This window comes from Lytechinus variegatus, chromosome 12 (assembly GCF_018143015.1).
Source record: "Lytechinus variegatus isolate NC3 chromosome 12, Lvar_3.0, whole genome shotgun sequence".
In the NCBI taxonomy this organism is placed as follows: Eukaryota; Metazoa; Echinodermata; class Echinoidea; order Temnopleuroida; family Toxopneustidae; genus Lytechinus; species Lytechinus variegatus.
Window position 1 is genome coordinate 5,693,232 of NC_054751.1, and position 66,444 is coordinate 5,759,675.

General features: G+C 36.3%; 2 protein-coding genes across 3 annotated transcripts; one reads left to right on the plus strand and one right to left on the minus strand.

The window, feature by feature from the left end:
• The first annotated feature begins 8,551 nt into the window (after positions 1-8,551).
• On the plus strand, positions 8,552-16,031 carry LOC121425393 (carbohydrate sulfotransferase 12-like). Of its 2 annotated transcripts, none has more exons than XM_041621433.1 (4): positions 8,552-8,702; positions 13,096-13,217; positions 13,532-14,392; positions 14,962-16,031. In XM_041621433.1, the coding sequence occupies exons 1-4, from the start codon at positions 8,600-8,602 to the stop codon at positions 15,856-15,858; spliced, it is 1,983 nt and encodes a 660-aa protein (XP_041477367.1). In that variant the 5' UTR covers positions 8,552-8,599; the 3' UTR covers positions 15,859-16,031. The 2 variants fall into 2 exon arrangements, with proteins under 2 accessions (XP_041477367.1, XP_041477368.1); XM_041621434.1 differs by having other exon boundaries at positions 14,965-16,031.
• Positions 16,032-23,849: 7,818 nt separating this feature from the next.
• On the minus strand, positions 23,850-33,091 carry LOC121425159. Its single transcript, XM_041621159.1, has 3 exons — positions 32,909-33,091; positions 32,247-32,327; positions 23,850-26,207 (listed from the first exon to the last, which is right to left on the minus strand). The coding sequence occupies exons 1-3, from the start codon at positions 33,083-33,085 to the stop codon at positions 26,094-26,096; spliced, it is 372 nt and encodes a 123-aa protein (XP_041477093.1). The 5' UTR covers positions 33,086-33,091; the 3' UTR covers positions 23,850-26,093.
• Positions 33,092-66,444: the final 33,353 nt, after the last annotated feature.

Sequence of the window (66,444 nt, forward strand, 5' to 3'; positions counted from 1 at the left end):
CACATCTTTTTCAGGATAAAAAACGTTGCCCAGAATGTTAAAAGTTTTTAGGCAAAAATCCATAAGATTAAAAAAAAAATAGCTCGCGCTTCGGGTTCACATTATGTGAATAAGGACTATGGTATTATATATTTATGTTTATTCATAAGAATAAAGCTAATAAGTGATTAGGACAACCCCGTCAAAGAAAAAAAAATCCAAGGAAAGTTATCTTCGAGCAGGCGATCGGGGAAAATATGGATGAAAAAAAACGCCCCCCCCCCCAATGGCGAAGGCTGGATCCACCCTGATACATACAATTAAACATCCCCCGTAATCCCAACATCCCCCTGCGCCTCAAAATAGGCGCAGACATATGGCGCATAATAAATGCTATGTTTCTTATTATTAATGACAAGAAGATTGTTTGGTTGTAGAAACATAACGAAATAAAATATTTCCGATAATTAAAAAAACGAGGTCAGCCCTTGCCCCCCCCCCATAATTATACCATCGCGCTGCACCCACATGTGCAGCTAGAGTAGACACACGGGGGTCTCTTTTACTAACGACCATTGGGTATCTTATTTTAATCCCTTTTCCCATCATTTTCTCCTTTTAGTAAACCGTAATTAGTAACCATCTGGAATGAAATTATTGGATTTTTTTACTGATTTGAATAGGTATGGATATCAACATGTAATTACCGATCTTAGTCACGAACCCTTTCCATGAGGCCGCCATCAATTACAAGCTTAACCGCTCACGATGGCGGTCTCCTGCGTTCATTTGTTTATGCTGCTTTTTATTATCATCCAAATGTGAAGTATATGCCCAAACCATTTTTTTTCTACTTATGTATTATGTTGTATACATTATGGATTATTTTGTATATTGCAAACAATGTAAATAATTCTTAATAATGTATTGTGAACGCAGAAATAAAAATAAAACAAACAAACAAACATTTACCCCCAAAAATTAGGAGGAATACGGGTTGGGGAAAGTGCCCTTTTCAAGGTCAAAAGTCAATGACCTTATAAAATATACTGTATCATAGTGTCTCCAGGATAAAATATTACAGGTTGGTGATAATGGTGTCAAAATGTATAGATTCTTACTAGAAGATCAAATAAAATAAAATCAAGTACCTACAAAGCTCATTCACCCATGAAATTCAAAGCCTTTCAAAGGTCAATGACATTTTTTACATTATATACCATAATACGGTATGAAAAAGAGCAGGTTGGTGATCTTGGTGTCAAAAGGCAGAGGTTCTTACAGGAAGATCAAATAAAATTAAGTATCCACAATGCACATTAAGCAATAACATTCAAGGTCAAGGCCTTTCAAAGGTCAATGACCCATTTTACATTATATACCAGGGGTTCTCAAACTACGGCCCGCGAGACTCTGCTGTTTTTTTTTAATCACTTTTAAGTCACAATATAAAACATAGCTCGGTATGATTACATTGTGTATCCACGTAGACCTAACGGTAATAAAAGTAATGGCAGTCAAATTAATTTGACTTTCAAACAAACTTTTTTTTTCTATCTACTTTCGTATTAGATGACCAGCGCTGTTCACCATGTTTGGATCTACATACAGGTGCGAAAGTGCATTTTCCACAATGAACATTTTAAAGAACACTACTCATACAGAAGTATCTTGAAAGGGACCGTGGAACGGTTTTCAAACAGTGGGGGGGGGGCTGACCATGTAAAAAACACAATCTTATGGTCATTTATACGTTTTTACGTTTTTTGGAAAAAAATCCACCCGCTTCCGCGGCCCCTGCTTGACCAATGAGCATCTACACCTTTTGTGCCAAGTTTCAAGCAACTTGTTGCTGACAGACTGTCACGATTCCCATATTGAAATTGATTAGGAAACTGACACACTTGTTAGAGTATACAACAGACATGGTCTATTATTCATTCTACTTTGACTACAAAAAATATTGATACTTCAAGACATTATCTGTCTCCCCAATATCAGGTATATAGGTACAATCTAGATTCCTTTTAACAAAGTACTACAATTTTGTTATCATTAATATTGACTCGCTGTATTTTGAAATCTTTTCTAATTTTGCCTGCGTTCCATATGGAACTGTTATAAATTTGTTGCTCCACTTCACCCTGGCCCTTTCAGTCTCATCTAGCCCTTCAAGGAAATAGTTTGAGAACCTTGTTATATGCGGTATACTGATATATCTGAGATGAATAGGCGCAGGTTGGTGATCTTGGTGTCAAAATGCACAGGTTCTTACAAGAAGATCAAATCAAATCAAGTACCTACAATGCTCATTCACTAATGGAATTCAAGGACAAACCCTTTCAAAGGTCAATGACCTTCTTTTTTTACCTTATAGGCCTGTGTATCACACTGTATAATAGTATCTCTGAGATGAAACGGCACAGGTTGGTGATCGTTGTGTCAAAATGCACAGATTCTTACAGGAAGGTCAAATAAGATAAAGTTAATCATCTACAATGCATATTAATCCATAAAGTTCAAGGTCAAAGGTCAATGACCTTTTTACATATATATATCGTATAATGGTATCTCTGAGATGAAATGCTGCATGTTGGTGATTTTGGTGTCAAAAAACTATTTTTGCAAGAGGATAAAAATACACAAAATAATCATAAAGAATAATCCTTCACCTTTGATATCCAAAGTCAAAGGTCAAAAGTTAATAAATATTTATATATCCATGCATAATTACCCCAAAAATAAATTAATCCATTATATTCACATTTTATTTGTGAATAATAGAAAGAAAGATTTGTAGTGAAAACTTGGATATTTAATAATTTCACTCTGAAATAAGGATAAATAATGGCCATGAAATAATTATTTAGGGGATCGGAGGTCAATCAACTAATATGTCAATAACGTCAGGGAATTTAAGAAAATAGGTCGATAACTTGATTGTGGCATGTACATGATGTAGGTATAGTGATTCTGATGGGAAAAAAGACTGACCTGCATGGATAATGAACACAAATTTGATAGTTGAATCCTTGACCAATGATGATGTCAAAATACAATAGCACTCTTTAGTATATATTGTAATAATACATTGCCAAGAGTGTAAAAAAAATCATGCATGATATAATTTGAAATGGTAAAGTTGTCTAAAGTAGCAGCATTTAGATATACATTTTATAAATCTAAATCATTGTACCTATTACTCTCGCAATAGGTAACTTACATCAAATGCTACTACCAATACTATAAACTATAACTTAATCTGGAAATGGAAAGGATAGGCCTAACTCTTTTGTCAAGCATCATCCGAGAACATTTTCATATAGCCAGGGACAATGATGAAGAATTAAAATAAGGCAATCATTAGAGCTGCAGCTTTTGTCATAGTAAATGAAGTTACGTGTCTCAACTTCAGTAAAGAGTAAATATACTCTTGAAAACCCTCTGACATTCCCAGGACTTTGATCTGGCCCATTCAATGAAAGCCTAACGTGCTGTCAAGGGATATCAGACCAGGATCTACATTATTACTGATATGTTGCACAGCTTGATTGTCAAGAACTGGAAGTAGTGCTGTAGGAGTTTTGTTAGGTCGATGGATGTGTACTTGTAAGCTATTATCTCCTTTTGAATTTCAATATCATATGCTTATTTGTGCATGATAACAATCAGTTGTTCTGGACCAAATACATGATCCTTGTAAAAACTGATACATAGTAGAAATAGCATCATGGGTGACGTACAGCAGAGAGCAGATATAAAGTTTTGTCCTGCAGCATTAGCATTCTGGAAGCTCGCAATGAGAGGTACATGTAATTAAAAATCCATCTTTGTTGAAGTTGAGATACATGCCGTTTACTATTACAGAAGCTGCAGCTCCAATGATGGCCTCCATTTCATCTTCATCATCATCATCATCATCATCCCTCTGCTTTTTGGAAATGCTCTCAGATGATGCTAGCTGTGACCTATCCTAGCCATTTTCAGAAGATTAAGCTAATAGTTTATAGTATTTATTGTAGCATTGATGTGAGTGGCCTATCGCTGGAGAGAAAAGACACGAAAAATTTGATTTAGATATTATGATGCATTAAATGCTGCCATTTAAGATAAAATAATTTCAAATTATAAACTTGATTTCTTTTTTTCATTGCTTTGGCAACGCATCGCAGTATATGGAGAAGTGCCATTTGCTTTTTTACGCAATTTCTACTGATATTTTGAAAATAGTTCTTTGACCTCTGCCCCCTAAATACATTTTCCATGATCTTCATTATTTCAGATTGAAATATTATGAAACCTCCAAGTTTTCAATACAAATTAGCCATCTTTATTTACATTATTCACAAATGAAATATGAACACAAAGGGCATATTTTCGGTTATTTTGTGTCATACAGATTATATATACATACACATTTCCTCTGATCTTGGATTTCAAGTGTGAGAGTTTATTTTCATACTTATTTTGGTGTTGTTTAATCTTCTTGTACAAATCGTTGCACGCACCACGAAGCGTCCTCTCTGCGCACTTCGATGCGAAAGTTAAGCGCACTGTATCTATTCCACGAACCGTCCTCTCTGTTACGTTGCCCACTGTGGCGTAAATAATTAACTTCAAGAAAATATAAAGATACGGGATGAAACTTTGGAACCTGAAATTTTAACGAAGACACTGGTAAATAATTTGCTCTCCTAGTAGGTGCACTTATTGTTGGTTTAAAAAAAACAAACTTTTCTTTAAATGCGTTTTGTGCAAAAGTAACTTTCGCATAGAAGGGCGCAATCAGCAACATCAAATTAAAAAAAATTCGAATGGGTTGGGTCGAACGAATATCTTGAGCCCTCCTGATGTAATTAGGCTCATGGCACCTATAATGAACGATAAGCTGGAAGAGCCGCACCGACGTCCGCAGGACCGAGTGCGCGGTATATCCATTTGGCGAGTCGAGCACAGAGTTCATTGTTTAAGCCCGTATTTAGGTCCTCTATGCACGAGAATGCGTGCATTGTTTGTTTTATACAACTCCCTCCTCTCCCATGTTACTGAGTTGCCCTGAATGCTATTATTTGATTTAAATTTTAGATGATTCTAGAACATTCCAGACCTCGTAATATCCTGAACTCTGACATCAGAGTACAGGATAGTACTTTTGGTATGTGACGTCAGAGTTCAAGATAGTGCATTTTGGATGCAATAGTGCAATCCGCTGAATATCATGTGATCCGATTTGGACCAATCAGATTACAGAAGATTCTTGGGAGTTGTATAAGTATGATTATTTACGTCTGTGACCGACCTTTATACGTCACCATCCGAAAGACGTGACCTGGGCTCGAACCTCGAAACATCAATTTGTAACTTCCCCACAGCTTGGATTACAGGCGCACGCCACAACGCCCAGTTGTGGCTTCAACTCTTTTGTCATGCAATTTATGTATAAACAGTTACGTGATCATGCCTTAATTGCTGTGTGTTGCAGAATAACGCGCAAACAATGACACTACTGAATTGCGTTCTATTCAAACATTATTTGGATGTTGAATATTACCAGTGCATTGCCGAAGAAGGTAGGGCTTAATTAATTGCCATCTAGATCATGTTTAGTAACATAATGGCTTTTGCAGATAGTATACCTTCGTGTTCCTAGCTAGGTATGAGGTAATTAGACTTTGAGGCTACCCGGGTTTTATTCTATCCTGCACTTAACACGTTTAAAAGCTTCTGGTATGGTAATGGATACAGTCTCGACGTGTCACTTTCCACTAGAAGGAAGATACCGTGTTTGATCGGATTGGTAGTAATATGATGCCTATAGAGCATATGTCTTGTGTGGAGGCACCGAGATATACGAAGACACTGATCAAAATCCTCGAATATGAGTTGAATATGACCCTTTGTATCATAGGAGAAACGAATATATTTTCAAATTTGCTTCGATACAAGATCGGATGAGGTTTAATTGACACATTGGGATTAATAGCCATTAAAAAAACATCTAAGGTAAGTGAAGCATGGGACAATTTGCTAATCTTTGAGATATTGGCCAAAATACACTACAGTAATACATTTCTCTCAGAGATAATTTTGTGTACTTGCATGATTAATATAAAATTGAAATAAAGTTAAAATCACTATATACCCAATATGTTTTTGTATCAAATTATATCATGCTTGAATTAATGTATACACTCATCGTAGATTATCCCTTTCCGATAGAATAGACGGTCCTGCGGGGGACAAGAGCCGACCAACAGCCGATGATATGTTTGATTCATAAAAAAATGATATCCTAGAAACAAATAGAAATAAAAATGACGGAATAGATAAGACTCAAAAAGGGAATAATTATTGAGAATATTGAAACGTAAGATCTATTCCAGCTGTTTTAATTTCGAATTCTTCTAACTTCTTCTAACTTTATTTATTCTTACGTCCAGCCTTACAAGTTCATGTTTATACTTCTTTCATGATGTTTGTACCTTCTTTTCTTCTGACTTTCTGCTCCACTACTTCCCTTCACTCCCCCTCTCTCTCTATCCCTTCACTCCCCCCTCTCTCTCTATCCCTATACCCATCCCCCCTCTCTCTATCTGCCTCTCCTCCTTCCCACCTCCCTCTTACCTTTCCAAAATTCCACAACACGAGTAGTTTTCAATACCATACTTTATCCGTATTATTTATTTTGTAATCATCTGTGTTATTGTTATTTTTTGTGTCTTTATTATCTTGTGAATACATCGCGATTCGGCCTTAGCCGCGATGATGTCTTGATTTTTATTAATAAACCAATTATCTATCTATCTATCTAGCTGTTCGTGCGCACGGCTGCAGTATCCATCCACTTTGCACCTTTCAATTACAGCCCCTTCTTACGGCAGGGGCGGCGATCCTGGGGGGGGGGGCACTGAAAAGGTGCCCCTCACGAACGTGCACTCTGACCGTTTCATCGAAAGAGGACCCGTTTAGGTGTTACCAAGTGCCCTTTCTCATATCAGTGCCCCTTTTTAACTAACAAAAGTGCCCCCTCACGAAAGTGTTCTGTGCCCCTTTCACCTGGGAAGGACCTGTTTTATCTGTTTACAAGTGCCCCTTTACCTTCTCATGGGTGCTTGTTCTTCATATCAGATAAGTTGTCTTCGAAAAAAAAACACTCTTCGTGCCCGACGAGCGCCCGGTTTCTTTATTTAGCGCCGTTCTGTTTCCTTCTGCAAGTGCATAATGAATGAAAAAGTTGTAAAAATAACCCTACGTGCCTTAAGTTTCACGAGTCATGTGGGCAGTTGCCCCCCCCCCCCAAGTTTTGAAAACTAGAATTTTTTACTGCAGATTTGCACAAAATTCACCAAAAATATGCACAAAATACTTCAATTTTACTTAACCATATGCAAAACCGCCTCAATGTTTTAAGAACAGAATTTAGTACAGTATGACTTCATTTCCTAAATTGATTTTACTCATTGTCAATTACATGACTAATATCGTTGGTATCATCCTGTTACATGTATGTCTTTCTGAAGTCGTTTATTTTTTTGATACTTTTGTTGAATGTGGATTAGTTATTACTGAACATGCAAATTCACAGACTGATGGTTGATAAAATATGCTAACACCTTTAAAGGACAAGTCCACCCCAACAAAAACTTGATTTGAATAAAAAGAGAAAAATTCAACAAGCATAACGCTGAAAATTTCGTCAAAATTGGATGTAATATAAGAAAGTTCTGACATTTTAAAGTTTCGCTTCATTTCACAAAACAGTTATATGCACATCTCGGTCGGTATTCAAATGAGGGAACTGATGATATCACTCACTCACTATTTCTTTTGTATTTTATTAAATAAGATATGAAATATTTTTATTTTCTCGTCATTGTCATGTGAAATGGTGGTGGTGGTGGTGGTGGTGATTTTTTTACCTGATTGCTAAGAAAGCATGAATGCTTGTAAGCAAGCAACCAGAGGACCGACGGCTTAAAGTCCTCTCCGAAGGACCTGGTACAGGATTAATCCCTTACCAAAGGGCACTAGCGCACCAAGTGGGAATCGAACCCGGGTCACCGGAATACGAATCCCCCGCTCTGCCGACAGAGCTATCGCGCATCCCTGAAGTTTCATTCCTTCCTGAATACATGGAATTCCATTATTTTAACATTTTGTGCTTCAGGCAAGGAGGTCCAAATCATCAAATTCGTAAAAAAAATGAAATGTTGTATAATTCAAACAATAAAAAACAAAAGAAATAGTGAGTGGGTGACATCATCGACTCTTTCATTTGGATGTAACTGGCTCGTTCATATAACTATTCTGTTAAAAATAAGCGAAATTTTGAAATGTCATAACTTTCTTAGTTTACATCCGATTTTGATGAAAATTTCAGTGTTTTGCTTGTTGGATTTTTCTCCTCTTATTCAAATTAACTTTTTGATGGGGTGGACTTGCCCTTTAAGAGAACATGTGTTATTTTCGTCTTCGTGAAGTGTGTATCATGTGAAACACGTAATTTTCTTTCTCGATACTGGCCGTATTCAGAATAAAAGATCCCTAGAATTCTCTCTTCCCAGATCTGTAAATGGAGATAACTTCCTAATCAGAATCAGAATCTAAATCTTTGAAAAGGATGGCACTCACAAGGACTTCTTGCTTTTTTATCTGGCTTCTTCTCATCAACATTCTGGTTCTGTTCCTCATCCTTACCAATTCAAGCAAACTGAATTTAACGAGTAAGTATCAGCTTCAAAAAGTGATTTTGTAAAATGACACATTATTACGCATTCAGACAAACTGAATTTAAAAAGTATCAACCCTAAAAGTGACTTTTTAAAAGGTTAAACTACTTCTCAATATTACTCATTTAAACAATCTGAATTTAACAAGAAAGTATCAACTACAAAATTGAGTTTGTTTTAAATAACCATGTTTCTGGTTATTACACAATTTAACAATATGAGTTTAACGAGGAAGTATCACCATAAAAAGTGAGCAATAGTAAATACAATGATCAAGTTCCAAAATAAATTTGTAAAATATGGCTCTGCTTCCCATTCAAACAGTCAAACTGAATTAAAGAGCAAGTGTCAAGAAGATCACCGGTCATGTAGAACATACATATTGGGTTCATCAGAAAATATTTGTCAGAATCTGCTTCTGAAAAATTAGTTCATGCACTGATTTCTTCACAACTCGATTCGGGAATGCCTTGCTTTACAATTTACCCAACACCGGGTTGTCTAAACTCCAAAAGCTCCAGAACGGTTCAGCACGTATGGTCACCCTATAAAAATGAACACGTTTATATCACACCCATTATGAAATCTCTTCATTGGTTAAAGGTCAAGTCCACCCCAGAAAAATGTTGATTTGAATACATAGAGAAAAATCTAACAAGCATCATGCTGAAAATTTCATCAAAATTTGATGTAAAATACGAAAGTTAAAACAGTGATATGCACAACTCAGTGACATGCAATGAGACAGTCGATGATGTCCCTCACTCACTATTTCTTTTGTTTTATATTGTTTGAATTACACAATATTTTTTTTACAGATTTGACAATAAGGACCAACTTGATTGAACCATATAATATTAAAAAAGGCTAATTGCACTACATGTTCAGGGAAAAAATAATTGTTGATTCACACGACAACAGGGAGAAAAATGGAATATTTCGTATATATTACAAAAGAAATTGTGAGTGATGTCATCCGTCTCCTCATTTGCATACCGACAACTATGTGAATGAAACTGTTTTGTGAAAATAGGCGAAACTTTAAAATGTTATAACTTTATCATTTACATCCGATTTTGATGAAATTTTCAATATTATACTTCGTGGATTTTTCACTTTTTATTCAAATCATTTTTGTTGGGTGGATTTGTCCTTTAAAGGTCAACGATCGCATCATCTTCAAAATCGTTCGCCTTGTATTCCATGGAATTAACTGCTCTGCTCCACAGTACAATTAACAAAAACACTCCTGTCAGGTTCCTACATTTATTCAACTCTGGGGCCGATTGCACGAAAGGGCCTTTCCAAGGACCGTCTTTCGTGCCGCTTATTTTTTATGATACACAATAGGCGGGGTGTTTCTGAAATTTATGATAAAGAATAATATTCGGTAGTTTGCTTTTAAATCAAATTTCATACAATTTCATGATATATCACATCATTTTATAAACAAATATTTTGTTTAATTTAACGGACGAATGAAATATGTTTGCAGATGATTTATTCAAAATGCGTTTCACATGGCGCATCATAAAAGATGGGCGACACGAAAGACGGTCCTTGCAAATACATTTTCGTGCAATCGGACCCAGGTTCCCTAGTTGAATAAAATCCATTAAGACATGGGGGTTGGCTAGGGCTTTTCTTCACGCTGGCTCTATAGCTGTTCTCTGGAATGAATTCCTGGTTATCCGTTAAGGCACTTTTTTTCTTTCTTTTTTTCTTTTTTTTTCTTTCTTTCTTTCTTTCTTTCTTTCTTTCTTTCTTTCTTGCTTTCTTGCTTTCTTTCTTTCTGCGCCTTGGGCACTCTGCCGAGCAGAGTTGGCGAATTATGAATCGCATATATTATCATTATGACACAGTGTCACGTATTTTTTTCACGTTGTGTTTACAATTTAATTGGACTATATAAAATCGCCATTCACACTGGTGAAATGAAATGATTGACAGTGTGAAGACGGTTTCCTGTAACCCTGTGTATATCTCGGTCTGTCTGTTGACAATGTTATGTGAGTTTTCATAATGTGTTCACATAGTCTGCAAACATGTGATTACCAATGTTAAAGGGTTCAAATGTAACTGTGTAAAGAATGAATTCCCTGTAATATCACTGTTAAAATGCTCAGATTTAGACAGTGTGAAGGTGACTACACTCCGAGGGGGGGGGCACTTACATTGACGAGTGGATACCATGCGCGACCCCCCCCCCCCCCAAATAAAAAAAATACGTAAAAGGGATGTCTTTTTCAAGATAGGGCACGTAACGTATGTAACGTAATTAGGGTGTAAAAAACACTAAAAAATGGGGGGAAAACTGTATTTATTTTGCTAGGAAAACTACGTGTTTAGGGTCAAATTTGCAAGGGAATGAAAAATGAAATGTTTTATAGAGGATGTACTTTTTGCCCCAACAGTCAACACTACGTGTTAAGACTACGATTTGCGCGAGATGTGGGAGGTGGAGTCGTGCTAAACCCAGTGATGTAGGTAAAACCGACTGCCGTGACATAACAATTTAAATATCGCTGTACTTGTTTAGGGGTTAAATTCAGGAAATGCTTGCCAAGAGTATCGTTTTGTTTCCAATACTTGTTAAGGGTAGGGTTTCACAAACCAATACTTGTGACAAGTCCACCCCGACAAAAAGTTGATTTGAATAAAAAGTGAAAAATCCAACAATAATAACACTGAAAATTTCATCAAAATCGGATGTAAAATAAGAAAGTTATGACATATTAAAGTTTCGCTTCATGGACATCCTGGCCAGTATGCAAATGAGGGGACTGATGACATCACGCACTCACTATTTCTTTTGTATTGTATTATCTGAAATATGAAATATCATGATTTTCTCACCCATGTCATTTGAAATCAATCTTCATTCCTCCCTGAACTTGTGGAATTAACATTGTTTAACATTACGTAGTTCAGTCAAGTTTTACATTATTGTCAATTCTGTATGAATTGAAATATTGTATAATTCAAGCAATAAAAACAAAAGAAATAGTAAATGATAGACATCATAGACCCTCGCATTTGCATATCACTGAGATGTGCATATAACTGTTTTGAGAAAGATATACAAAATTTTAAAATGTCATAACTTTCTTGTTTTACATCTGATTTTGATGCAGTTTTCAGTGTTGTGCTTGTTAGATTTTTCTCTATTTATTCAAATTAAAATTTTTCTGGGGTAGACTTGACCTTTAAGTGGTGCATTTTCAGAATATGGAAAATATTTGTTTAGGGTGCTTTTCGAGACCCCATGGTCGCGCATGGTATTCACTCGTCAATAGAAGTGGCCCCGGGGGATTACACACTGTATTTCGGTCACACGACAATTGCTCTGGCGACAATTGCTCCGGGCTTTATTGGGGTTGCAATATGGTTTTATGTTAGTTTTAGGATAGGGTAAAGTGTTTAATCTAGGGTTGATGTTGCTCATTCCATTAATGTGTGCATAGGCGGCGGAAGCGGGGGGGACGGGGGACGTGTCCCCCCCTTAATTTTAGTTTGGGGGGATGGTCCCCCCCTAAATTTTGTTTTGATAACCTTTTTTTTTTTTTTTTTTTTTTTTTTTTTTGCTTGTCAATTTTTTTCCTGCGTCCCCCCCTATATTCACGTGGACCCCTTGACACGTGTGTTGTCCCCCCTAAAATTTAGGTTGATGACCTTTTTTTTTTTTTTTTTTTGCTTCTCAAAAATTTTTGGGTCGCTTGTCCTATTTTTTACATGTGTCCATCCCAAAATTTCAGGTGGACACCCCCTAAATTTATTGGCTTCCGCCGCCAATGAATGTGTGGGATTTGCAGCCGAGAAATTGTCGCCGAAGCAAATTATGTCATGGAACCTTTTTTTCTCACTATAAACACATTGTGATAGTGTTTGAAATACTGTGGGGTGGTCTTCGGTTTTACCTTTACCTACATCATTGGCTTGTACGGCCCAACCTCCCACACCCTCGCGTAAAACACTTAATGTTGACTGTGTTGGGGCAAAAAGTACATAAAAGTACATCCTTTATAAAACATTCTTATATACCCTCGTAAATTTGACCCTGTACACGTAGCTTTCCTAGCGAAATAGATACCCTTTTTGTTTTTGACATGCACCCTTATTACGTTACGTACGTAATGTGCCCTATCTTAGTTGAAAAAGACATCCTTTTTACGTGTTTTTTGGTCGCGCATGGTATCCACTCGTCAATGTAAGTGCCCCCCCCCCCCGCCATGCGGTAGACACGAAGTCTAGTACATGTAGGTCCAGCTAGACCTCCAGTTCCATGCAGGGTCTACAACCTTACCGGCAACATGCATTCATGGAATGAGGTACAAACCGGAAGTAAATGTGAAAAACATGACTATATATCGCTGTTATTCCTCTGCAGATCATGTTTCTTTAGTGAACAGGAGTGATGAACCTTCGGCATTGCACGTTTCTGTCGGAAAAACCACATCTGGATATGACATACAGACCATCCGGCAAACCTTCCAAGGGCATTCCATCAAAGTGAGTTAGTATCATTTATGCTAAATGGATAGTATATTTATTCATATATGCAAGATAACTACACGGATATGACGAATGTTCAGGGAGAATATCAATGGCCCTTTTTTATTCTAAATAATTCACTTTTCAGTGGGAAAATTAGATGACAATAATTAGAAAGATCGACAACTCGAATAATAGTTCGCTCCTTCCAAACAAGAAGACCAGTAAAAAAAAGACATTTATAATACTGAACAAATAAACAGATAATGCGGGTGTTAAGCGTTTATTTATTTATCAAGCATTTTATTTTCTATTATATGTTTCCTATCTAGTCAACATCACATGGCTCTGTTGAGCAAGCCTGGTTGAATGTACAAGCTGAACGGAAGCATCTCCTGGAGACCAAGTGTGAACTATACCCTTTCCTGAAAAAGAACTTGACTCGAATCGTACATGACGAAAGGAGACTGCTCTGGCCCTTTTTAGTGGATGACAAGTATCATATAATCTTTGGCTACGTTTCGAAGGTTGGTTCGACGAACTGGAAAAGTGCATTTCTTGTCCTTCAAGGAAAGTACCAAAGCGTCGAAGATGTACCGGGTGCTCTTGCACACGACCCTAGTCTCAGGAAACTCAGCTCTTACACTCCTCAAGAAATAGAATATCGTCTCCAGCACTACACGAAGTTCGTATTTGTTCGTGACCCCTTCGCACGTGTCTTGTCTGCCTATAGGAGTAAGTTTGATGAACGGAATATGTCCTTTAAGCGTTCTTTCGGCAGAGATATTATCGCGCGCTTCCGACCGAATGCAGCGGAACCATGGGAACAGCGGCATAATTCGGAAGCGGAGGGCGTAAGGTTCCCAGAATTTGTTCAAGCAATAACGTCAGGAGGAAACAGATTTGCTGACGGACACTGGAACCCAATCTATCAAATGATCCTACCTTGTACTGTCAAGTTTGATTTCATTGGCAAACTCGAAACGGCAGATGAAGACTCTGAAAATATTCTGAAATACATAGAGGTTGACCATCTGATTCACTTCATGAAATCGCACAGAAATCTCAGCCAAAGTGAGGATGTCTTTCAGCAGTTCTACGCCCAGCTGTCCCCGGGGGACATCATTAATCTGCAGAGAGTATATAAACCAGACTTCGATTTATTTGGATACGACCTACTTCCTAAAATAAAGGTATGTTGTAGAAGCATTTTGGTCATGTAGTGGCACTAAATGTCCTTTGAGTGTTGACGAATTTCTTGATCAAATTCTAAGTGGGTTTGCATGCATGATCGAATTAGTTTAGAAGTGTGGCGACCCTGACAACTTGCCTACTGGTGGGAATTTGTTGTTTTTTCTGTTTTTTGTTACTCAACCTTCATAAATAAGATAAACATCAATAAACACATTTTGGTTAAAATCTTTAAATCTATACGATGTATTTTTCAATTTTGTTTGTTGAATTCTACTTGATTATCTAAATATTACTAACCAAATTAATAAAAAAAAGTATATCAATAATTCAGATGTCATATGCCTATTTCCTGCTTCGCACACTTGTACCGTCAGGAAATTCTGCCGCTCATGAATATTTGCCCAATTTCACTCAAGAGGTTGTCTGAGATACATACATCCTAGGGACATTGCCCCCTTGCCCTTTTTGTGTAATACAAAGTGTACTGTTGTTGTATTACCACCATCGATAGAATAATTGAATAAACCAGTACCATTGACACTGATGCTCTTGTTTTATCCATTTCCAGCAGGTTTTACAGGATGGTGAAAGAAATACTGAGGCTCCGATTGATTCCTGGTTTGAGAAACAGTCTTTACGAAAGCAGCTCTTAAACGACGAATGTCGAAGACATCCATCAATAAGAATGAACATGACGGATGTCATACGAAACAAGAAAGAACTGCTATGGCCGTACATTGTTGACGATAAATACAGAATATTATATGGATTCATCTCCAAAGTGGGATCAACTCACTGGAAGAGCGCTTTCCTCGTTCTGAAGGGTAAATTCAAGAGGGTCGAGGACGTGCCAGGATCGCGAGCTCATGATCCAAGTTTGAAGAAACTTAGCCAGTACAGCCCTGAAGAGATCGATTACCGTTTGGAAAATTACGCTACGTTCATGTTCGTTAGGGACCCTCTGGCGCGGGTTTTATCTGCATACAGGAATAAGCTGGAAGAGAATAATAAATCCTACCAAAGGACCATTGGTCGAAGAATCATCAAAGCGTATCGAGAACATCCCTCCGAGATGGAGCTCGATACTGGAGCAAACGTCACCTTTGCCGAATTCGTTCGATTCATTACCGATGAAAAGATGGCGAACAACATGGACGGCCACTGGAAACCCATTTATCAAATGGTCCTCCCGTGTAACATTCACTATGATTACATTGGCAAATTGGAAACCGGACAGGAAGACTCCGCCAACATTTTAAAGCATTTAAAGGTCGACCATCTTGTTCACTTTAAAGAATCGACGAGGAACACGAGCCATAGTGACGAAATATTCAACAAGTATTACAATACAATTTCCAAAGAATACCTCCATAAGTTGTACGAGACGTACGCTCCTGATTTCAAACTTTTTGGGTACTCCATGAATGAAGAGTTACTGCAACGGAAGAACCCTCTCCTAAACTAAAGCACTAAGACTGTTGACCACATGTCATGACAAAAATTTAAAGGAAACCAAAACCCAAGAAGAGAAGTAATCTTATAGGAAAGAGTCATGGGAAAGTATAATCCAGACTATATATGTCAAGGTCAGGAGGAGATAATGTGAAATATGTAAAATAAAGGGAAAAACCTGAAAATATGTGTACAAAACAAATGGAGAGTTGTCCACAAAATAAGCCATTTTGAAGCACGTTTGCCAATTTGAGGATCCACATAGTAAGTACAACAAGACTTTTTAATCGTCCACAACTTGCTTATTTCATAACCGATTTTGATGAAGCTTTTTTTTTTTTAGATTGTTCCTCTCATTTTACTCTTTCCAATAAGATTGCTTCTCTTCTTGGGATTTGGTTTCCTTTAATGTCAGCTTAACAGTATGTATATGTAACCGTGTATGTTAGTTTAACCATGTTAACTTGTTTACGAATATTTTATTCTCTCAAAGTACTCGTGGAAACTAAAATTGTGTGTGTTGAAATGTACTTTATCGTCATGGCCCTGGGAAGCGGGGGTGCTGGGGGTGCTCCAGCAACCCCAAGATTTTCCTATAGGGGGTTCTGCGTGTGTGATTATCCATGGTCAGCACCCCCTGGAATTCTGGAAGGTGTCAAATTTGCATCAACATCCCCACTAAAAAACCCTTTCAAGGGCCTGTTTTATGTTTGATGGCGATAAAAGCACCAAGAACATTTACACTGATTAGCTGCATTGTGTCTGATTTTTTTTTATTTCATAAATATATGCAATATATATTTCTCCCCCATGTGTTCTTTTGATGGTTTAGTATTACGAGTACATTTAATTCCAGGAACACTCATCTTGACCAACAAAAAAAAGGGAAAAATATTTAAAAGATCATTATGAAATTGTTTCTTCTTGGGGGAAAATTTGCATGGCTGGGAGTTTACGATCTTTTAACTGAAATATTGTTTGTAAACCATTAGAATTCAAATTGAAATTAAAATCCCTCACATGGAAGTGATCTCGTTTAAAATTTTCACATTAGTATATGAATTTTGATATCTTCCTACTTACCAACTTGGTCACTTTACTTATCATATCACGTTAAAGTCGAAAAGAAAAGTTGAAAAATATGGTCATGAAAAAGAGATAATTATCATAGTTCAATAACTGATAATCATAGTCTTCTTTTCTGGAACATGCCGGACTGTCAATCACCACGACTGTTTGACGACTGTTTTTACATTTTGGATGACGATTTATTTGAATGTAAATCATGGTAAAAAGGCTTTTGACCACAGTGTGCGTTCGCGGAGCGAGGGAGGAGTTGGGGTGGCCGCACATTTTGGAGCAAACGGGGGGGGGGGGGAGGTGGGTTGAGGCAGTGTAGTCAAATCAATGCTCCTTTCGAGACAAGGGGTGTACGAAAGGCTATGTTGAGGAATTTTCTGAACCAGCAACAATAACTGGAGAAAAAGAAGAGATCTCCTGTTTGTTGTTGATTTTGAATATACATGTATTTGCATAATACATGGAGTTCAAGACCCCCTTCGTCCCACGAAATTATACTGTAACATAAATGGTAAAAGAGACTAATCAGCCCTGCCTTTCGTGAAAGCCGCCTAGCCTCCCCCCCCCCCCCGCCTGATATTGAGGCCAAAAGTTTTCATACACCCATGGAATTCAGTGAAATTTGTTCGCTTGCCAACCATCATAAAACTTACTATATCTTCCGATATATAAATACTACCATGACGAATTTAGTATCAAATGAACAAGCCTATAAAACTCTTTCTCATAATAGGGATGCTGGTGAGATTAAAGTATATTTCAAGTGAAAAATTTTTGGAGGAAAAATTAATATTCGTGCCAAATGTATTTTATTGGTTATCATATTTTCAAATCCCGTTTCATACAAGTATATAAATTCTTATATATGATCTATAATACATTTTTATCATGATATGTCACCACTGAACAAAAAATTGTAATCTGAAATGTTTGTCTCGAGAAGTAAATATCACAAATATGAAAAGTTTTTGTCAGGTTTTTATTTTTAATTTGTCTAAAATATGAAGGTTCTTGGGGAAAAAATGACACCTAAATAATTTTCAGCTCCTGATGACAAAGCAATGTGATGAAGAGGCATGACCTATTCATTTGTTTGATATCTAATTCGTCATGATAGCACAATATTTCATAAGATACAGTATATTTTATGATGTTTGGCAAATGTCAACTTTTGTTTAAACTTCCTGGGTGTATGTGAACTTCTGGCCTCTACTGAATGGATTTAATTGTATTAAATGAAATATTGAAATTTTAAAAATAAATGAAATTCTGATCGTTTGTATTCTTTTGTAGACGAAACATGAATCATGAAACCATGTATTCGGATGATTCAGAAAACATAATATATAGAACTGTATTTCAATTGAACGTAATTGAACTTTTTACTCCCTTTTGCCACATACCGACAAAAAACCCAATATTTAATTAATGATATATTCGCCTCTTTTTGTTTTCTGTCTTTTTTATTTGTCCCCATGGTCATTGTCACATTTTTGACTAAGTGGGTGATGGTAAAGTAGGGATATAAATTCGAATATTCGAGTAATATGCTAAAATATCAAATCGCGAAAAATCAAATGCGTATATTACAGACGAGCAAGAAGTAAACATGATTTGATCGTGCAGAATGTGGACAAACGGGCATTTTTCACAAATGAAAACGCAAAGGCGATTCCGATTGGATGGCACATCTGAGACTGAACCCGTTTTGTGCAAAATGATGTATAGCGCCATCTGTAGTATGGAATTAATCCCGGCAATTCTCTCTCTCTCTCACATACACACACACCCACCCTCACATACACACACACATTCACACCCTCACCCGCGTATTCCCATGAGCTGGTTGCATCTTCTTGCATACACACCTACACTTTATTATATGTAAGAAACGCGCACATTTTGCGATCAAGTCTTCTCTTCATCGCCCACCAACATTCTCTCGGTCATCCACCTTCCCCCTTTTCTCTGTCCCCATTCCCCCCCCCCCCCCTGCAACCCAATGTCCCTAACTGGGGCCGCCGAACGGGGGGGGGGGCTTCAGCACCCCACTTTTTTTCAAAAATCGTGTACAAAGAGTAAAAATGACCATCTGATCATGCTGATTGTGATTTTTTGCATGATAAGCCCCCCCACACACACACTTTCAAAACCGTTTCGTGGTCCGTGCTCAATCTACTGTACACAGAATGCATATTTCATTACTTCTAATTTAACTGGTAAATGTTCCATGTTCATATTGACATAGCAAACGTATGATTATCTCCATGACGGTCCATGGGTATGAGATTGTATTCTGAAATGTACAAAAGCCGATCTCAGAATCAAATTCATCAAATATAGCTTTCAAAAAGCCATCCACATCAATCAAAGAGTTCAGACAGAACAGGAGAGATGCCATTTATTTTCTACTTATTCTTTTATTTATTCACAGCCCCTATCTTCAACAGGAGATGCCATGAATTATATTCGACGCGTGTGATGTGATTAACAATAGTGTGGATCCCCACAAATTCCCCGGGTGGCTTCTCCCCTACTTCCATCAATTGCTTTGAAGTGTACCTCTCGGGATCTCTTTAACGACACTTTAAGATTAAAACGAAAGTATTATATCATCCTCCCTGATCGCCAGTAGAGAATGCATCTTCTCGGGGGCGGTTGCATGTTTGGAGATGTTCCACTGAGGATTATGTCGACTCCCGAAAATCATCTTCTTTGAATCGCGTTAATGCAATCATGAATAAGGTTGCTTCATTATTGCACCATTTCATTTGTACGTCGTCTAGACAATATCATTAATAGCACATAATTGTTATTGATCTTGCTTCTTCAAAATGATCGTTTTGAACCACTTTACTGAATAGTTTTGCCTTTATCATGACTTAAAGGTCTAAAGTTCGTCCCAGAATTTTTTTTATTTGAATCAATAGAGAAAATCAAACAAGCACAACACTGAAAATCTAATCAAAATCAGATGTAAAATAACAAAGCTATGATATTTGAAAGTTTCACCTATTTTTAACTAAATATAGTTATATGCACATCTCAATGATATGCAAATAAGAGAGTGAATGATGTCCCTCACTCACTTGTTCTTTTTTGTAATTGTTTGAATTAAACAATATCTTTTACATATTTGACAATAATGACAAACTTGGCTGAACCACAAAATGTTAAACAATATTATTTCGTACATATTCATCGAGGAATGAAACTTTATTTCACATGAAAATGAGGAGAAAATAACAATATTTCATATTTCGTATAATGAAATAAAAAAGGAATAGTGACTTGGTGATATCATGGGCCCTCACAGTTGCATGCCGACCATGATGTCTAAATAAATGTTTTGTGAAATGAAGCGATATTTCATAATGTCATAGCTTTCTAATTTTACATCCGATTTTGATGAAAATTTCAGCGTTGTGCTTGTTAGATTTTTTTAATTCAAATCCACTTTTTGTGGGGATGGAATAGTCCTTTAAGAGAAAAACTACCACCTTTGGAAGACAAGCCGCATTCCGTCTCAAAGGGAAGAAAACATAACCCCCAAAGAAATTTATTTTGAAGGAAAATGACAGTTCAGGGGTCCGTTGCAGAAAGAGTTGCGTTTAAACGCAAGTCAAAAAATCAATCGCAAGTCCCAAATGTGCGTTGTTGGTTGGTTGAAAATCAAGTTGCGCATGATATTTAGAGTTGCGATTGATTGCAACTTTTTCTGCAACGAGCCCCAGAGCCCCGTTACACAATAATTAGCGATTAATCGCAAAATAAATCGGCCTATCAAGATCATTGTTGCATGCACATTTTGCTGAGTAGACTGACTAAGAACCCATCAGAATCATAATTTTTTTTTCAAATTAATCAACGTTTAAAGTGATTGGTTAACATTGGTTTGATTTTTGAAAAATCTGAGCTAGAAGGTCACACTTGTCACCTGTGTCCGTGATATGTTACAAAAATGAAGCCCAGAAAAAAAATGCATTCGAAAATAATTATTTAGTGCTTCAAAAATTGAAATATAAAGTGACCGGAAACACCATCTTAATTTTATCCCATACACTTATGTGTACTATTTAGGTGTCTATAAGACGCCTATTTACAAAATTGGGGTTTGCCTTGTATTTTTAGCTTTTCATTCTCAATGATGGTTGTTTTCAGGGTTTATTAGTTACAATACATGCAATTGTACACATGTTTCTTCTTGGTTAATGATTTTTTTAAATCGGCTCCTCACAAAGTTAAACAATACATTTAAGCACATTTCTTAATTTCACCAATATGTGCAGTTTACATTTTGGAAACTCACCAGCACGTGCTGTATATACCACAGTACTGAGCATTTTTGAAAAAGTACTGTTTGGTAAGTTTTAAAAAAATGCACGATTTGGTAAAATTACCGAAATCTACAATGCATTAAAGGCACATTTTGGTCAGAATCACAATCACAGTAGCCTTTCCTTTTCCATAGCATTTGCACATTAAAGGGGAAGTTCACCCTGAAGAAAACTTTCTTGTAAAAATAGCAGAAAAAATAGTAAAAAATATTGGTGAAGGTTTGAGGAAAATCCGTTAAAGAGTAAGAAAGTTATTAGAGTTCAAAGTTTTGGATTTGTGACGTCGTAAAAACGAGCAGCTGTCCCATGTGTTATGTAATATAAAATGCATAACTTTCAAATTTTGTATGGTTCCTGATGACTTAATTTTGTTTTCTTTTCATGATCGGGTGTGAAACGATTTGTCTATTGATATACAAAAGTTTCAGTGAAAACCATTTTGAATTTTCTGAGAAAATGACATTTCATTGATTTTTTTACCATTCGCTATGTAGGAATGCTGCTCGCATATGACGTCACAATCAAATAATTGAAATTCTAATAACTTTTTAATTATTTGATGAATTTTTCTCAAACCTTCGGCAATATTTTTCATTAATTTTTCTGCTATTTTTACAATAAACTTTTTGTCAGGCTGAACTTCCCCTTTAAGGGCGTTAACATGGGATCTCGAGAAAGAGAGGGAGAGATAGTAAATTGGAAGGTGACATCATTTTTTTCTTTTATCGTTTATCATAGGGGTTTCATGACATTTTGTTCCGGCGGCAATTGCTCCTTTGCAAATTTTACATAATGATCATGGGATGTACGGTAATGATTAATATTCAACAGAGGGCCCTTGGGTTCAATTTTACAAACTTATAGCCTAGGCAAAAGCCTTGGTAAAGTTCAATAACAGGGCGAATCCAGTCTTCGCCAATAGGGGGGGGGGATTTTTTCAGCCATATTTTCCCCGATCGGCCGCTCGAGGATGATTTTGGTTTCTTTAAAGGGGGAGTCCTAATAGTTACTTCTTAGCTTTATTCTTATAAATAAACACAAATGTATCATATCATAATCCTTATTTATAAAATACTAGCGCGAAGAGCGAGCTAATTTTTTGAGGGAAATATTATGTATTTTTCGTAAAACTGGATAATGAATTAAATAGAGAACAAGTTGAGTATTTGAATGAACATGCGCGCGCGTGTTTCATATTTAAACTAAAATCTGGGCATTCTAAATACATCTATTATCATGAAAATCAATGCGATCGCGAAGCGCGAGCTTAAACTATTTGATATACCGATCTGAAAAAAAGTCAATTCAGCTCTATATTCCAAGGACTTTGTAAGCAAATTGTGAGATGGATTTGATATTTTTCATTATAATTTCATTATAATTACTTTGAGTTTTTGACATAGGAAGGACATGTCATCATATGAAAATGATGACTTCTTCCTATTCCTCTTGCTAAGCGCGAAATGAAACAAAGGGGAAAATTCAATTGTTAAATTAGATCTTATTCATTAATGCCGAATGAGGGCGCGAAATCTGATGATACTATGGCCTGAAAACTGGACATTTCACTTTTGTAATTATAAATAGGATGCATCAGTTAACATAATTTTTTTTTACTATTGATGCGAGCCTGAATTTTTTATACACTGGGGATTTTAAGTAGTTTGTTGTGTAATCAATATTGAGACATACATAACTCGCCAATCAAAATGCGAGCGTGCAACGCTAGTTGATACGTTTTGACAGTCAGACCTGAAAAGGGATATTTTGAAAACTTATGGAATACACGAAAATAATAGGTACATGTACCTGATAAATTGAAATTTTCGAGCTCAAATGTTAATAATTCAGACATTTTTACAGAGCACTTCTTAAAAATCAATTTGTAAATCACACAAAATAATGAAAGTTCGATTTCCGAGAAATATGTTTTGTATATTGACTTGAAAATTTGGCATTTAAACCCCGTTTTAAACAAGATATATTGTATACATAGTGACAGGAAAGATTATTTTTATTTTCCAAGTCTACCCCTAATGTTATTTTATTCACTCGTCTTCCTCCTCTCTTTTCCTTTCTTTCCCTTGTTTTGCTCCGCCAATGAGGGGGGGGGGGGGGGCTCGGCCCTCTGGATCCGCCTAAAAGTATGCAATAATGTAAATTTTACTGGATTATCATTTTAAAAAGTCCAGATTCACAGGCGTGGCAATTGACTGCTTAACATTTCACTTTCGTTAATTCTGTGCGAAATTTGAACGTTTCTGTTCCAGCTATAATGGCGCCCTCTCTTATAATTTTCTTAAATTGGGCCCTTTGGACACATATCTAACCTTTTCTCTATCTCTCCCTCTCTTTTTTTCTTCTCTCTGTCCCGCTCTTTCTCCCTTTCTTTCTCTTAATCTTCTTAATATATTCCCCCATTTTCTCCCCCTTAAAGTTATACCTTAAGCGCGTTTCATTATCACCCACGCCATAACGGCTTTACGATATGATTTAATAATTGTCATGATTGTAGCACTGAAATATAGATAAGAGCATAAATAAGCGCTTGTTTGATGATAAAAGATAACACAGTGACATAAGAAAATCTTGGAAAGTAATTTTATTATGAACTTCCAATAGGCCATTTATGAGACAAATGAATAAAGAATGCACATTTTTTAGTCGTCAATAAAAATGAAACATGTGATTTTGAAACACGGGGAAAACTATTAAATGATATTAATACCTGTCATGAAAAATACAATCTTTTCTTCCCTTAATTCTAAACATTATTGGCATGATGTTTACGTTTATTTATTCATGTAAGTATAATCGGAGAATAAAACCCACAAATGTATGGGGGAAATGTAAACGTGTATTCTTATTTTATGATCGTGTATAGCCGAGAATTATATTAACGAAATATGGTACAAAGTATGATAAAGTATAGGGATATGAATCGAACAAAAACCAGTAATTCGACAAATGCAATGGCAAAAATTAATCCCCGACAATGTTTATTTGGATTTAGTACACACTGTAAAAAAGTATTTTCGTGATTTCTCAATAAAATTTAGACAAAACTTTTCTTAATTTTTTCAAGTATTCATTAGTTTTGGCAGTTTTAGGTAAAATTTACTTATTTTTATGCATCCATTTTAATTAAGTAAAACAATCACTGAAATATTAAGAACAAGAGAGAGAGAGAGATGGGGGAGTGGACTTTAGTGATTCGAAAGTCCGCCCTCCCATCTTTCCACTTTCAGTGGCATCATTTTCATCCTAGACATGTTTTATCCATATTACACTTTATTGCATTGTCACCTGTACAGGTACTGACAGTTACATGTATATGCGACCGGTTCATCCTAACAAATAAAAAACAGTGAGAATGATATGAACATTTCCGAACCCTAAACTGAATTTTTAAAATTTTCCGATGAGTAACTATTTAATGTTGCTCTTCCTTTGATTCAACAAAAAATAAAATATTTTGCACAACCTAATCCAAAACAATATCAAACACAAACGGATATGACAGTTATTTAAAAACTTTAACATTTACTTGCTCTTAATGAATATTCAGGTATATCTAAATAAGGCGTTAATCGAAAAATATAAGTAGATTCTACATGATTTGATTTTTGTATAATTAATAATTAATTTACTTAATCCAGGCAAGCTAGCGATACGTGAATTTTCGTTAAAGTATATTGGGCCCAGATAAATCAAGTAAATAAAAGACAAGTTAAATCTACTGAAAAAATCGTGAAATATTTGCAAACAATAAATGCTACTTATATACATTAAGTGTAAACTACTAGTTAAGATATTCTTTTTTTGACCCCCCCCCCCTCCCGGTGATGCTACAAGGGGCAAATGATTATGCTTCTCTACAATTCTTTAGGTAATCCATGTAATCAGTGCGGGCGGGACGGGGTAGCAGAAAATAAAGAAGAAGTATCTAAAAAGATAAATCTAAATCGTGTTATTGTATTTAGCCCTGTTGCTCAATTGAGACCCTCCCCCCAAAAAATCACATTATGTAGAACATATTACTACCCGCTATCAAAATACCACGCCTCTCTTTGATATTTATCATCATAACCTACAGAAAACAACTTTTTCTTCTAGTACCCTTTATCATGATCATTAGTACATTGAAATAATCAGCTATTGTTGCATATTTCACATCCGCCGAGCCACTTCCCACTATAAAACTAGATAACATAATTGGAAAACGCACATATTAAAATCATGTTCAGCGGATTGTGTGGATAGAACAATGTAGCAATGTTACAATTTGGACAATTGTCATTGATCGAATTTTCGTTATGAATATAGATAAATGTGTATCATAGAAATGGTTATAACCCATCGCTTCTATTTACGTGGTTTATGCTTGTAATCTGTTTGGGCTTTTTTCGCTAAAAAAATGCTATGCTTTACTGAAATAAAAGAACATGATTAAAATCATCTTAAGATGGTAGGTATATATAAAAATATGATCAGGAAACCTGTATATATTCTGCAAAGATAAAATAAAAACTCGATCATATCATTCACTGGCTACGAACCTTGACCTCTGTGCTTTTCGATAAACTTGAATTTCTCCTTTGTAATTTTCATGTCATGATACTTAACAGTTCCAAATAAAATGATGAGATTGTAACATTTAAATCACATAATAAAGAATGCGCAAGTGTAGCCAATTGTGTCATTACTGTTAACAAAATATAGAAAATATCTTTCTTTTCAAGTGAAACAATTTTTTTTTCTTTTTCTTATTCAGTATTTCTTATACTAAATGTCGACAACGATGACGGTGACGACGACGGGTCTGAACTTGTTATGACCACGTCCGACTGACGTCTTTATCTTCCGCTGGAGATGATAGCCAGTCGTTGTTGGAGTCGCCTTCCGTTTCGGGGACAGTGATTTTGGTCCGTCGCATGTTCTCAAACTGGACAAGTAAAGATTAAAAAGGAGGAAAAAGAAGAGACAAAGAATGATGCAAAACCTTTTTGCAATTCAATATTCTTAATTCGTAATACTAAACAAGTGTGTTTTGTTCTAACTATATATAAACAAAGTAATCAGGCAAAGTTTGTGGTACGCGTGTAATACTATGTTAATGGAATAAAATTATGCAATGGTTGTTGACTTCATGGGAGCAAAAAACAACAACAATAATACAGCTAGTGCCGAAAGTTCTTATCAAAAAATGTTTTGACTTATGTAATGATTTATTTTCAATGCCGGTGGGAGGTATATGGGAAAAATGGGTACAGCGTCTTTAAAAGACTGATACAATCATATTAAATCGATTTCTGTTTATGAAATATCAAACATCAACATATTCTTTTCATAATTCATTTCAGTCCTATATTGCTTCGTGCGAGAATGAATAAATAAACGTAAGGGAAATTAAATCATGACATCAACAGCTTACTAACTTTCTTCCGGAGCCAATGCAGTCTTTAAAGTTATTATGCACCATGCAGGGAATGCCATAGTGTGGTACGTTAACACATGCGGCCGTCAGAAGTTAATTTTTAATACCACTTTGAACATTTTTTATAACATTTTTTTTATTTGTGATAAAATCAAGGAGCGGAATTTGTGATTATTTCTAGTTAAGTGAATTAATCCTAAATTGCTTTAAGATAATTAGCTTACAATGGTCTTAAGAAATTAATTACTCAAAGAAACCGACATTTATGGTTTTGCCTCTTCCTGTCATTATCTTCTTTATCAATAAATCATCTCATAATCTCTCGCTCGACTTGATTTCTGACCTTGTGCAACGTAATTATCGACGATTGTACGTTGTGGTACAGGGGAAATAATTACGCTACGTCAATGTATTTATTCAGCATACCATTCTGTTTTTATTTTCACAACCGCAGGTAGGGGCGGATCCAGGATTTTTGTAAAAAAGGTTTTCACTACCAAATAGGGCAAATAGAGGTCATTTCGTTCCAGGAAAAAAAATGACAAGCAAAAATATTAATTAAAAAAGGTCGTTGCTTGCGTATGCAGGACATTTCCTCAACAACAAAAAATAATGTCTGTGGCTATCAAAAAGGGGAGGGGGCAAGGGCTGGATGTGCCCCTTCCGGGATCCACCACTGGGGAGTACTGTCAGTATAAAGAGAATTATGCTCACGTGTAAAAATGTTTGACTAATGTTAGATCACTCAAGTAAGCAAAACTTTTTCTATATCCCACTTACATTACAGTGACGGATCTGGGGAGGGGTGGGGGGTGGTTATGGATTTAAACCCCACGCCTCAGACCCCCGAAAAATCTTTAAAAAGGAGTCTGGGATCAAACTCCAACACCCCTGTTTACGAGAGTCGCGCAACCTACAGGGGAGGGGGGGGGGGACGTTGGAACTCATCGTTATTCGGTCAAACCATGGGTAGGGTCCATGGTCAAACCAACTTGTCAAACCCTTATCTTAGCAAAAAGCTAGATCCACCATATACTTCTTTCCGCTTTTCACATATTTTATTCTCTTAATTTCTTGAAAATCAAAGTGGCGGTCTGGACCCCCCCCCCGCGTCCCACCCCACCCCCTCCTAGTTCCACATCCGAGGGTAAACTACATATTTTCAAGTTTTCCATCGGCGTACTCCTGCATTTCAAAATGATTTTAAATGTAATTTCATCAATTTTTTTTACAAACTTCAATACTCTAAAAACATTACAACTCAATTAAGGAATTTAAATTAACTATTTTTTTTTTACAAACTTCAATACTCTAAAAACATTACAACTCAATTAAGGAATTCAAATTACAATTATGATATAAATGATTTTTCTCCTCGAGAAGTCGACAGGATAGTTATTTTGTTTAATTTGAAATAGGCTGCAACAATCAAAATTCATAAGATCCACTATTTCCAAATAAGCTCCATTATTGGATGCGTCTGTGGGAGGACTTCTTGCTATCATGACTCAGTCGTATTCTAAGTAAATGGGTAAATATTCAATCAGCGGTGAAACCAAACAGAATATTTAGTGAACTCAAATGCTTTCCTTTTATATGAAGGAGATTATTTTCATTAATCCTACTTAAGATTTAGATTTCATTTCAATGCATTTTAAGTTTCAAGTCTTCTACCAGAAATACAGTATACAAACAAGTGGAATGCCTCTGGCTGTCTCACCTGCATCACGCTATTCAATATAGCAGCAGTGCTGACTTTGAAAACTACTATAAAATAATTATTCACAAAAAACACCATTCATATAATGATACAATACTGCATTCATTGACATTTGACCTTGATCATGTGACCTAAAGCTTGATTACCCCTATATCCACATTTTATATCTATAAACTTTGAAAGTTATGACAGCAATCTAATAAATACCTCTAAAATGGCCAAAGTTCATTGACCTTACATGACCTTTGACCTTGATCATGTGACGTGAAACTCAAGTAGAACATACTTGGTTAACCTTGTCCAAGTTTCATGAACTAGGTTCATATATTTTCTAAGTTATGATGACATTTCAAAAACTTAACCTTAGGTTAAGATTTTGGTGTTGATTCCCCCAACATGGTCTAAGTTCATTAACCCTAAATGACCTTTGACCTTGGTCATGTGACCTGAAACTCAGGCAGAATGTTCAATAATGCTTAATTGAACTTATGGTCAAGTTTCATGAACTAGGTCCATATACTTTCTAAGTTATGCTGTCCTTTAAAAAAAACTTAACCTTCGGTTAAGATTTGGTGTTGACGTCGGAAAAGCGGCGCCTATAGTCTCATTTTGCTATAAGCTGTCAAAAGTGTAATATAATTTCTGTTATATGACACCTAGATAGATCCTTGCGATTTGATTGGTTGTTTGATATCGTTCATTCAGCCCATTTTTCAATGACGTCATCAACCGTATAATTTTGTATCCATTCATCGTGCAATTTTGGATCCATACGATTTTGTCTATTGCACGCGCGCGCCGAGACAGCTCATGGGCAAATGAATACGCATGTTGTAATGACGTAACAATCAACAGACCGAACTCGCGCTGCATGAGCATGTTTTGCTTCGAAATTCATAAATTTCACATGAAAAAAAAGTTATGTGTCATATAAACCAAGTAATGAATGTTTTTTTCATTCGTGCAATGGACAGAATACTTCATTCGATGAAAGATGAAATTATGATCTATTCAACTCGGCTACGCCTCGTTGAATGGAGCATTTCATCTTTCATCTCATGAAGTATTCTGTCCATTGCACTCATAAACATTCATTATTTGCATACTATGCAGGTGAGACAATATACCATGCAGGCTTTGAGTAAGTATAGGGGAAATTATTTGTCCGTGGTTGGACTGGCATTACTAATTTACTAAATATTAATTTTGCCAGTAAAACCGAGGATGAATAATTCCCTCTATACTATCGAAATAAAGGTATGTTATATTTGTTTTATATCCTATCCTCGCACGCACCACGAACCGTCCTCTCTGCGCACTTCGACTGTACGTATCTATTCCACGAACCGTCCTCTCTGTTACGTTGCTCACTGTTTCGTAAATAATTAACTTCAAGAAAATATAAAGATACGGGATGAAACTTTGGAACCTGAAATTTTTAACGAAGACACTGGTAAATAATTTGCTCTCCTTGTAGGTGCACTTATTGCTGTTTTAAAAAAAATTCTTTAAATGCGTTTTCTTCCAAAGTAACTTTCGCATCGAAGTGCGCAGAGAAGACGGTTCGTGGTGCGTGCGACGCTATATTTGATATAGTTTATGAGTGCAATGGACAGAATACTTCATGAGGTGAAAGAAAAAAAAATGGATCATTCACTTCACCCATTGCACGAATGAAAGGAATATTGATATTTGGTTTATATGACACCTAGTTTTTGTGAATTTCGAGGCAAAATTAGGCTCATGCAGTGCGAGCTCGGGCTGTTGACAATGACGTTATCGCGTACATATGCGCGTTGCAAACGCGAGAGGTGGCTGCAGGGCTGCAGTCTGGGTGCGCGCGTGCAATGGACGAAATCATATGGATCCAAAATTGCACTATGATGACGTCATTGTAAAATGGGCTAAATGATCGATATTGACCAACTAATCAAATGACAAGGATCTATTTAGGTGACATATAGAGAATGTTGGACCAAAAAATTGAGTGGCAAAATTCGCGCGTACTCAGACGAAATCATTACACGTTATGACCCTAGGGGCTGAAAAGGATCAGCGAAACCAAAAGGTCCATCACTGCGAGTGATGATGATTGATGGAGAAATTATCCTTTATCACGTGACCGACTTCTGACCAATCCTATTGCAAGATTCTTAGTATGCAGAATATAAAACGAAAGTATAATTTACTCTAGTTTAATCGCATCGTGAATTGCCGGATTTATTTTGGGGGGCGTATCTATCTGTTCGCGGTTTGAATTTTAGATAATTAATGAACGAATTTTCAAATCAATTTTGCGTTCAATTATTAAGAACAATTTCAATAATTTTTTTCTCCCTCTCCAATTCTTCCCCCTTGTATACCCCCTTTTTCATATCCTCTCTTCTTTTGTGCATTATCAAGTGTTTTCATTACAAAGGAGGGAGGGTGGGCGAATAACGAAATTGCCTGCTACTCGATGTAAGCTTAACGAAATTATTTTCGGTCTCTCTTCTGAACTTTTAATCTAAACTTAGATTATCGTGGATGTTTTAAAGGATAGAAAAGGATCAGTGATATTAATTTAGAGATATCAAATCAAATATGATTGTAGAATTCATCAGGCCTGGCTTTATCCAATGTAGTAGGTTGCAACCAGGGCAGGGACACGGCCCTCGGAACGACCTTTTATTAGGGAGTGACGATGAAGATAAACTAAAAGACAAGGGTAAAAGTTTTCGCTCCAAAATGTATGTGATTTTGCTTACAAATATTTTGACAACCCCCACAAATAAAAATGTTTTCGCTTAAAACAAGTTTAAGATGGTTTTCGTCGAATTTTCTCGAATTCTTACATTTTAGCACACCAATCTGATTTCCAGGGGGAGCTGCCAATGGTGATTAGAAGCACCCCAGCACCCTCGATATCCGGGGCCATGCATGGGTGAGGACGCCAATTATTAAAGTGTACTATACCAACATTGTTATCGAGTCGAAAACTAGAACTTGGGATGACTTTTAAGTATAAATTATCATTGCATAATTGAGAGAGGTGAAAACGTGTCATTTTACCAAAAGCTTGTCAGATCGGACGCAGAAGCCATACGGGACCCGCGGGGTATGCCCTAAAAAATTGCCCTAACCGTCTGACACATTAATAGGCAGATTTTATTTGGAATCGATACCATTCCGACGGATAGTTATCCCACCCCCGGTGGAAAGACATGGATGACGAACTAAATTTGTAACACTTTTTACATGCCAAACATTTCATCTTGTGCTACTTTCCATATCTTTTTTGTTGATTTCTCAAGAGTCGAAAATACTCGAGGCCGACTTTTGCTAATGCCGAGGGTGTGATTCTATATGTCTTGAATCAGCATTATTGAACTAGTTTTTTCAACGAAGGAAGGGCCCCGTAAACGATTTTAGATAGGAAGTGCTGGGGCGGGTTAGTTTGGGGATTGTCGTCAGAAAAAAAATTGAAAAGCATAAAAAAATGCTCCAAAATCTCCGTCATCGTAAGTACACCCCCTGAACATCCTTGGGGTGCGCCCCCGATTCCCAGGGCTATGCAGGAAGGCTGACAAGAATCTATTGAAATGTATAGGTGACGTCACAAAACTCGATATCTACAGCAATCACTGCAATGCCAAATTATCGAGTGGCATTTATAATCAGTCAGAATGCCCGATTGAGCAGAGCTAATTTTCTGGCTATGTCGCCCAGTGTCCTCACACATATACTACGGAAAATAGTTTTCAATCAGGGAAGTGCATGGGGTGGAGTAGAGTGAATTTCTGAATACTTTCCGAACGTAACCATAATCAGAAATGAGTGATACTAACCTGTAAAAGTTGACTGAGGAGATTTAAAAGCTCACTTGCTGGAACGGAATCGATGTATCTCTGTAAAGACCATTTAAGTTGCTGGAAAGAAAAGAAAATAAAAGAGAGAAGAAAGTGTTATGTCTGTTATATCATTATTCCGATTTTAAGCTTATCCGTGGTGTACTCGTAGAGTAATATACAACATAATGATATCTGATACATCTACTAAGTATCCAGATTTATCAGATTAAAACCACCACCAGCACCACCATCACCCCCATCATTATCATCATCATCAACAACCACAACAACATCATCAGCATCGATTATCATCATCACCATCATCACCATCATCGTAACCATCCGAAGCTTCAACGTTATCATCGTCATTAGCAACATCAGCTCCATCACCAGCATCAACAAGATCATACCAGGAGCAGCGACAACAGCATTCGAACCAGAAAAGCCAGCAATTACCCAGATAGCAGCAGAACCATCATCCTCATCATCACCATCATCATCATCATCACCAGCAGCATCATCATTATCCCCACTACCACCACCACCACCACCATCGTCATCATCATCATCCCCACCACCACCACTACTACAGTCACCATTATACCTTCAGCAGCAACAGTACACATCATCAGCAAGAGCAACAGAACCGTAATACTCACCAGGTGATCTCCACTATTGGATGGATCGTTCGAGTTGTCTGGGTCAGATCGTTTCTTACCACCCGGTCTCCAGCAGTTGAATCTGTGATGTATTTGGCACAGTGAAGGTTGAATGTGACTGAGGATAACGGCTGTCATCAGGATGACCATCACTGTGAGGTTACTGGAAGTATTCATCGTTAGCCTTCCTGGATAGGAGATGAACATAATACAATTAAAACTATTTTCTTTTAAAATACTAAAGGCCGGAAGAAAATTGATTTTCTTTCTTTCGCAAATGATTGATTGATTCATTCATTCATTCATGCATTTGTCCATTCAATTAATCAATCAATCACGTATATAATTGGTTATAATATCAACTTGGTGTTAGTGCGGCGGAAAGCTGCTTTGCTGAGATCCTAGTATGGGAAGTACCTCAACAGAAACAGAATATATGAACCTTACCAGTTAAAACCGATTCATATTCTTGTAAATACCCCTAACAATGCATGTCACTAATCTGATTCATTACAAAATTACATAACTATATGTTACAGTTATGATGTAAAACTTTTTGACTAATTTTGTGATTTAACAAAAGTATTGTCATCGGCCACTTCTCAAGCATGGAAATGACTGGAGATTCCATGATGTAATCTTTAACTATAACTTTCTGACAAGAAATTACTGTATTGGTAAGTTATATATTCGAAGGACCGATATAAAAGGCAGCAAAAATTATTACAAAGAGAGGGTGCTGTATTATCTACAATTGGAATTCACTTTTCACAAAGATTCAAAGGGTGAAATAAAAAATCAATGGCTACCATACTTAAAAGGTTGAATTATACTCTAGTATAATTTAGCGGTTTATTTCGAATGTGTCTAATGCCAATTCGTCCAATAACTCATCAACTATCATGGGGTCTACCATCAGTTCGTCCGCTCACCACATGTTTTTTTTTACTTTGATTTAGTCTAATGCCATTCCGTCTAATATCTAATTGGTCCAATAGCCATCATTTAGTACAAATACCAGTTGGTCTGATTGGACTAAGTGTTAAATTGTGCAAAATGTTTGAAAATGAAATGGATACTAAACCAACTGGTTATGAGACGAAATGGGGATTAGACGAAGCGATGATTTGACCATTCATGGAACAAAACAGACGAAATGTTGATAGACGGAATGGCATTAGACTAAATGAAAATAGACCATGTGGTGGGTGGACGAGATGGCAGTATATGAATTGGCAATTTACCATTTCAGCTATAATACAAGAAGAGTTTGGTGAACTTATTCTGTTGTAAAAAGACACTTCAAAGCGTCTATAATGTGCTTCTGCCACAAAAAAGACAGCATTCAATAAGTAGTTGACTCGCCCCTATGTCCCGAATAATGGCATTCGATTTCGCGAACGGGCGATGTGCTGCAACATTTATGCTGGACTTTTTTTCGTCAAATGCAGAACTATTGAGATTGAAAGGTCCACCTGATCCAGTTTTCATAATACCAAAGGATTGTGCGCCGTCTCATCCTTTTCGATCTTCCCGGATGATATTTCCCTCAGGATAATATGCCTAACAGTGAAAACCATGGGGCACACATTTCTTACGCTGTCTCTATCTGTCTTCCAACGCTCCCATGTCATTTGCCAATTACCTTGATTAGTCTATCAATCTCTTTCTATTTTACATATTTTTTTTGAAACATGCTTCTCTCCCTCCCTCTCTCAATTACTTTGTCATTCTTCACCCTAATCCTCCATGCAGTGGCATACAGATGGGAGGGAGGAGCCTTGGAGGCGCTTGCCCCCCCCCCAAAAAAAAAAAAAAAAAAAAAAAAATCATGATCATGATCATGGGGGGGGAGGAGAGAGAAATTGTATGATATGATATCATTTTCTGAATATTATGTCAAAATCTATCACAAAATCAGATTTTTGTCATAGATATGTCAATTTTTTTGCTCGCTCGCAACTTTTTATGAATTTTGCCCAATACGCCGCTACAATGTGGTCATCTCATTTTTTTTTTTTTGGGGGGGCTCATTACGCAATGTCAACGGACTCTGATCTTATCGAGTCCCCCCTCCCTTACTGTCTGTGTGTATGTGTGTGTCTCTCTCTCTCCTACTGTCTCTTGGAAAATAAATTCACAATCTTAGGGAGCATTCTCACCAATTAGGTGTTATTCAATTTTCAATCACGACTTGGCGTTACTGCATAGCTTTTTCGAACTCTGCAACAAATGCGCTACTGTAATAACGGTCAAGTCCCCCAAGTCCACCCCCCCCCCCAAAAAAAAATGATGTCAATAAAAAAAGGCAAACTCAAGCAAGCTCGATGCAGACAATTTCATCAACATCAGATGTAGTAAAATATGAATAAAGTTATGCCATTCTAAAGTTTCGCTTCGTTTTAAAAACAGATATTTGCACATGCTTGTCAGTAGTATTCGAAATACGTGAAAGGTGGAACTGATAAGGCCATCCACTCACTATTTCTAGTGTATTCTATTGCATGAAATGTAATATTTTAATTTTCTCCCAATTACAATTTGATTCCTTCCTGAATTTCCATTGTTGTAATCGTCACTTTCTGTAGCATTTTATTATAGTGATTTCTGCAAGACAATTGAAATGTTGTATTTTCATATCATAAAATGCAAAAGTAAAAGCGAGTTGATGACGTCATTGACTTTCTCGTTTCCTATATCACTGTGTTGTGCAAAATAAGTGGAATTTGAAAATATCATACATTTTTTTAAAATTTCACATCCGGTCTTGATGAAACTTTCAGCGCTATGCTTGTTAGATCTGCCTGTACTGATCAAAGTCAATCTTTTGTTTTAGGTCTAGTAGACCTTTAAAAAAGTTAAGAAAAGTAAACGAATTCTAAGTTTCGCACTCAGACTTTCAGTTTTATCCTTCTCGTACATGAATGCTTTCTTAGATAGATGGTAATGTTTCTCAAATCTGCCCATATTAATAAACAATAATGAGAAAAATGCGTTGTGTATGCACGTCAAACTGCATTTTAATAATTCAAGGTATTGCATATTATGTGAGAATCATGCATTGTTGTCGGTAGGTTATGGTTTTGACCCGTAAGTCTCCGATGAATTACTCATGAGAAATTAAGAACTCATCTCTATTTTGAATATCATTTCTTAGAAACACGAAAAGAATGTATTTACGATATTCACAAAGAGACTGTAAAGAGTCGAAAAATTAATTATTAATAAATAAATGCTTAATCATGATAAACTTCGAGTGAATCAACAGATGATTGTCTCTATAATATGTGGAATATTCTGGATACTGTTCATAACATCCAATGTATTTCACTACTCTTTTAATAAGCAAGTTAAACAGGTCTTTCGTCCAAACATTCTTGTGATTTAAGTTTGGGCGGCAGACCAGAGAGGGGGCGTCGTGTTCTCCTCTAGAATTTCGAATTGTACAAAGCTGCCTAAGATACATAACATACCACAATTCGTCAATGCTACAAATATGCATCAATAAAAATCATGAACTGAAATATTGAGTAACGTTTTTTTTTTTTTTTGGGGGGGGGTTAATAAAACTTGAGGGTTTTATCTTCATACTTCTCTCTGTAAGAAATAATATTCATAAAAAGTATACGGTTCTCAAAAGTTGGCAGCCTGGCCATATTTGCCTATCATGTTTTGAAAATCACTTTAATCATGTTAAATCACATGCAATTTTTCTTTAAACCATCATCCTTTTTATTCCAAACAAAACAGTCCCTGTAATGGTGACGCTCAACATCACGTGCATTTATTTTTATTTCCGTGGATATATCGTGCATCTGCTGTATGTCAAGGAGATAATTCACCGTTTTCAATTTATCTATAAAAAAAATCATTCTGTCAAAGTTCCGGCATGTAGTTAACTCAAACAGGTAAAAAAATATAATGCTGAAAGCCAATACAGTGAATTAACCCTCAAACAAAGTCCCGGGGGGACCTCTTCAGAGCCAGACCCCCACCCCCGTAGACACTTTTTTCCCGCTTTTTTTAAAGCCTTTATTCAGATACTGTCACATTTTTCATACATACAAAGGTAATACTAATAAATCAAATACATGTATACAAATTAAAGTGAAGTACACGTATACAGCAATATAACAAATGAAATAATATACATTTTGATATCAATGTTTCGAACAAATATTATCATGACCCATAATACCAATAACAAAAACCACATAATTTCACATGTATTTACTGTATAATAATACCGTATTGTATGATGAAAAATCAAAAGTAAAGACTTTTTAAGTGAAGAGGTTATCCCATAATAATAAAAAGTACTTATACATGTATATCCATGCCTCCAACTTTTGTAAGACAATACAAAAAAAAGTCTCTCTGTTTATTCCTAGAAAGTATGCAATAATCTGAATAAAGATTTTATATATAAAACACAAACGAAAACAAGACAAAACAACATCAACAAAACAAAAAAAACAAAACCTTTTCCACACCCCCAAGCAAAATATTCTCTCTTTTTTTGGATCTACTTAAAAAATCTCAAATCTCGATAACTGTTCTTTGGTATAAATCGCCCCGTGTAAAAGTAAGAACTGGAATTCTCTTTGTTTCCTAATCAACGTTATGCTCCTGGTTTGGGCAAACCTATTACACATTTCAACATCTGTAAAATTCAAATTAATGTTTTTATCTTTCAATGTTAAATTATTGTACGTTTCCCGTAAATTTTCAACAAAACAATTATATATCGTTTTTTATTTTATCACCTCAAAAGTATTTTCCAGCTTACTGATATTCAAATTCACATTGAAGTTCTAATCGTCAATCTTTGTAAAATTTAATAGAGCTATAGGCATTTTTCCAAGTAGTTGGAATAGCATGTACTATATCAATAATGTAGAGCAGTTCATCTGCAGTTACCCCCAGATTTTGAAAATATTAAAGCCACAGGTCTCACAACCCCGTTATCAAAAATATGATCTACAGTGTATATTCCCTTATTATAAAGATCAATGTCAAAAACCATTTTACCTCTTACACATATAGTCTTATCATTAAATATACTCGGATTTACATCCTCTTTTGTATATCCATATTTTCTCTTATCTTGCCAAGCCTTCAGAATTTCAGAATAAAATTTATCTTCAAACCGCTCACTTTTTCGAATTCTTCCAAAAGATATTTAAGCCGTTTAATAGAATTGCTATTTTAACAAACAGAGTGACATCATCGGCATACAACATTTGCTTAATTTCATAAGATCCAAACTGAATTCCTTCAACTAGAGCGTCTCTTCTTATTGCCAAAGCTAGTGTTTCTATACACAGCAAAAACAGATAAGGAGAAAGGGGTCCCCCTGTCTTACCCCTCGTTTTATATCAAAATAACCAGTGGAATAACCTCCATTTATAATACAACTAGTTATATCTGTACATAAAACACGAACCCAAGAACAGAAAGACTGGCCAAATCCAAATAATTTAAGGGTCTGAAAAAGAAAATCATGGGAAATAGAATCAAAAGGCTTTTCAAAGTCCACCGTGATCAAATATCCAATATTTCCAAAAGAGGACTGAAATAAAATATCATCGGTTAATCTCACACCATCTCCAATGTTCCTATTTTCAACATACCCTATTTGATCAATATGAATTATTTCATTCAGATCCTTTTTCAATCTTTTTGCTAATACCTTTGATAAGATCTTGTAATCAACATTTAAAAGCGTGATCGGTCTATAGTTTTGAATGTATAAAGGGTTTTTGCCTTCTTTTTCTAATAGTGTAATCACGCCCTGCCTTTGTGAAGTTGCTAATAATCCCCTATCATACACTTCATTTAACACTTCCACCAAAAGTCCCCCAAATAAATTCCAAAGGTATAATAAAATTCAACAGTAAACCGTCGTTTTCAGGGGTTTTATTAAATTTCATTTCTTTCAAAACACTTAAACAATCCTGAATAGTAACTTTAACTTCACAAATATCTCGACTTTCTTTGGATAATTTAGGAATATCCTTAAAGAAAAAAGAGTTTTCATTTACAATAACTTCATTCAATGAATACAATCTTTCGTAAAATGACCTTATCTTCTTCAATATTTCACTCCTATCTTTTATATTCTGTTCACCTTGATCATATATTTCTTTTATTACAATTTTTCCGCTTATTTGACTTTAATAACTGTTCAAAATATTGTGTTTTTTGTTCTCCTTCCTCAAGCCAAAAAGCTCTTGATCGGATTTTACACCTTGTCGGCTATAATCAAACAATTTGTTCAATTTAGACCTTTTCTCCTCCATTTCATCAAGTATTTTCCTTCGAAGGCTGACTCGATAGGTGGATTTCCAAACTTCTTATATCTTCCTAAGCTTTGCTTTTTTCTTTGTGTACTTATTAATAATCTCCCTCATTTTCATTTTTAAAGAAATCCCACAACAATAATTTATCTTCTATTTTCGGGAGCCATTCTTTTTTTAATTCAACTACTTTATCTTTTGAATAAATTCACGAATGCCTGATCTGCGCACAGACTAATGTTGAATTTCCAATATGAATTGCCTAAGTGCGGCTTGTCTACACTGCTTGTCAATTGAGGCCGAACCAATAATCCAATCGACTTTGCATAATAGGACATTTTTGCCTGAATGTAAATGGTTTCTTTTCAGGATTTATCTTCCTCCATATATCTTCTAAACCGAATCTATCTAAAAGTCCATCAAATTTCTCGTTAAATTTGTTTTTATGAAAGATTCTTGGACCTGAATAATCCAAATCTCCATTCATTATTGTATTAAAATCTTCCCCAATAATTATAATTTCTTCAGAGCTGTAAAGCTTTGAAATACATTTATCGAGTTCCTTTAAAAATTCAATTTGCATCTTCTCCTTATCTCTTTTGGGGAAATAACAATTAACTAAAATTATTTTAGATTGTTGAAATTCTAACTTCGTAACGACGTTTCTTCCATTTTCTCATCAAAAACAACATTATCCATTTTTATATTTAAATTTGGATAAATGAGAACTGAAACACCTCTACTATGGTTCGTTCCATGACTAAACAATGTAGGCCCATTCCACTCTAATTTCCACTTATCTTCAACCTCTTCCGTATAGGTTTCCTGTAAAAACACAATATTTCTCCCTTTATTTTTGCAAAATTAAAAAAGAAATATATATTTTAGCCTTGTCTCTTAGACCCCTGACATCTAAAGTGAGTAAAGTAAAATATAACCTTCTATCCGACGGGCGTACACATTCAGCAAATCCGAAAAATACAACAGAACCTGAATGAATGAAAGACATGAAAGACTACTCATGAAATGCAAACAGGCAAACAAAACAACCACGCCCTCTCATAGTATCACACTCCAAACACCCCATTCATTCAACAGCCAACATATCCAACACAATAATTCGCCAGTCACCCAATCACACTTCCCCATGCCATAGCATATCTGATATGCCAACACCAAGTTAAGCCTAACCCAAACATATTGTATCCAAAGAACTCCCGTCTATTTCCAAATTAAATTCGATAGGAACCAAATAATGCGTGAATAGGGTGGATCCTTTTGCAATTCAATGAATTGATTGTTTAACACTGCACCTGTCTGGTTTACCGTAGAAAAGAAAATACCTTTTCCATTACTTTCTAAATTACCCCCCCCCCCACACACACACACACTAAACCCACTGCAATTAAACTTTTCCGATGTGCCTAAATTTGTTTGAGAATGAATATTCTCATCTTTACTTCATGTACCATAACAAGCATAAAAAAGTGGGGGTTTGGATTTTTTTAAAAGAAATCTCATCTAGGTTTTACTCAGATGCAAACATGACATAAAAGAGAACGATCTACTAAATTATTTATCTTCATACTAAAAAAGAGGCTACACAGCTAGCTATCCATCTAGCTGCAACTAGCTAGAACATATCTTACATCATTGATGTAAGGATGATCAAGCAACGGAAATCATGCACCATTTTCCTACAACTTCATATCTATATCTTTAATTCATAAACACACGCACCCACACCCGCGCACCGCAGCCGCACACAAACCTTACACCCCCACACACACCCACATTCCTTCACCCTCTCTCACACAAACACGAACACACCCCTGTACAAGGACGCCGGAAGCGCGGGGGGGGGCACTTGCCAAAAAAAAGAAAAAAAATGGGGGGGGGGAACGAGTTTTTGCCTCCCTCCCATGTGCCCCCCTAAAAGTAGAAAAATGATAAATCATTTAAGGACAAAAGTAAACGATAAAGACACTTTTCTGCCTGAAAATGGTATTTTCCATTGTCAAAAACTATATTACTATATGTAATTGCCCCTGACGGGACAATTACATATAGTAAGCCTCGCGTCTTTTGACGAACATGTCCCTCTGTGAAACCTTTGATAAGCCTCTTTTCCATCTAAACACAATGTACTAGATAACGTTTAACCTTTTAATGAATATATTCCAGACTAAAACCGAATGGTCAATTGAAAGTGGTTCACCAATGCATGATGGCTGTGTCGGCTAACAAACGCGCAGTCGCCCAGAAACGCTCAGACCGGACCCGATATCACTAAGCAGTACGGTATGCCATTTTGAATTGGAAAGACATTCACTAGAATTTCTTTTGATTCTGCGGTTACGCTTCCTCTGCTTAATAACTCCTTGTTCTGACAGAAATTACTTGAAACTTATGAGGATTGTGCTCTCTCGCGTCGTCCTTGTATGTAAATGTACATAAATAAATATTTCTGAGAGGATATTGCATGAAAAATGTAATTTCTGGTATTTTGACTCAATATAAGCGTAATACGTATAATTTAATTGATCAAACCACATTCCGAAGCGATCGTTTTGCGCGTAGATTTTATAGGTTCTCATAAATTATGAGTATAGTCTTTCGTAGTGAATTCTATGTTTAATTCTCAAGACATTTATTTTTTAATACTCTTAGAAACGCAACTTTTATACTCCATTTTTACACAATGTCCTTACCGCGGGGGGGGGGGGGATCCCACATCCTCTTCCGCTCGATCAGTTCGGTATCTCACGCTTTCAAAAATATTGTGCCCCCTTTCCGGATTTTGCCTGCATAAAACTAAAAGTGTTCCGGCGCGCCTGCCCTGTATTACAGCACACCAATTTTCATTCATTGTGTAACTGGGAATTTATCGGAGGTATATCATGTATGGCAAGTAACTATATTCAATAAGTTCTCCGGAAACTGCGTTCTCACATTCATAAAGAGCTACAGATTTTATGACAGACTCCGATGAAGACTATCACTAGCGAATCGTCCTAGGATCATTTTTGATGGAAAACTGTTTTTCCTTGGACGGCTTTAGTAAGATGTAAAGAGATAAAGTTAATGGAGTTCAATAAATTTAATTTTTGATAATAAGAAACCTTCAAACTTATTCAAAGGATCGGCTGTTTTCGTTCACTACCCAAAGGCCAGTCAATCTAAATGCAAATTATTTTTCAAACACGCTACACTAGATCAAGAAATTTCGGAGTGTTGTTACTACACTAATTTTATCCGTAATTTTGTGTTCAGAGTTTGAGTTATTCTTTATTTTCTTCATGTGTAGAATTTAGACTTATTAATTTATTCCCTTATGGCCATATGTAGGCATCTTGCGTCAACACACAAGGACATGCACCGTGGGAGGGAGGCAAGTGTGTGCAGGGGTGGCTCCAGGATTTTCCAAGGGGGAGGGGGGACATATTTCGGAGGAAAATTTTTGACAAGCCCCCCCCCCCCTAAAAAAAAAATAGGGATAATTCGTACCCTAAAAAAATTGACAAGGAAAAGAAAAGAAAATAAGGTCTTCAATTTTAAAATAGGGGGCACACCTCGCTTTTAATGGCATTGTTACATTACTAATTTTAAGTTTGCTCTAAGGGATCCGCACCTAAGTGTGTGATCCACGGCGAGGGAGCGAAGCGACGTCGCTTCCCCGAGGATCTGACACAAAATTGTGCTTCTTCAAGATCTTACCTCAATACTAAATTACACAAACCAAACAACAAAGTTGATTCTGTACTTTTGGCGTGTGTCATTTTCGATGGAAAGTCCGTATTCAGATGTCATGATGAAACAATGCCACGATTCCAATTCGAGGGACGCGGGTCCGATCCGAGCCACGGCGTGTTTTCCTTCAGCAAGAAATTTACACACATTGTGCTGCACCCAACCCAGGTGAGGTGCATGGGTCCCCGGTATGAAGAAATTCCTTCAATGCTTGAGCGCCTATGTAGACCAGTTAAAGTCGGGGTAATAATAATAGCATAGACCCGCTGGGAGAACAGTTTTCGGAACTGAACTGGAGACCCTATGTAATACATGTATATTGTTATTATTATCTATTACTATTAATATTTTCTTTGCAAGTTTCATGGTAAAAGACGAATCTTGCTCTTTCTTTGTTTTTAATATTAGACTAAGTGAGAAAGCGGAATCAGTCCTCCTTTGGCCACCACCTCCTCATTTTCGAGCCACGGTACTATACATTCATCCTGGAATTTACACGTCTGTATTCCTAGATCTCCTAACCGTTCATGCTCTAGGATCAGATAAATTACCAACATGAAACAGTTATGGAGAAAACCTTAAAAAAACTACGGCATCTCAGCTTTTTCAGACGAGTGTTTTCAGATTATACGGTATAAAGGCCTGGTCACACCGCCCGAGCGTTGTTGGAGCGGTCGTGGAGCGGAGAGAAAAAAATCATCACCGCTCGCTACCGTTCACCATTTTCGATTTCGATTGTTTTTTTTCGATTTTTTTCCCACCAATTTTGTGAGCAAAATTCGACCCTCACTTCCTACCGTTCCACGACCCCTCCAACAACGCTCGAGCGGTGTGACCTGGGGCCCGTTGCAGAAAGAGTTGCGTTTAAACGCAAGTCAAAAAATCAAACGCAAGTCCCAAATGCGCGCTGTTGATTGGTTGAAAATCAAGTTGCGCATGATTTTTAGAGTTGCGATTGATTGCAACTCTTTCTGCAACGGACCCCAGGCCATATTATAAACGTGCTTTATTCTTATTTCTTTCAGGTGGCGGTGGGCAGAAAGACGCTGATAGAAGAGCGTGTGAAAGCGCCTTGGAAGCTTCAGACATTTGATTGCCAATACCAAACCACGGGCGATGTTGATACTGGTTGCAAAAATAAGGGCTTTCGAAGTGGTTACCCCGCGTCAGCATGGCATTATCCCAGAAGATGTAATTTCATTCCGCAGATTATCTTGCGAGTGGAATCAGAAAAGCTGCGGTCTTTCAACTTTTTCTATGAATTTAGGGAGGAGAGTTAATCAGCATTACCAAAATGACAATGCATGTCAGGATAAAAAAAAATTATCTACTGAGAAAAAGAATTCACTCATGGCTTTCTTGGTTTTGAGGTATGATGGCAAGGATGACAGGATAAGTCACGGGCAACGCACCAGAAAGAAGCAGGATCCTAATGATTTACAATTAGGTCCAGAGAGAGAGAGGGGGGGGGGGTCGAAGAAAAGGGGAAAAAGTAAGAGAATTAAATAAATAAGACAGAGGATTATAAAAAGAGTGGTGTGGGTCATACACCTGTATTCAAATAATAAAAGAGGACGCCGCCTTATAGCAATTTTGCCATCTATTAGAATAAAAGTAAATGGAAGGATACACTGTCTTGCGCTGCCCCTTATAGAGGAGTAGATTAATTATGAAAAAAAGATCCAGATAAAAAAGCTAAGTTTTTTTATAATTCATATTGATAAAACAAAATTGCAATTCCATTACAGTTGGCACAGCGTATCGTGTGGCACGTGTGAGATGCACTGTTCTTTGTTGATGATCACATATAGGAATGATAACTAAGAGGTATACTAAACGAGGAAAAATCCGATTACTGTATTGACTAATTGAGACCACCCGACAAAACTGACCACCAGAATATGATTGTGAACTTGTATCAAAACTTTATCTGGATGATAAGAATCAATGTTAACTGTGCCAGGCAGCCTCCATCGAAAACAATATTGGAGTCGCAAGTTACAGATACCATGGATACAGACAAATCCAAAGAGGAATGCGCCAGGGATGTGTAATGACCCCATTTTTATTTATTATTGCGCAGAGTTAAAGTCCGAAATCTCAGATACCATATTTGTTGCATAGGGATGTACTAACAATAGTTTTTTTTGCGCTGGAGACAATGCATTGAGAACAAGAAGAGTTGAGTGTATTGAGTGTTGAAAGGCAAAAGTGAAGAATTTTTATAAACGAAACCATGTATACGTGAAGGAACGGTGATTCGGATGAAGTTTTGAATCGGACAAATAATTGGCAAAACTTCCAAATATTTTGTCCCTCATTTTGCGCATTTTTTTTTTCGCGTGAAATGCGAATGTTGGACGTTGCCAGTTTTAACATTCAAGGCCAAAATGAAATATCAATTTTATGCGTATATACCGAGAAATTAAGAATCCTCCTATTAGAGATCAAACAAATTATTAGCTCTCACTTAGAAAGGGCAGCTGACATCTAAAAAAAGTATACTTGAATCCAAACAACCAAAAATGGTTTATTTTTATCGTTGTTCGACGTCTTGTTTCATAATTATCTGTGTGTATGCGTGTGTGTGTTTATGTGTGCGTGTTTATTTGTCTCTCGTTTCGTAACCGGTAGGCAGAGAAAGTACACATACATGTAGGTGACCTACCACCCCAAAACCACCAATAAGTCGCCAGGTAAGGTTCTCTGTAAATAGCCAAAAGAGTAATTTAGTCTAAAAAAAAAAAAATTGAGAAATGGCTTATCTGAAAGAGCGATTCTTCTACATACTATAAAAATTTGAAGTCATGAAGTTGTATAAAAGAAACAATACAAGAGTTTCCAGGACATTACCTTTTCGGACTGCTTGGAATTTTCCTTTAGATTACACAGTTACGCACATCTCATGCTTGAGTAAACCCCAAACTTCGAACTCTGTTTTCTCCTCATTTTTTAAGCTCTTGCTGAATTTCCTCTGCATTCAATCAAGTACTTGTAATGGTTATTGTTAGTCGATTTTAACCTCTCATGTTTCATTTTAAAGCTTAGGAAATGAATTTCCAAGCCCAATAAAAATCTCAATTTTAATTATGGTCGACTTATTGTTGGTTTGGGGGTGGCAGGCCACGTAGGGCCAAAACAATAGAAAACAAAATGAGACTAGGATGCCTTGTGACGATTCAGATTAGACAGATATTCAGGTGCGACGAGTTGCTCAGATGACGTATAAAAGGCAAATGACTCTCAAAAGTTTGCTTTAAATATGCGTAATCATTTGGTATTGATAGTCTGACTTGGAATTTAATCACTGGACCCCATGTAAAAACAGTAGACCTACCCTCTGTGGGCAGAACTGAACTGGACGTCCTTCCCATTTCACTTTCCTCATGTCTCTTTGGTATATAATGTTGTTGTGTCTTTGTTTGTGTTTGTTTCTTATCTATTATTTTACATCTAGCTTTTATATGTTCATAATTATGTACTCTTTTGTTTTTTTGTGAATCTCGGAGAATAAATGAATACTAAATACAAATACATTTAAAAAACGCGTAATCTTTTTAAAAGAATAATGAATAAAATCTCATACGAAGAGATTGTGTTCGACTTTCTCTAGTAGAATGTCATGAATTAATTGAACATAAATGAATACTAATTTCATGTCTTTGACATTTTCAATAATATGTAAGTTCAGCTCATACTGTTTTAGAATTAGATTCGGGAAGATAATTATGGTGAAATGATAATTACATGGCTTTGTCAGAAACCTTTAATACCCTGAATTATTCATTAACTTGATCCAATGAAATTAACTTTTATGTCAAAATCTAACGAAGAAAAGCTAATAAGATTAATGTGCTTTTAATATGAATATCGGTTGAAATCTCCAAGGATTTTTGTTAATGCGCCACTAATAGACGTATTCTAAAAAGTTTGTTTTGTAGAGATCGAGCTTCTTCTATCAGTTAACTGAACAACTTGGGATAACCCCAAAATGTCCTTTGAAATTTAAGGAAACCTATACAATTTTAAACTTTATGTTTTATTTCATTTTGGCATATCATAGCGCTAATCTGTTAAAAGGGCGTCCTTGTGAAATGTTGCGGGCGTGGAACGCGAGCTTAAACCTTGGATATTTCATGTAATAAGACATTAAATATATATATATATATATATTTATACATATTGACTAGAAAAGTAACCTGTTAAGGACTGAAATTAGTTTCTCATGAATAGAATGCATATCTCACCAATGATACTGCACCAATCGAATAATGCGAGTGCGAAGCGCAAGCTTAAATTTGTCATATTCCAACCTGAAACATTCTAAGTATTTTTTTAAACTAGGAGCAGAATGAGTACCTTTCTAAAACAATGACTGATGCGAGCGCGAAGCACGAGCCAAACAAAAAAAAATGTGATTTTTAACCTAGAATGTTATGTTTTACTTCAAAAAGGGTAATTCATTTTCAAAAAGGGCCTGTTTCAATAATGAAAAAAAGGTATTTTCATTTTGAAAAAGGGGCACTGGTTTCGCCTCCTCTGGTCAAAATATAATCCATTTATGCATTTAATGTTGGACAGTAACAATGTTCTCGTAGTATAATTCTTTAATTTACTGTAACTCGTAATACAGGTCAATATATCGAGTCCGGAATCGATTCGATTTGCAATCGGGTCTGAGTACATAATGTAACTTCGTCTGTTTCGTGAACGGGCGAATATGACCAAAACTAACCATTATTTATTATTACTATATTTAATAATATTATCATAATCATTATTATTGATACTATTTTCAATATGATTATTATAATTATCATCATTATTGATATTATTGTTGTTATTATTATTATAATTATCATTATGGTAGGATTAGAAAGCCTATATGTAGTATGCCTAGCAATTGAGTCTTGGAACTCTTGTTGGAATGTTCCCCAGGGAGTGGAGAAGGTGCATACATTGTATGCGGGCATGCAAGTATCCGATGACCGGGTAATAATATGTCTGTAAAGCGCTTAGAGACGTCCGATGTATTAAGCGCTATATAAATGCGGAATATTATTATTATTATTATCATGAATATTATTGTAATCATTATTATTACTATCATTATTATTTATAACTTTTTGTTCTCTTTGTGTATCGAACGACATGGCTATTAAAATTTAACAGCATGTGATTTCACAGATCCAAGATTGAAAGATGTGAAAGATAATAAAAAAAATATGCTATATTTGGTCAGGATAAAACTTTATCAAACAAAACTCATGGGTTGAGGAAAATGTTCAATAGTTTTCATTTCTAGTTTCACAACTTATCCTTCAATCTTTTTCATGTATATCTTTTTGGTGCGTTCTGCACTTTTTAGATTTAGATCGCGGAGAATGGTAGGCAGGTCAGAAGGAATATCCGGTTTGTAGGATTCTTGAAATACATGTATTTTAATAAATTGCATGCACTTAGACAAACCGAGATTAAGTTTTTACTCTATGATGGCAACGCAAACAAGTGTCAAGTATTGTTTTAAAGATCGTGAAGACAGCTCAGAAGGAATATCAGGTTTATGAGATTCTTGATTCAGTTACTTTCATGAATGACATGCACTTAGACAAAATGAGATTTATTTGTTTTATCTTATTACAGCAACGTGAACAAGTATCAAGTATTACTGAAGTGTTTTAGGCCCCCATCTCACTAGGATGGCGATCATGGCGACCATGGCGATCTGTCTAAATCCCGCAAAGCGTAGCAGAATCGTCCTCGAATTCTATTTTTAGCCTGCGAGGCGATTGCACTACAACTTCACTGCGACAGACCTGCGCTGAAGGCGATGGTAATACGCTGGTAGTACGACGCTGCCACTCTCTTGCCACGATTTGAGGCAGATGTGATGTGCTGCTTCTGCGATCAAAGCGACCGTACAACGAGGCCCATACGCTAATTAGGACCTCGGTACGGTGGTGCTACGAATGGAACGATTGTGTTACGTTCATGATGGGCTCTTGAAACGATTTCAAGCAATCGGCATATTGATCGCGGCACATGAGACATTTTTCAGTCGATTGCCAACCTCCGACCAAGATGGATGTCCAGAATTTGGTTGGACTTATACATCTTAGCATTATACAACAACTTCAATTAGAAGTTGAATACGAGGACCTGATACGAGGACAGTAGAAGGAGGAGGCCAAAAAGATACTGGGTCCGATCCTGGCTGTCACTTAAGTCATAATATACAATATATATTAAAATTTCACTAAAAAGATGTCGATGAGCCTAATAGTTAATATGAGGGATGCATCCAGAATTTCATAAAAGAGCATAAAAATGTTTTATATTTTGTTTATTTTTTTCCACAAAAGTTTGTCACTCAAAATTGTTAGGTAAATTCCTTTCAAATTTGCTTTCAAGAAGTAGTCTACTGATGTGAGAGCACTCATAAGGGGGGGGGGGGGGGGGCACAATGCCAGAATCCCCATAAAGTGTGCTTTCCCAATCAATACATCAGTGATCGAATCATTAAAATTTTAATATTGTTTACTGTCACTGTAGTTAGAATTCATTCTATTTTTAAAACATATTCAATTTATATATTTTTGCGGAGGTAACCCATTTCGTCATCAAGACATGCGAGCGTCTTTTTTTCTCTCTTTCAAGCTGGCTCAGCAGTTAGATTTTCATCCTCCTACTATACCTCCTCCTCCTCCTCTTCCTCCTCCTCCTCTACCACCACCATAACCTCTTGTTCGCTTCCTCTTGGACCGCCGGCATAACAGATTGGGCAGCTTCCCTTTTTGGTCCTTTTTCTGGGAAGTATATTTGAAAACGTCGTGGTGTCGCCTCGTAATCTGTTGAAAATGTGATAATCCGCTACCATCGGCACGTTGTTTCATAGCAGCGCAGACGGTCGCTGCTCAATCGCTGGCCAGTCATCAGCGGCGCAGCAAAAGCGCAACGCGAATGCCTGCAGCGGGCTGAGAACGTGTGCCACATGCCACCCAAAGGGAAAGCGTCGTGGTGGAAACGGTGTGAAGCGTGTCGAGCGCAAGGCAGTCGCCTCGTAAACGGAAGCAGCGTAGCAGAATTGTCTTGGGAACGGGCCTGAAAAACACGGGCGATCGGTGCCGCTTTTAATGCGCTTCTACTACGCTTTGTGCGTTGGAGCTTCGTTACAGCTACGAATATGTCGTTTGTAATACGCTCTTGACTCGATTATGATGCGCTTTAGCACCTCCGCGATCTCGCTACGTAAGTTTTGAACATGTTCAAAATTTTGTGGCGACCAGGAAGATGGTGGCGATCCTTGCCGCTTCAGAAAAGATCAAGGTACGACGAAGAAGATTGAAAAGATCAAGCCACGTTCAAGCTACGATATACCACGCTTTGTCGATTTTTGACGATCGCAGCGGAATCGCCATCTAGTGAGATGGGGGTATTAAAGATAACACTCCTAATAGTAGACCGGCCAAACCTCAAAAAGTGCTCTAGATAAGGATTCGACGGCAAAATTTGTTAATGCTTGGCATCCCAGCTAATAGTCTTGCAAAAATACCCAGGAATAGCGTACGGGCGGATGCCAAGCGCAATTTTGCGTGAAAGTGTCATTTTTAGCGTAAAATCTGAAAGACTGTCGAAAATCACGCATTTTGATATTTTGACGGATTATCATCATATTTTTTATTATCTTTGATATGAAATTATTTTTATTCAGAATTTCAAATTATAAGTCTACTAAATATGCATTTCAAAATTGAATATTACACACACACATATGGCACAGGGAAACATAAAACCGCGATTTCCTCGAAATAAAAGTTTGTGAAAACTATCAATAGTTTGAAGTTTTTTTACGCAACATAAATTCTTCGATTTAAATGCGTTTATCCATCGAATGTATAGTAAATGTCCTAGTGCCACAAATATTAAAAGAATTTTCAAGTAAGATGGTAGATATCTCATTTTATGTTATCCGAAAGGAGACAATGTGCATTTTACCAGGTGCGCATTTTGAAAGACAAATTGAAAATACCGTACATTATGTACATAATTACATGTATAAGTACATACTAAAGCGAGTTTTTATTTACATGTATAAGTCCATAATAAAGCGAGTTTTTAATTGGATAGCACAATAATTTTGTTGCATCCCAGCTAAAAGTCTTGCGGAAATACTGAGGAATAGCGTATGGGCGGATGCCAAGTGCACTTTTGCGTGAAAGTATCATTTTTAGCGTAAAATCTGAAAGACTGTCGAAAATCACGCATTTCGATATTTTGACGGATTATCATCATATTTTTGATTATCTTTGATATGGAATTGTTTTTATTCAGAGTTTCAAATTATAAGTCTACTAAATATGCATTTCAAATTTGAATAATACACACACGTATATGGCAATATGAAATATAAAATCGTGATTTACTCAAAATAAAGGTTTGTAAAAATTATTAATGGTATAATGTTTGTGTTCCGCATCTCAATTTCGTCAAGATTTAGTGCTAACCGAATAAATACTTAATAGTTGTTGTCATGTCACATATAGTGAAAACAAATACTGAAATAAGATGCAAGATATATATCATTTATGTTACATATGCGAAATATAACAATGCACATTATTTTATCAGATGCACATTTCTGATTAAAAAATAAACAGCGCACAATATTACATCGATATTGCACATATCTTATAAAGTTATATCAGTGCGATACTCGGCACGATGTCATATAGGATTATGTTTGCTTTTGTAGAGTTCGATCTTCTTGCTATTTCCACGAATGAATTGGTGCTGAACTTAAATCTACCTGTGGCGATATTCAGAAATAGGTCTGATATTTAATTTGCCGTTTCCATGGTAGCATTAATTTTACAGGAATATCTATATCCAAAATCATAGAAAACATACATGTATGAATAAAGCGATTGAATTAGCATTTTAAACCACTCTGTCAATCTACATTTTACTTCAGTTATTTGATTATCAAAGTATATTAAAAAAATGGCCGTTGCACGGCAGTACCTATTTTTTGTCTCGCCGGCATAGCAGAGCAGGACTAAAGGAGCCACTTCTCCGATGGAGGTGACGGTAGTTTTGATATAACAGCGTCATATCAACCTTGAAATCTTAACCAAAGTTACATTTTTCAAAATTTCATTATAACTTTGAACGTATAGAAAAAAAATTAATGACACTTTAATATTCATGTATTACTGATCGTCTTGCACAAGTTTTAGATCACATGATTAAAGGTCAAGTCCACCTCAGAAAAATGTTGATTTGAATCAATAGAGAAAAATCAGACAAACACAATGCTGAAGATTTCATCAAAATCGGATGTAAAATAAGAAAGTTATGACATTTCAAAGTTTTGCTTATTTTTAACAAAATAGTTATATGAACGAGCCAGTTACATCCAATTGAGAGAGTTGATGATGTCACTCACTCACTATTTCTTTTGTTTTTTATTGTTTGAATTACACAATATTTCAATTTTTACGAATTTGACGTTTAGGACCTCCTTGCCTGAAGCACAAAATGTTAAAATAATGGAATTCTACGTGTTCAGAGAGGAATAAAACTTCATTTCACATGACAATGACGAGAAAATAAAAAATATTTCATATTTCAAACAATAAAAAAAACAAAAGAAATAGTGAGTGAATGACATCATCGACTCTCTCATTTGGATGTAGCTGGCTCGTTCACTATTTTGTTGAAAATAAGCGAAACTTTAAAATGCCATAACTTTCTTATTTTACATCCGATTTTGATGAAATTTTCAGTGTTATGCTTGTTGAATTTTTCTCTTTTTATTCAAATCAAGTTTTTGTTGGGGTGGACTCGTCCTTTAAGGTCAAAAGTCATTTAGAGTCACTGAACTTTGGCCATATGGGGGTATTTTTTTAAATGTCATCATAACTTTTTTATTTTTATTGATCCAGTTAAAGATTACACTTGAACAGTGGCGTAACTACGGGGGGCATGGGGGGGCACGTGCCCCCCCAATCGGCTGGCCAAAAAAAAAAAAAATCGGGAAAAGGAGAAAAAGAGGGAAAAAGGAAGAGAAACGTAGTGGGGGAAAGAAGAAATTGTTGTTTATCATAGTGTTATATTATATTATGTTATATAACATAAGAAGCATTTTTTCACAACTTTATGAAACATTATTTGCTTAATTGTGTCTTCATTGTTCCTGGTGCTCGCATAGATTTTTTAACGAGATATATAAACCTGCTGTACTAAAGCCTCCCGTTTTCAAATCAATATACAACAAAATAATATATTTCCTCGCAATTAGAGTTATTATTGTTTTAAGTAGTGATATATTCTTCTTTTTCATGACTACTGAAAGTTATTGCCCTATTTTCATGATTTTAAGATCTTAATATAAAACATTTCCTGTCCGTGCTAACGTTCGCATTTAGTGGATTGGTGAAAATTTTGCTCTTCATGAACTCCTAAAATCAGTCCTTAAAATGTCAATTTTTCTGATCTGAATATCAAAAAATTTAAGCTCGCCCTTCGCGCTCGCATCATTTGGTTAGTGAAATACGTGGGGTCTTAGTGAATTCCTACAAACAAGCCTTGGAATGCCCCTCTTCATGTCTGAATTTCCTAGATTTTCAGCTCGCGCTTCGCGCTCGCAGTATTTCATTAGTGAGATGCGTATAATAATCATGATTACAATGACTTCAAAAAGTGCTCCATGTGTTTAGATGTAATTCTAACAAAATCAGCAAGCGCTTGGCACTCGCATTAGATGACTACGGTGAGATATATATACTCTGACTTCATGGATTCGTAACTATAGTCCTTAAAATATCCATGTTTGTGGTCAATATATACAAAAATTTCAGCTCGCGCTTCGCGCTCGCATCATTTGGTTAGTCAAATACGTAGGGTCTTAGAGAATTCAAACAACCCTTAGAATGCCCCTCTTCAGTTCTATATTTCCTAAATTTCAGCTCGCGCTTTTGCGCTTGCAGTATTTGATTAGTAAGATTCGTATGATAATCATGATTACATGACTACAAAAGGTGCTTCATGACTGTGTTTAGATGTAATTCTAACAAAATCAGCAAAGGATGGCAATAGCATTAGATGACTATGGTGAGATATTTATACTCTTAATGGATTCTAAAATATAATCCTTAAAATTTCTTTGTTTAGGGTCAGGGTCAATATATACAAAATTTTTTGCTCTCGCTTCGCGCTCGCATTGTTTATTTAGCGAGACAGTTTAGTATCATGATTACAAAACAATTCGCTAATAATGTCAATTTTTAGCCGTCAATATCTAAAATTTTCAGCTCGCGCTTCGCGCTCGCATTATTTAATCAGTGAGATACATACCCGTTTGATGGCTCTGCATATCCTTGAAATATCTCTATTAGGTCAGTATACCTGACAACTGAGCGCGCTTCGCGCGCTCCCTAAGTGACCCGAAATTTTTGCTGGTGCCCCCCCAATGCCGTGACCCACGGTACGCCACTGCACTTGAACATAAGGGTATTTAGTATCATCGATCATTTTGCACATATTTCAGTTCACATGATCTAGGTCATACGTTATTTTGGTTCGATGAGCTATGGATGGCGTTTATTTGAATTATTAATTTCAGTTGTTTCCAATGTCCTGCTTTAATTATTATGTTAAAATATGAATAATAAATGTTATTTGGTCTTTTGCATTGCAAATTATAATTTTCATGCAATTCATTTTACTTCATCAAAGTTTTTGCATTTGCTATTATCACAGGTCCATGTTGTTATATATCCTGGTCTAAGACGGGGGCCGGACAGCCCGACCCTGGGCAGCCCTGGACATACCAATTGTCACATTGAAAATACATTTTATTTTATTTATTTATTTGTCCTTTTTTTAGCAAAACCATTTAACCTTATCTTGTACTCTAGCAAGGTTGCATGGAGACAGGAATTTGATTTTATTCTTCACTGAGAAGAGCTTCTTTAATTTAGGTTGCCATCGATGACCATAGCTAATTGAAATAGTTACTTTTGTCCAGGGCAGTGGATTTTTCCATGCCGTGCTTGGATAGGTCCCTTTTGTCCCAGGCAGGGATCCATTCTTTTTTGACCAGCTGCTTGGGATAGTTTAGGGCAAGGGTGTGTGTGTGCAGTAGTTTTCCATTAGGTTTTGGCAGACACCATTTTAACTTCGGTGAGCACACAGCTTATGTGCAGTTTTGAAGCCAGTAGAGAAATTACAATTTTTCCTTAAAATTCTGAAGGCATATCTCAAGGCTTACTTTCTTTTGGAGCAGCCTTATTTTCCAGTTTGTGAGCTGCTTATCTTTATTACCTGCATGAGGTCAGAAAGCAGTATTTAAATCATTTTTGAGCCTGTTTTGCTGAAAGTCATCGGTGAGTGTAAATGACTTTTCCATCCTTAAATTTTGGTATACAAAAAGAAAAAGGAAGAAGAAAAATAACATGTATAATATAATGTGATTTATTGTGATAGCTTTGTAGAAATCAATATACATTTTCTTGGGTTTATAGAGACTTTAATGTTGTTGAAAAGTTACATTTGAAGTTGAAGCTTATACTAGTTAGTAATCAAATGTTTTGAAAAACTGAGATAAATAAGTGTATGAAAATCAGACAAACTTGAATTGGATTTAAATGTTAATTACAAGTAAGAGAAGAAATATTTGTTTTAGGATATATTGTAGAAAAGCTTTTGGTTTATTTAAATTTTAGATGGTGCCAAGGTGGGACGTAATTCCCTGACGACTTCTGGTCATTGAAGCCGAGCATTTCCGAAAGTCGCGAAGGACAACGAGATTCACCAAAAGTAAACGAACAAGAGATACGATTGATTTTGGTGACGTATACACGTGATTGTTTGTCGAACTGAAGCAGGAATGATTGATAGAACTATAAACACTGATGAGAATGATAGTCCGATGGACATTAATTGTTAAGTTATTTTAGAAACTTGATTTTATAGAGGAACTTTCAACATAGGTTGCTTTTTATTTTTATCTCAGTCCTTGACTGATGTTGAATATTAATACTTGTGTTCGTGGATGGATCAATACAGGATCCTCACAGTTGATGTTAGTGTTGAGATGAGGCAAATGATGTTTTAGAGGAAAAGAAGACAGTTTTAGAAAGAAAACTCTGATGATAACAGCGAAGTTGATTATATTTGAATTTATGATGTTTTTGGTGAAATGGTAAACTGCATGGAGTTCGCAGTGTTTTGAAAATGAAATGTTTAATATTGATAGGTGATTAGAACAAAGGGTCGAGAAGTTGGAGTTAAGTGTTATATTGATTATATCATGTTTGAATGTGATTCAGGTTATGAGTGGATCAGTACAGGATCCTTCATAGAGTGAGTTGTGATATTGCAAAACAAACCAATTATTTTGAAGGTATTTTGAAGGTATCTTGAAGATAGACAAATGAAACTTTGAAACAGGTCGATCAAAGGTATATTCAGTTGTAGAGATATTTATCAGTTTTGGGTGTCTCGAGACAAGGTAAAGTTGAAGTGGAAATAAGTGATATCTTTTTTTTTGAGAATTTACATTGTATTTTTTTGTCCTGAATTTTATCAGTGAGAAACCATTTTTATTTCTAATTGGAAATCAAACAAAATTAACTGAAATAAATTGTAAATAATATCATACTGAATGGCACAAGTTTGATGTGAGTTTTATTTGAGTATATCCATGTGACACCAATGCCCTTTTGGGAAATTCAGTTGTACGACCATATATATATTACAATATATGCGCTGGACGCTGGTCATTAGCCTTTAGATTTGTTTGTCATAATGGTCGTGCGACGGCATTTCCCAAAATGGCAATACACTGTGATGAAATGAGCTTTAAGATTTGAAATGTGAACTTTAAAGGACAAGTCCACCACAACATAAAATTGAGTTGATTGAAAAGAGAAAAAAAAATCCAATAAGCATTACACTGAAAATTGACAGAGTGGTTTAAAAATGCTAATTCAATCGCTTTATTCATACATGTATGTTTTTTATGATTTTGGATATAGATATTCCTGTAAAATTAATGCTACCATGGTAACGGCAAATTAAATATCAGACCTATTTCTGAATATCGCCACAGGTAGATTTAAGTTCAGCACCAATTCATTCATGGAAATAGCAAGAAGATCGAACTCTACAAAAGCAAACATAATCCTATATAATATCATGCCGAGTATCGAACTGATATAACTTTATAAGATATGTGCAATATCGATGTAATATTGTGCGCTGTTTATTTTTTTATCAGAAATGTGCATCTGATAAAATAATGTGCATTGTTATATTTCGCATATGTAACATAAAATGATATATATCTTGCATCTTATTTCAGTATTTGTTTTCACTATATGTGACATGACAACAACTATTAAGTATTTATTCGGTTAGCACTAAATCTTGACGAAATTGAGATGCGGAACACAAACATACCATTAATATTTTCTACAAACCTTTATTTTGAGTAAATCACGATTTTATATTTCATATTGCCATATACGTGTGTGTATTATTCAAATTTGAAATGCATATTTAGTAGACTTATAATTTGAAACTCTGAATAAAAACAATTCCATATCAAAGATAATCAAAAATATGATGATAATCCGTCAAAATATCGAAATGCGTGATTTTCGACAGTCTTTCAGATTTTACGCTAAAAATGATACTTTCACGCAAAAGTGCACTTGGCATCCGCCCACACGCTATTCCTCAGTATTTCCGCAAGACTTTTAGCTGGGATGCAACAAAATTATTGTGCTATCCAATTAAAAACTCGCTTTATTATGGACTTATACATGTAAATAAAAACTCGCTTTAGTATGTACTTATACATGTAATTATGTACATAATGTACGGTATTTTCAATTTGTCTTTCAAAATGCGTACCTGGTAAAATGCACATTGTCTCCTTTCGGATAACATAAAATGAGATATCTACCATCTTACTTGAAAATTCTTTTAATATTTGTGGCACTAGGACATTTACTATACATTCGATGGATAAACGCATTTAAATCGAAGAATTTATGTTGCGTAAAAAAACTTCAAACTATTGATAGTTTTCACAAACTTTTATTTCGAGGAAATCGCGGTATTATGTTTCCCTGTGCCATATGTGTGTGTGTAGTATTCAAATTTGAAATGCATATTTAGTAGACTTATTATTTGAAATTCTGAATAAAAATAATTTTATATCAAAGATAATAAAAAATATGATGATAATCCGTCAAAACATCAAAATGCGTGATTTTCGACAATCTTTCAGATTTTACGCTAAAAATGACACTTTCACGCAAAATTGCGCTTGGCATCCGCCCGTACGCTATTCCTGGGTATTTTTGCAAAACTTTTAGCTGGGATGCCAAGCATTAGCAAGCATTAACAAATTTTGCCGTCCAAAGTATAAAAAATCGTTTTGGCCGGTCTACTATAAGACATGTTTCTGTTTCTGTTTATGGTAACTCACGTAGAACTCGGCAGGACAGAGTTTTTGCTGGTAAACGTCAAGGTCAATACCTAGGAAACATTTTACGTCTATAGTGGCTGACCTTATAGATGACAAATGATACTCTCGGGCCTTTTCTTTTAAATCAAAGTTGAGACAATGGCAGAGTGGGGATTCGAACTCACAACCTTGCGATTATAAGTCCAATGCTCTAACCACTGGACCACGCTACACACTCAAAAAGGCGGAGACATGTAAGAAATAAAGTGTTGGATTCAGCACTTGAGACGCATATGTGAGCTCGCATAGTGACTGCAGTTCGGTGCTATTTTTAGCACTTTGGTGCTTATATTCAGCACGTGGGTGTTAAATTTTAACATTTGGGATGGTAAACATGTTATAAAAACCAGCGTGCTGATTTTACCACCCGAAATGTTCCAAAAAAATCAGATGAAGTTTATCTAAGTCTAAGTTCCCAAATAACATGCATAGAAAACGATTTCTCATGAGTGACGGCAGGTGCTCTGCTGGTGTATCGAAGGGGATCAGTGCATGAATCGTTAGTAATTCCCTCGAATATATATCATCCAATAAATTTTGTTATTGTTACAACATGGAATACAACCGACATTGTTATATGAATACATTATACGTTCATTTCGTAACAAAAAAATGCGGCACTTTTAAGGGGTTTTTATATTGTAATGTACATATCCATTCTCTTCTATTTTATACTAAACATGTAAAACAACCCTTCACTAATAACGGACATGCGGCATTTTTACCAACTTATTACAGTTCGTTTTCCTCATTGTCTATCTGACTCATGGAATAAATTGATTAAATTCAATTGAACTAATGTATTTAAATTTAAATGGATTAAAGTGAAATCTTCAACAGTCACATTGCCCAAAACGGTGTGAAGGAAAATCTGCATTCTTCTACATTATTTTGTGCAAGTTTAAGAAAAAAAAACCCAATACACCCTTGAGCAACATGTACAAGGAAAAGCTATGGCTGAACTTAAACTATATAACACAAAAATATCGGTACACGCGCGTTTCTCATAGCAAAGACGTACATTTCTATATGTTTTTTTTTAAATTAATGTCGTATTACATGCTGTATATACTAGTACCCAAGTCAGCAGTATATTCATGGCCGTACGCAGCGGGGGGGGGGCTTCCTCGCTTTCGAGTTTTTGTCGAAAAAGTATACGCGTTGTGCTCCACCAGCAAAAATAGAAATAAAAGAATATGCGTACGGCCGTGTTCATATGTCCAGAATATGAACATATTTAAAATCTTTTAGATGATTATTTAACTGTGAAGTCAGGTGATAAAATAAAAGTTTTCCCGTCCAATTTCATCAGAGTTGCATTTAAATTAATGAAGGGACGTTCAAATTCGAAAGATTTTTTTCCACCATCTACACACATGGTTCGTTTTCATTTATTCAGCATTTAATTCCGTTCTATATCATTCCTTTGAATTTTGTAGAAATTCAATTTAGAGAGAAATTCGTACAAATTCATGGCCCAAAGTTGTTATTGAATTTCGCTACGACGGATTGATCGTTTAATTTCGCCTTCCAAACCATTTCAATTTCAATTATCGGCACACATATTTGCACTTTAAACGTCCAAATTCGGATAACATGTTTCTGTGTTAATTTTTTAGTACGTTATACAGTATTTTTTTTTCAAGCTATACCTTATCTTTCTGTTTATCTGATCTTTTTAGTTCGATTTATTTTATTCCATTGTGTTTGATAAAGACGTAATTCATGTAACACTTATAGGATATGGTTGTAAACGGTTATTCTTTTAGTGATTGGTGAGTGGGTGGATGACATATGCTTATGATATATTTTTTCGTCATCATTTTCTTCTTTGTCTTTTTCTTTCTTTCTTTGTTTTATTTTTTTTTACATAATTGTAATTTACATTGTGTTGGGGAAGGCCTGGATAAGAGACATAAATATGGTATTGGACACAGTTTATAGTTATGAATGTAGAACAAAAGGGAGTTGTTGGTCCGATGATGGTTTGTCAGATGGATGATAAATTTCAGTAAAAAATGGTAAACATTCAGTTTCAAAGTAAAACCCATTTCCATAATTATTCAAAAGAGTATATTAAAAAACACCAACGAAAAACACTGTGCATATCTCATAAGTGACTGCATATTTATGATTTTGAATTCCCAAACGTTCGCAAGGAGGGTATCGGTGCGTATTTGGAAACACTTCTTCATCTATTTTAATTTGAGCGTTCTTTATACATGTTTAAATGAGAAAACCATGAAATCGTATGCCAATAAAATTAACTTGAATTAGGTATTTGGCCATTTAAATGTTGATCTTATAGGTCATTCATATTAGTTGCAAATTGAATCATCACATCATTAAATCGGTTGAAATTTTGACGAAATTGGACGGGAAAACCTATATTAGATTCAATGAAGTGTTCTTGAATTTATTCTCTCTCTAGGTTCGCTGGACATTGTATATAGTGATGGTGTCTACATTCAACGTTCAGCATGAAGGAGTGCATTCTCTTTGTTGGTGGGGTTCACTATACCCTAGTCACACTAGCTGAGGCGGAATTAGCCGGAATGCCATCGGAATGAAAATTCTTGGCACATTCTTGGATATTCGAAGTGCATTCTAAAAATTCTGACTGCATTTTGAGTGCATTCCAAATATTCGGGTCCATTCTTGTGTCCGGCCCGAATGTTTTGCTCATGCTCAAAACTTTCGAGGTGCCTTCGAACTGGAAAAATATCGAACGGCATTCAAAGTGCAGTACAATACAGCACTCTGACTGCATTCCAAATATTATGACGACATTTCAACAACATTCCAAGTATTCCAATCGCATTCGTGGGAGAATAAAATCGCATAAAAGCACCGCTAGATGTTGCTGCAACGTCAGTCAGCACCGAGGAGTCACTGAGGAACATTGAGGTCATCAAACGGCATTTTTACAAATTTAGATAAATTCGAAATTCCCTCCCGAATGTGATTCGAATTTTGAAAAATTTTCATTCTGGCTGGTTCTGCTTGATTCCTGCTGAATCCGAATGAGTGTGACAGGGGTATTAGCGCCACTGCATCCATTAACATACACAGCGATCTCTTGGCGCGTAGCAAACTTTGCATAATGATAATTATTGTAGACTCATGTAGCTCTGTGATGACGATCATCAAAATCCAAAGGAAGGGAGGAAATTAAAGGTATCTGTTTTCACCTCTTCGACCTTAACCCATTGACTGAATCGCCTTGAATCGTACCCCTCGCTGGCGTGTAGTCATTGATTTTTAACATAATCATCTCCATACAACCTTGAAATTACACTATCCGACCACCAGAACCTGTTTACACAAAAGCTTCGTATAAGAATCAGTCGCAAAATAACAGTGGCTATGCAGTCAAGATCATTGTTGCATTTTCAGTTTGTTCCTCAACTCTGATCAGTACCCAATCAGACTTTCACTTTCAAGTAGTAATCGATCGCAAACATTTGTGTGAACGATGCCATGGATACATCACGAGCATAGGCTCAATTTTTTTTCCTGTGCCCCCCCCCCCCCCCCCTCCTGAAATGTTTGTGGTCCACCCCCTAAGATTTAGATTGATGACATTGGTTTTTTTTTTGTTGCTTGTCAAATTTTTAACCTGTGTCCATCCCCAAATTTCAGGTGGATCCCCCTAAATGTATTGGCTTCCGCCGCCAATGATCACCAGGGCACGTTATGATGTACCTCTGGTGTTGGGAGCTAGTTAAGAATACTTTAAAATATTGAAATATTTTAAAGTAAATTTGAAATATCTTTTCTAATAAAAGGATAACGGTCCGCTCTCTGCGTCATTTTCATGAGATCCACTGTAATCCTAGAATATCTTTTAGGCCTATATATAGGAAGGTTATCAAGGCCCTTGTATCTATTGACGCCCAATTTGGATTAGAACAGAAAATTTATAGGCCTACATGTATATCATATACTATAAGAAGATATTGATCTCTTTTTATCTTTCAATCTGGTCGTCTTTCAACTGGATTTATAGAAGATTCACTTGCTCCAAATATGAACTTCATGTGGACTTCATATAACACCTTAATCTGATATTTCTTTTGAAAATTATGTTACCTTTTTACTCATTGTAATGTAGGGTTTTAATGAGATTTATATGCAATTTCCATGAATTATCATGCTCGCGGGTTTTTTCAAGTGGAAACTTAGAACCATTGTATCTGGGAATGATTACATGTAATTATCGGATAATGTTGATTTTTCGATTGGTCTCGCAGATCATGCAGATATGATTAGAACAGCGCTTCAGTCGTTATCCAGGGGGCAAAGAATCATGTTTTTTAGAATAAAGGGGCAGACAGATATCGAGCTAAGGAAGCTCCTTCTTGCAACCGCCGCCCCCGTAATAAGTGACGCTTCCATGAACACGAGGAACCGAAATATCATCGTTTTTTCTAAATAATGTTACATGCATTCTACGTGTAAAATAACAGCAAAATCATATCGCATAGTACATAATGGGAGTTTGCAGCGACATTCAGAGAAATCTTTGCAATTTGGAAATGCCCACCATGGAAAACTAAGTGGATGAATTGCCTGCAGTATCAATTCTTTTGTTACGACGGTTGTTGGCACCAAAACAAAAATGAGAGGGAGGGTGGCCAGTCCTGCATCCTGCATTCCCGAGTTGGTTGTTCCTCTGGACTTTGAAGGAGAAATATTGTTTCAAACGACTCCCTTAAACAGGTCCATGTTCGAACAGAGTGATTTAGTATGGTGCCCTGAATCGCGAATATTCACGACGAAATTCACGACGTCGCAAATTTCGTCGTGAATATTCGCGATTGGGTCTATTTACGATGTCCCTTCAGGGCCACCAAGATTTAGCCGTCTCTGTTTCGGGCTCCGCTCTTGAAGAAAATTTAATGTGGCCATCGGCGAATGCAACTTCTAACCGAAAATTCAGGGATGGCTGGCTCTGAATAATAAATATCATTTAACAAGTCCGATCGGTCGGACTGTCACAAAAACATTGTGATGTGAATAATATGATATCGGTCGTACCATGGTTGGGGCAATTTTCAGAACTTCGTATTTGCGGTAAATTTAAAAATATTTCGGCCAAAGTGTGCACCAAAATATTCAATTTCAATTTAAGAGGTATAAGTACCCCCTTGATCATGAACAACTACCCCTTGCTTTTATGTATTATCGAGCATTTTACATATAATATCCTGACCCACTAGCGTACCTAACCCCCCCCCCCCCCTGACGGGTCACAACTCATGCAGGGGACGTACCCCTGCCCCCCTGACTTGTCACAACTGATCAATTTGTATTGTATAAATGCAATGAAAACATACGTGTGCCCCCTCTTTTGAACCTGAAGACCTATATTGTATTTATTTTTTATTTTTTTGCTTGTCAAATTTTTTCGAAATCTCATCCAAAAAAATTGCCCCACCCCCTTGAAAAATCCTAGGTACACCGCTGTCCCGACCCCCTCCTCTACGCACATATACACACACCCACACACGCTAGAAAAATAATGTGTGTGGTTCTGACGTTACCCTTCCCCCCCCCCCCAACACAAACACATAATCAAAAGAAATTATAAGAAAGATAGGACAAAAATTACACGTGGATTGATCTAATGTTCAGTTCATCTCTCAAAAGTCATCAGGAGAAAATTGTTGGCTTGCATGCTTGAACAGATATACTCTTCATGATTAATCCAGCAAATATGATGCTTTCGCACAATATGCTTCTTGTTCTTATTTCGTATGAGCGATATATTTTTAGATTTTTCTGTTCATGCGAATTCTCTAACAACGAATGATGGAAGTCAATATACAGACACCGGGTAGCATTCAATTCTTTTGATGTAAACGTATCGATATCATAAACTTTATGAATGATATCTCATTGTCAAAACATAAGAGAATGAATTCGAAAAGAGAAACAAACTGGCAATGGATCACACATCAATAGCGAGAGATAAAAAGATAAAAAATTAAGATTTAGTATCAGTTTGTTTCCCCCTCATGCGCTACGCCTATGGAAGCTTGGTTTGGTTTTGATTGGGTTTAACTTAAAGATAATGATTTATATTCTACGAATGTTCGAGTACATGTTCCCCTCAATTCATATTCATGTGTAGGAAAAAGAACGTCTACATAGATTTGAGTTTCAGTTTGCTGATAAAATATCGGTATTTCTGGGCCCCGTTTTACAAATAGCTGCGACTGATCCAATCAATCACAACAATGGACGGCCAGCAACATCAACATCTAAAATGTATGTTTGATTTCCATGCAGTTGAGATTGATTGTAACTCTTTGTGAGACGGGGCCCTGGCCATCCTCACATGCATAAATGCTGTTCAATCAAACTATTGTGGCTTGAGCTTTGTCACAGGACCACAGTGTCCCCCCCCTCTCTCTCTCTCTCTCACACACACACACATCCACATTGATTCTATACAACATGTAACCTCTCCCCCCCCCCCTCTCTCTCCCTGTTGTCTACCCAACCAGGATGCTGGTTATTTACAGGGATTACTCTCTGAAAAAATTATTTGTTACCCAACCCCCTAAAATTTTTTAAAGACATTTTTCTTTCTTTTGCTTGTTTGTCGATTTTTTTTTGACGTACGAAACGAGGGAAAAGTTTTGGTAATGACCAATGTTGGGGTAAGAAACGACCTGAAACTGGTGGTGAATTAAGACCTTCTTTTTTTTTTTTAGGGAGGTGTCAACATTTCATTCAGTTTGGAAACCCCCGCCTTTAAAAATTCTTGCGTACGCTACTGTAGGCATTATATTGAGAAAAGGCAACAAAGGGCAACGATGAATCACACGAAGAGCATATGAGTTACTACACAGCAAGGAGAAGAAACAGAGCCCACGAGCTAAACTCGTACGATGTCAATCTTCCAAAGCACCACATGGCTAAAATCCAGACCCTCGTGTGTAAGGTCACGAGCCACGCAGCCTACACGCGGCCATTAAGTAATGCACACCACGAAGGATAATGCTTACGTACCGTGGGCCCAGATTAAATTCAAATGTCATCTAGTCGATAAATCATACGGCAGACGAGCCTTACAGCAAACTATTAATAATGCCTACTTTACGAGTAACATCATTTGAGAAACAGCCCACGTGCTTCGTACATCGTGTAAACCTACATCATGACTGTTTATCTTGTGGGTGACTGTGTGTGTTTAAGTTTTTACAGACGTGTATCAATCAGATATGATTATTTACGTCTGTGACCGACCTTTAACGTCACTATCCGAAAGACGTGACCATGGCTCGAACACCTGAATCAATTTGTAACTTGCCCCCACGCAGGATGGATTACAGGCGCACGCCACAACGGCACGTTTTGGTCTATTTTCAATCGGTCTAATGCCATTTCGTCTACTCACCATTTCGTCTTATAACCAGTTGGTCCAATAGCCATTTGGTCCATATACCATTAGGTCTAACTGGACTTAGTGTTAATTAGGCGGAATACAGGAAAATAAAATGAATATTAGACTAACTGATTAAGAGGCGACATGGTCATAGACGAACTGGTGCTTAGACGAAGTGATGATTGGACCAAATGGTTGTAAGGCGACATGTTGATGGACAGAATGGTATTAGACCAAATTGAGGTAGACCATGTGATGAATGAACTAGTTGGCAGTAGACAAATTGGCAGTTTACCGTGGGCTGAATGTACGCCCCCTTTAAAAGTCTTGATTGTGGGTGTTTATCCTGTCGGATAGATATCACATTATTTCGTTGCCATGAAAATCTAGATAAATCCCTGAAAATTTGTGGTGTCTTTATTAAGTAGGAGGATGGCTTAACTTTATAGCGACTTCACTCAATATTTTGATAATCTGTGGGTTGTATTCGTAATACTCTAACCAAGTTAAGCCCAATTAAAAGTTAATGCTTTTAAAGTGCATCTTAAATCAA

Bases quoted from the DNA above. Each gene is read 5' to 3' on its own strand.
- LOC121425393 (XM_041621433.1), top strand. From the start codon at position 8,600: ATGGCACTCACAAGGACTTCTTGCTTTTTTATCTGGCTTCTTCTCATC. The intron at 8,703-13,095 runs GTAAGTATCAGC...ATTCCTCTGCAG, and splicing joins AAGCAAACTGAATTTAACGA to ATCATGTTTCTTTAGTGAAC. The intron at 13,218-13,531 runs GTGAGTTAGTAT...TTTCCTATCTAG, and splicing joins TCCAAGGGCATTCCATCAAA to TCAACATCACATGGCTCTGT.
- LOC121425159 (XM_041621159.1), bottom strand. From the start codon at position 33,085: ATGAATACTTCCAGTAACCTCACAGTGATGGTCATCCTGATGACAGCC. The intron at 32,328-32,908 runs GTGAGTATTACG...TTTTCTTTCCAG, and splicing joins CCAATAGTGGAGATCACCTG to CAACTTAAATGGTCTTTACA. The intron at 26,208-32,246 runs GTTAGTATCACT...TTACTTGTCCAG, and splicing joins TCCTCAGTCAACTTTTACAG to TTTGAGAACATGCGACGGAC.